Below are 60948 nucleotides of genomic sequence, written 5' to 3'. Positions count from 1 at the left end.
AGCTGGGATGTGAAGTCAAGGCCTCTGCTGCTTTAACAGACAGCGGCATAGCAGCCTAGTATTATTTTGCTTCCTTTGTATACACTAAAACGATGACACAGAGCCTCAGGGTAGGAAACCTCCTCCCAGTTTCCAGCCTCAGCTGTCTCCCGGCCAATTCAGACTGGTTTGTCTTTGTGACTGCATCATTTTCTGGCTCCCCTCCTTCTCTGGATGTGAGCTTCTCCCACTCTTTCATTTCCCCCAACACAGGTTTAGACAGAAATTACACCCCCTCTCCTCTCTCTTGGGCTAAACAAGTTCTGCCCACTGCCTGGGAGGTGGGCCTCTCGTTCCACTCCAACGCCAGCAGCCCCTTTCTGCGTCTCTGCTAGATACCCCTGGTCACAGCTGATGAGAGCTGGAAATGGGGTCAAGGTGAGGCCTCTCCACAGCTTTAGTCACCACCCCCTGAGAGGTGGTTGCGTCACCATCCCTGGAGGTGTTTAAAAAATGTGTAGATGTGGCACTTCAGGATATGGTTTAGTAGGCATGGTAGTGCTGGGCGGATGGTTGGACTTGATGATCTTAGAGGTCTTTTTCAACCTATGCTTCTATGATTCTATATTCATATTTATTGGCCATTCTTGGAAATATTTAGCTGGATGTGTGCAGAATCAGGTGGTAGCTTTCTCACAGCTATGTTACGCTGCTGGCTTATAGTTCTTCATTAAAGTCTTCAGATTGTCCTCCTGGCCTACCTAGAGTCCAATTACATATTTTCCAACGGAAAGTGTTTAAACCTGAATCAGTTCCAACACGGAGCTGTGGAAAAGAGGCCTCAAAATAACGGAAGTAGGAAAACTCTGCCAACACTACTTCAGAACAGGAGAGGAGTGCACAAAGCAAATCTACCACGCTGTATTTTAAGCCTCAAATCCATCAGTAAGAGGATTACAATAAAAAAGTATCACTATCTAATGAAGTGATTTCTGTCTGACTGGCAAGCAATCATATGATAGATCCTTACATGGAGACAGCAGCAGTGTGCGTAAGCTGTTTTCCATCAGAATGGCATTTCCAATAACCTATTAAGTCAACCCTAAACCCACAAAAAACCAATTACAATTTACTGCAGTACCTTGCTGTCACACAGAGATGTATTTACACGGTGTGCTGAGATTAAAACCTGATTAAAACACTGTTGTTATCACTCGTCAGCTTCCAGAAAAGTGAAACTATGTTTACACTGTCTAGTAGTCAAGAGGAGTACAGCAACACATTGCCACTGCTCAGAAAGCAAGGAAATAACACTTTTGCTGCATCTTTGCTATGCAGTCCTGTAATGCTTGATGGGACAAAGGTCTATAGCCTGCAAGAGCCTAACCTGAGTACACCAGAGAACAGCAAGTGCATGCACGCATACAACAGACACACCAACGGGAAACCCACCTACACTATACGCTACACTCGACCTCAGCCAAAAGGCCAAGAACCTAGGTCCTAGAAGCAGCCAAACAAGAGTATACAAAATGGAGTGAATGGTGTGGAACTGTGGAAGCGGGTGTGGAAGACCCTTCCTCCCTCGTGTTGTTTCTTTCTTTCTTGCTGCAACTCTGTCCATAATCCCTTTCCTCTCACACATTTCTAAATCCGTAATTTTAATCATAAAAACACACCCCTATGGGTTTTACTGCAAAGAGCTAGACGGAAAAGATAATGAAAGGAAAACAGAGCTGGCAGATGAAAGAAGCTTGGGCAGTGGAGAGGCATACAAATAAAGTCCCACTTTGGAGTCCTGTGGTCTCCAGAGTCTTCTCCTGTGCTCTTCGCAGAGTCTTCTTGCTTGCTGCCTTTTCACAAGCACAAATGGTATAGCATTGCAAAGAACAGTCAGAAACCAAGGAAAATGACTAAGTGCAAAGAGTCAACCCTTATTCTACACAATGCTTAAAGTAGAATGAGAGTGAAATAGGGGGATCCAAAGTGAAGCTTTGCAGTATGGCAGATTTCAAATTTCACTTGCTGTAAAACCTTACTGGAAGCAATTCAAAGCATAAGAACAAAGATGCCAAATACAGAACAGAACAGCGGTAATTTTTCCATAAGTGAATTCCTGACCAGCACATGAAACACCTAAGAAGTAGCTCATGCAAACTCGATGCTTCACAGTTGCCACAAGTCATTCATGATTGGTAACAACTCCCCGAATTTTCTCTTTGTGTTTCCTCAAAATTATGGAGAACATTTTTTTATTTCCTACAGCCTCTTCTACCCTTCTGACAAGCGCAAAATGACAGGTCATAATGTGATGTATCATCCAAAGACCTCTCAGGAGATGGGAAAGAAAACTGAATAAAACAGAGTCTGTAGACAGGAGGAAAAAAGATCTACAAGTCAAAATGTTCCTACTTCTTAAATCACAGTAGGTGCGTAACATCTAGTTGTTGAAAGACCTTGTTATTCCACAAGGGCTTTTTCTTCTCCTTGTATGCTTCCAGCACAGCTATACATTTTTCCTAGATGAGATCCATTTACTTGGGCATGATTGAGAGCCTTAGCTAGGTTCTCAGTATTAAATCCCTTTCCAGAGTGTGTACAGATGTGCTACAGTCAACGTTTACCCTCCTATTTGCAGATTTGCTTTTGTCCCACAAACTACTCAGAAACAACTTGTACGCACCCAGGGTGGTCAGCGTATTCCTGGCAGTTAGGTGGGTACTGCATTCCCAGGTGTGCAACCTTCAGGATTATTTTTTCGTTACTTCCTTTCCACTTTTTTTTTCCCTCCCTTTCTGTGATTTCAAACAGACACCCACAGCAGATGCTTGGTGCTTTCAGCCTGCCACGCGCATGCTGTCCCATCAGCAGCTGCTCCCCTGGCATGCGTACATCCTATACGGGGGGAGCACGCTCGCTCCTCTAACACCTCCCATGAAGCTTCAGCAACTTTCCTTCAACTTGGAGTCCAGCATCTCCGGGGAGCTTTAAAGCAACTGCTCATGGCTTTTTTCAGTGTTGCTCTCCTAAGGTTTACCAGCCTGGAATTTCTATCAGCGCAGTTCCCGCTAATGACTCAAAACAAACACATGTCTTTTTTTCCCTTTCACTCCTGCCTGGATTAGAAGGGAAAACGATGATTTTGCAGCAGCTAGCCCCGAACAGCACCACCTCCGCGCTTAGACCAGCCTGCTGCCACTAGCTGCGTGGCTGCAGGCCTAATGCTGCTCGCTTCAGAAGGGAAACGTCCCCTCCTGCATAGCAAAACAGGCTGCAGGCCTTCCAACGCTGCTCCTGCTCCGGCGGCGACGGGATGAGGCACCTCAGGCTTCTGCCACATGCAGGAAAGCCAGACGACAGCTCAGCTGCACACAACAGCATCAAAAGCACAAAACCAGAGGTTTATACAAGGCAGCATCAAAGTCGGCCGTGCACACCGGCACAAGCCGAACCCGCTCCCCCTCCAGCGGGGAGGCACTCTGCTCGCCAGCCCCAGCACTGCAGGCTTTGCTGCTAATAGGATCATCCCCTGCTAAAACCTTCCCCACGGCAGCCGCCCAGGAACACGCACAGCTAACTTGGGCTGAAGAGGAATTTTCCACCACCCACAAGCCTCTTTCTACCTCACATAAATCTTCCCAAGCGCAGGCCACAAAGAAACTGCACCAGCCTCTGCAGATGACAAGTAACAAGCAATTAGCCACGATAGATCTTCAGGGCCCAACTCCTGTGTCAAGTTTCCTTTACCCCCTCACATTTAAAATAAGAACATGCTGAATTTACACCTCCTTCCAGGTCCCTTCACATTGCTGTAATATTAGGATGGGGGCTTACTGTGAATCACGGTAAGGCCATTAAGCAGAAAGATCATTCAGCCTCTGTCTGTCAATTAAGGGATATCAGATACAGGCAGATACACTGACGAGACATCCTTTTTCATCTGAGAAAATAAGCTTAAACAATCCCTATCTAATCACTCTTTTCTCAGCAAACTTTCTGGAGCACAGATAAGATCAAAGGTGGCTTTCCCAGCCAACAAAATTATTAACGCCTCAAGGAAAAAGTAATGCTACACAAAAGCCAGAGCTGTCTGATGGCTTCCTTGATCTGAGGACAGAGACAAGAGGTAGCAGCAGGGGGCTGTTACCCTCAGCACAAACAGGGCAGCATCTGAGCATGAATAGGAAAACAACACGCTTATCGTGAAAAAATACGTTTTTTCAGGACATTTTTGAATTGCTCCTTCTTTGAAGGAATAGTTCCCAAAATAAAAAAAATTGCACACATATTTTTAACTACAGAAAAACATCTTCACAGCATGTCATCAGAAAGCACACCAGTGACAGCGCACTGTGTGCGGAAGTTAAAAGGGTACAGGCGTTGTCCTTAAAGGTGGTTCACATGCAAGTGAATTCCAGATCCATTTTTACCACGACAAAAAAAAAAACCCTAAGAGCTCAAAAAAACCCCAGTCAGCTGATATCTAGAAGTGTCCTTCATTTTATATGCAACATGACGATAACAGACCCATAGAATACTTTTTAATTCATGATTTCTCTCTTTGTTAACTGAGATCAGAGGGAAGACTTGGAGCATTGGAAGGGAGTCCATGACAAACTGAGGCTCCACAATGAGCAGAAGCTGTAGAGCTCGGTTTCCTGTCTGTACTTTCCCTAAAGCTATCTTACAGCATGGACTCTCTGATGGACAAAAAATGGGTCTCTCCTCCTCTACTTTCAGGAAGATTACTGCAACTCACCATCCCTAAAAACTCAACTTTCCTCTGTAAAATGTGGTTGAAATGCGCCAAAGGACTCGAAAGCTGCTGAGGAGAGACAACAAAAAGAAACAGATATGCACAACGTAAGGATGTAATTTTGTTTTCTGAAGCTGTAACAACAATAAGAAAAGAGAAGTAACAACCTGGGCCAGCAACTCCCAAAATATGACATAAATATCACCTACAGTTTGAAAGTGGTATGCAAATGACATCCTAACAGCCAAATGATGTTCATGCATGCCATTGGGACTAAATTTATAAAAGCCTTGTATAGAGTACAATCAAGCTAAAACAAAACAGAAGCATTTAATTAATCGCAACTAGCAGGGCAAGAGCCTCCTCCCCGACACAGTATGCTCTTGGCCACCCTACCTGCACAGGACCGAGATAAGGAGAACCCTACCATACCTCACCAAGGGCTTTCATTTTGTCCAAGTCTCTGCAAGAGCCATGCCAAAATCACACCATCATTACTTGAGCCATGTGAGGAAAAAAAACCACCCTTCTAGAAATAAAAGACAGCTCAGGAGGGTATCGTTGAAAAGAGAAGCTTTGTGTTTGAATTTAAGAAATGGTACCGAGCGTTCCAGTCCCAGCCTGAAAAGCGTGTAGGCACGGAGCTGGGAGAGCAGTACACACCTCTGCCTACGGCAGTCCATAGCTCTGTTCATATTTGCTGTCAGATGCCCGAGAGAACTCAATACAGAGAAAGCTATTAGAAAAAAATATTATTACTTAATATTTACGTAGCACTTTACACCTGTCAACTTTTAAGCAATGGATACTTTAAGTAATTTACCAAGAAAAATAAAAACATACATTGGCACTCTGTGTGATCAGTAGCTTATGCTTTCAGAGGAAAACAATTCTACTTTATCTTTATTAGAATTAAACTTTAAGGCCTGAATTCATTACACATTATTCACACTGTTACATTTTGAATTGGCAGAGAGGTAATCAATCAGCTCATTAGCTCCAAAATGCATCTAACAGTACATTTTGCTAAGTTCCCATACTAAGAAAACCACAGAAGAACCTGGAGCTGTTAACTTCTTTTTATCATTGGTTAAGAACTAACAAGTTAGGGCACTGTAATCGTTGCTTTAAAAAAAAAAATAAAAAATCCCACCTTTCAACTTTGCCACCTTGGACTATTCTCTTGCTAACCATGCCCAGTTAATGGTTCTCCCTTATTTCAATTAGTCTGTTGAGATCTCTCTGAACTCGCTTCCAGCTAGAACAGGGCTTCCTTTTTGTGGGTTGCAGCACACGTCAGCCTGGCACAGCTTTCCTTTTCCACAAGTGCAGGACGCTTCCTTGTGTTGATACAGGAAGCTATCAAAACCATACTGTGGCTGGATTTAGGAGCAGATTCCATAGCACTGGCCCCCATTAGCATTTCTAGCCGGCAACACTATGTTGATCTGACAATTAATATTTTAGGACTAAGATATAAAAAATACAGTTCACGTGCTCACTGTGATAGAGCAATTCCTGTATTTCAGATACGTGGTCTCTCCCTGCCATGACCTGCAGGATGAGGTGGCAGCGCACCGATTTTTATTGCTGGTGAACTCAAACAAGACTGCTCTTTATGAGATACAATGCAAGCACAGGCAACTATGATGGCTGCATCCATTCAGTTCTGGTTTTCTTTTTTTAATGCATAAAACAGGTACACAAATTTAAGCGACATTCACATTGCTGGCAAGTTGCCAACTCACCCCATTGGTAAAACAAATGTTGGGCATTTTTGAGTCGGGACACCACAGCAGTGAACCACCAAAAAAATCAGGGATCCATCCTGTCTCCTTTAGCAGTAGGGAGATGAATTTTCAGAGGGGGTAAATTTTCTGTTCTCTGAGGCACTGAACATTGAGCAAGGCTGGATATAAGAAAAAGGCAGATCATTAACCCAAGTAACTCTAGCAGCTCTTTTATATGACATCCTGCTTTTGTGGCTTCTTTATATTAATCTTAACCGTTAGAAGACAAAATTAAATTGTGTAATATTTAGAGAGCATCTCTAAATGTGCTTTCGCAAATACAATTAATACTTTACTTTAAATTAATTTTCCTTAAAGTTTCCCTAGCAGTTTCATATTTCCTCTATGCTCCATTTGCACTTGGTGTTCTCAGGTAACTTACATAGCCAGGAGTTAAATAATATTTTGAAAACCAAAAGTAGAATTATGAGGCTTAATAGACCGGTAGTAAGTACAGCAAACACTTGACAAAAATACAAAGACAACTGGGCTCTGGAACCAGTCTCTTTTTTAACACCTCTAAAGCTTCCGTCTAATTAGATTTGTGACAAACAAAAATGGGATTAGATCAGCATTATTGTTACTGTAGCAGCCATATGACAGAACCTAGATGATTTTACTTGTCAAGCATTGAATCAATTTTTAGTCCTGTACTGGCCTCTCATTTTCAAAGCTCATGGGAGAAGACTACATGCCCTCCTCATGAGCATGAATCATCAAGTTCACCCACGTATCAGAATTAACCTACAGTGAAATTGCCATCTTTATAAATACTTCCTAATATCTTAAAAATGGCATTCTGTCTGGGAGAGGAAGATCATAGCCCATTCGTTGTCCCTCTTTTTTCCTGGAGTGAAGAGGGGAGAAGTGGAATTCTGTATTTTCAGGTAACAGAGACTTCACTCCTAACAGATTGCAATGTCACATAGTGAAAACATGGCCAGTAAACAACAACTATAAGCCCCTGCTTGTTCATATGACAAATATTTCACTGAAAAATGGAGCAACATCAAAAAGCTAGAAAACAAATGGTCATTCCCAGCTCCCTCAGTGTTGCAGCTGGTATTTACGCAGGTTTAGGTTAATCCACGAGACACTTCTTCAGAGCTTATCCTAGGTGTCAGTTAAGCAAGAAATCTGGCTCCCGATAACCAAAGAGTTTAAAATCGCCTTCAAAGCGCGCATAGAGGCGTCTTATGTCTCTCTTGCTAATTCCTGAAAAATACCGCTCTACTTTTGTTCTGTTGTACACTGTAATGCCTGGTGGAATCGTGGGGTATGATACCAGATGGTCTATGCCGGCTGCTTTCAAGATATACGGAGCATCGTCCTCCAGAGTTTCATGGTGTCCGATCACACTATACGTGATTTCACAGGGGGCACAAAGTTCCACATACGTTACCCAATGAATGATGTGGTCACCAAACTGAACATCCAGCCATCGGTGGTTAGGGTCACCCAGATAGCGCACAAAATCCTCGAACTGTAGCCCTTTGGTCTCTGTGCGATTCTTTCTATATTTACGAATGATGCCAGGAGCAATTTCATGCCGGTACCAAGGTTCAAACCGAGGATTGTGCACAAACTTGTCTTTAAATGCAGAAATAAGTCTTTCAAATGGATCTCTAACAATAAAAAACTTGAAGTATAAATTCAGTCTAAACAGAGGAAGGAAGAAAATAAGAAATTAAACAATTAAGGAAAGCGTTTAGCAATGTGTTTGAAGTGTGTTTAGCAAAGACTTACAAAATGTACATAAACACTGACCACAGACACAGCAAGATGAATCTTACACCACTTGCATAGTCTATCTATATTATAATCAATAGGACTACAAATACAATTTCTGTCTTCTTACTAACAGTTTTTGTATACAGTACAAAGTGGAAAAAGTTCATCCTAGTTTTCACATTTTATTCAAACCGGAGGAGCTTAGTTTATCTCAATCCATATAAATAGGAAATGAAAGACGCTGAAAGCTCCGAGTCAAAGATATTTTTAATGCCATGTGATTAAGCTCAAGAAGCAAAATGCACAAAGGCATTGAAAAAGTGGCTTGGTGCAGCTAAATGCATACAGGGTTGCATTTCTCACTGGCAGGTAGTTAGACAAATCACTGCTTAAGTAAAAAAAAAAAAAAAGTCATATTTTATTTAAAGTTTTGTCATGCTTTCAGTAATGGCTGAAAGCACTATTTTCATGAAACTGCAGTTTTCAACAGAATTTCACATTTTGATGTGATACCACTAAACTGTAATGTTCTGTAGTCAGAGATTATCTGTAGGAGGAGTAAATTGAAAACCAAGTTTATTTCGGTAAATAGCTGAGAAAGGCAATATAGAGCCCAGTCGTCACTGAAATAAGTGGATGGACTCTTTCCAGCCTCAACAGGCACTTGGATCAGTCTTCAGGTTCTCCTGACTTACTCCTAACCAGGCAGGGGCTAGAGGTCAGCAAACTAGATCAACAGATCTGCACTATCCCTCTCTCTACTCCTAAACTCTCTGATAATTTATTTCAGAATCCCAACGGAACCCATGTTATGCATCTCCAGTGCAACTTCTGTGGTGGGCTGACTGCAACAACTTGAATTGTAATGGCATTCAACTTCAAATACCCTAGCTATGGTTCATCCCCCAGGTGAACAGTTACTGTCTATGGAGGGTTGTTCACAGGGAGGGAGAACAAATCCATGTTCTCAAGAACATGGTTACAGTATTTCCTCTTGCTCACTATCAACACAATCAAGTGACTCCATTTCCACAGGCACAGCTGTGATAAATGTCTTTGTAATGCTGAATGCAACAAACCGTGGACTGACCTCTACTCATAGCTGACACCACGTGTGTAAGTGGCTGACTCTTCAGAACGGCTTAATACATACAAAAACCATGCAAGCACAAGCTTACAAGTGTCTGCTGTCATCTTATGTCCTGTTCTCTCCATGCTGCCACCCTTTTCGGGGATTATATACGACATCGGCTCTAGTAGAGATGAGAGCAGACACGGTGAAAAATCTGGCCCAAGTAATTTGGAAGGATCTACTGCAGAGAATTATTTTTTCTGCTCTGAGAAGAACCAGAAGCACCCAAACAGGAAAATAAAATGGTTCAGCTGAACGGACAACACTCTCAGGCTAAGGAGCACTAATGTTTTACACCTATCCAGTTCAATCCTAACTGTGCAAGGCAACAGGGTGGACCTTCCAGCTAAACTTCCCCTTCTCAAGGTCAACTATGTAACTACTTGAACTACAGAAACCCTATATCCAGAGGGAGTTTGTTGGCTCACCTAACTGTATCACCAACTACACTGGTGTTCTCCTTCAAAGCCAGTAGGGAGGCAGTCACAGCAACATCTGTGAGGATAACAGAACTGTGCCATAATACAAGTGGTGGTACAGGAACCTCGTTGTCTTCAATCCCAGATGTAGACTTCAGCTGTACTCTTCATTGCCCACTGACTCCAAACCCCTCCCACATCCCTAGGAAGTCACCTCTTACCGCTTTTTAATTTCAGAGTCACTGAAGGAGGACAAGCGTGGAAGGCCATTCTTCTCATGATCATGCACAATATTTTCTGGGATCTCTTCTATGGAAGAAAATGCTCCTAGACAAATAAAAAAGAGTGAGCAAGTGAATCCTTCAAGGAGAAAAAAAAGCGAACACAAGCAAGCATGTGTGCTTTTGGCTGACAGATTTTTGTTGTATCTTTCTCTTTTCTGTATTTTTAGCATTTATAGTTACTATGTTTAAAACTGCTAAACGATGAGATGAGAGATTCTGACTGCGAAGCCGAAAACTGTTAAAATTCTTTAGGGTATGTGACACCAAGGTCCAAGACTGAACGGCCTCAAAACACTCAGAAACACACATTACACAAGCTTCATCAGCAATTACATCTAAGCCTACAACTCCCTACCTCAGTGCCCCCATTCTCTTTCCCCCTGCCAATGCATACAAATGGAGGAAGACTTTGAGGATTAATTCCAAAGAAGGAACCAGCTTTTTGGCTGAGTTTCCACCACCAACAAAAAATAAATGCTGTGGGCTGCTTTTGGAACTGCTTCAACACAAAAGCACTTTAGTGTCAGGATCCATGAAGTTCTTTTTAAAACTACACTATCTGAAACAAGAATTCCAATCATACAGTGCTACACAGATATAAAAGTACCAAAATTAACAATAGAAAGCCTTCAGATTTCTTCAAGCACATAAGCTGACAAGAATAATAATGTCACTAAAATCTGATGCATTTATTTTAAGAACTGATCCTGGAAGTTTTTATGACTATGAGAAATATCTCATGTGGATGCCTTGGGCTTTAAGAGTACGCCTTCACACAACTGCATTATTTCAGAGTGCCAACCCGCAACACGAACAGGGACATACAAACCACAAAACCAGCTCTTTAGGTGAAACCCTCTACAGCCTTCTCTGTTCCAGAACTGCAGTGAATAATCCACACCACTCAGCTTCTCAGTTTTCTTTTTTTTTTTTTTTTTTGGTGGGGGTGGGGGTGTATTTTATCGATTTCAGTTTTCTCATTACATATTTTGGTACTGTGGGTGAATCACATGTGGACAAGAGATGTCACGTCAGACAGCCTCTGACACTGAAACCTTGCACTCATCCAGAGTAGAGATTCAGTATCAGCAGTAGCAGAGTTACCTCCCCCACAGTGCCACAGCTGCGTTTCCCCATTGTGAACCTTAAATACCACTTATGTGTTCCCCCTCGAGTATCTGTACTGCCTGTTGAAACTACCCAAAAAGAAAGTTAGGTCAACTGCAGCGGTAGCCTTCAGCAGCAGATACTAGGGCACTGGCAGCCTACAGCAGAAGAGCACGCTGTTTATATGGCAACAATTTCCTGTCGTTATCCAACATGCCAGAAATAGGAAGCTCAAGGTGAAAGGTTCCCTCCTGGTAAGACACAAGTTATCCTCCACTCAATGCAGCCAATACGTCCCTGGCTGTCCTGAGCTATTCTTTGCGTGTTCTCTCTGTTCAATTCTGGTACGAGCAGGTACTTCTAATGCACTCGTACAGTTTCATATTTAGTATTTTCTTGGAGTGTAGCTGTCACAAGTATTGAAGACACATCCCCACACTTATGTGTGTGCATGCCTTTACTGGATTTTCAGCTCCCATCCATATATCAAAGTTGAAACTAATATTAAAGTTATGAAAGGCATACCTCTCGGTACAAAACAAAACTTTTGCTGAGGGACACAGTTCCTTTGCCAATTTGTATCTGTTTCCTTCTGGGCATGCAAACTTGCTCACACAAGGTAAGAAAACATGAAAACATAAAAACATAAGCGCAGAGCTGGCTGTTCGCAGAGTGCTTGTAACAAGAAAGCTGGGTTTACACTGCCCAGGTTTTGCCCACATCTTGGTGAGCTATGTCACCTGCAAAACACAGAAGGACCTCAACTGACCTGACTGTACGTAGCAAATTCACAGACGGGCAAGAGGGTCTCATGTCAAACTAAGGTGTGTTCTGTTAAATACAACCAAGTTAAGTTTATGTGTGCAGATAGTGGTACAACAGAAAACCCCGAGGAAATGAGTTATTTTTATTGGCATATCAGGCTACTACAAGAGGAGGGTAGGCTACATATTGACAGGCAGCATTCACCTTGTAGATCATTATGCAAGCACACTAGTCCCTTTAATCCTTCTTTTACAGTCTTTTGTAACATACCTTTGTTGACCAAACTATCCCCCCTTAAGCACCTCAGAATCTTCATAACTCCTATGATGCCTCACTGACAGCACATACACAATATTTCAGGAGTACAGACCAACAGCAGCTGCCAAGTTTTAACTAGCTTTCTTAATGGCTAAAAAATCCTAGTTAAAAGTCAATGGCTTGAAGTCAGAAATTTTATATTATTGTTTCTCAGGGAATTGTGATACCTTGTAATTTACTTGTTTCAAATTTTATAAATTAGTGCCACCCCTTCAAAGATAACACATCTACCTGCCACATGCACATGGGTACTCTTCCATGACTCAAATCACTTTTGAGCCAAGCAGTAACAATATTTATTTTCACAGAATGAACAGGTTTATTTTCTTTAAAAGAGATGTTTTGAAAGGACTAAAAGCAACTGTGAAGAATGAAAGCTGAAATTAAGTATCAGTGTACAACAAAGCAGAAAGAATCCATTTTTATGTTGCCCCAGTTGGACCAATTCTGTTCCTTCCTCCTCCTCAAAGACACCCACACACCCACAGCAGAGTAGGTACCATTTAAAACGATCAAGACTTTTTTCCACTGAGTGTTGCCCACTTTTGGCGTCTGACAAAACAGGATCTTGTGCTTGTCACACACAAATATTCGGTCCAAGACGAATTTGGAAATTGCAGTGTGAGAAAGATTTCTCAGTGCAGTGTCTCTGCAGACATTCCTGAGAAGCTCAAGTCTTTCCATATGAAGCAGGGGCTGGCGGATCAGATTTCCAGAAAAGGCTCTTCCAGTTGGCTTTATGAAATGGACAGGGAAAGAAAAAAAGAGTGCAAGAATTTAACTTTTAGGTCAAACTCTAAAGTATAAAAATCCCCAAACTGTACATCCTAACGACTCCAAGATTCACTATCAAAACATTGCTATGTATTAACTAAAGGAGCAGCATACAGTTTCCTTCCTGTGCTGCTGCTGTACATGTTGGTTCAACTCTTGAGACATTATGTAGTAGTAGGCAGTAGTAAGAGTTTTTCCATGCAACAATTTAAGTCCGCTGCAGAGCAGCAGTGTATTATCTGTGTGGTACAACATGCCTTGACCAAATACTGGAATTCCCACAGAGCTTCAACAGCAAGTAAGAAAGTTTCTGAGGGGTTGCGACAGGAATTTCAACAGAAATTAAGATTTAGTCTCTGAGAAAATGAGGCTTAGGTATGCTGACCTATCTGGTTGGGAAAGAAGAACTTAGGATAAGAGTTCTGTGTTGTTTTCTAGCACCTGTAGACATTCAGTGTTTCCATTCACCCAAGCTGCAACAAAATTAAGTGGACAAAAAGTCACACAATGAGCAACAGCACGTACTGTGGCAAATGAGAGAAGCACAGTTAGTGGGGAGAGGGGAAAAAGGAGCTTGTCTGATTAATGGGTGATGGGAAATTTTAAATTTCTACTGAGAAATCTTCCCCCTTCCACTAACTGATTTACACACTTGGCAATCCCCAATATCAACACAGACTAGGGGATGCACTGATTGAGAGCGGCCCTGCAGAAGAGGACTTGGGGAATACTGAAAAATGAAAAATTTGATACGTGCTGGCAATGTGAGCTCGCAGCCCAGAAGGCCAACCATATCCTGGGCTGCATCACAAGCAGTGTGGCCAGCAGGGCAAGTGAGGGGATTCTGCCCCTCTGCTCTGGTGAGACCCCACCGGGAGTCCTGCGTCCAGCTCTGAAACCCCCAGCACAGGAAAGACATGGACCTGTTGGAACGGGTCCAGAGGAGGCCAGAAAAATGATCTGAGGGCTGGAGCACCTCCCCTATGAGGAAAGGCTGAGGGAGTTGGGGCTGTTCAGCCTGGAGAAGAGAAGGCTCCAGGGAGACCTTACTGCAGCCTTTCAGTACCTGAAGGGGGCCTACAAGAAAGCTGGAGAGGGACTTTTTACAAGGGCATGGAGTGACAGGACAAGGGGTAATGGTTTTAAACTGAAAGAGGGTAGGCTTAGATTAGATATGAGGAAAAAATTCTTCACTGTGAGGGTGGAGAGGCACTGGAACAGGCTGCCCAGAGTAGCTGTGGATGCCCCCTCCCTGGAAGTGTTCCAGGCCAGGCTGGATGGGGCTTTGAGCAACCTGGTCTAGTGGAAGGTGTCCCTGCCCATGACAGGGGGGTTGGAACTAGATGATCTATAAGGTCCCGTCCAACGCAAACCATTCTATGATTCTCTGATCTTCAGTACAGTATCCAAGCTACAAATGAAAAAGGAATGATTTTACTTTTTCTCCCAACCCACCATAAGGGAAAAAAAAAATTCATTCTCCTTTTCCTGTTTGTTATTCTTCTCCAGTATCTTCTGGTCAGAATGTAGTCTGAACAGCCTGACAGATTGCTTATCTGTCAAAACAACTCCTTTTGCATGCAACCAGGATTAATATTATTGTTCTGTGTTTCATGCTGTCAGGAAGTCAAGAGGGAATAGTTTCAGATCCAGAAATCTTATTATTATCCTCTTTCATACAAATCAAGGAAGATACTAAAACTCACTACACAGATCTGCCAGCCTTCCACTGAACGAAGTGTTTCGCCCCAGTATTTTGAGGACAACTTGAATTTCATGATTTTTGCATAAGAAAACAAAGTGTCATGTTTGTATAGAAACCTACCTTCCATGCTGCATCACAAAAACACTTTAAACATAAGATGACTTATGTAACCAATGGAAAAAAACCTGGCCATAGCCAACTGTGCAACTAGTCTCAAATTTACATTTGCATAAGGGATTTTCAGAGTTTCCTTGTAAATTAGCAAGTACCTCATTTGCTTTGCTTTATGGCTGAAAGCACAGAACTATGCATCTAAAGCATCAACTGGTATTGAATACTATTGTGTTCATGTTCTGCTTTGGAAAAATGTTGAGATGTGATGCGCAATGAGCACAAAACATGAAAAAGACATGGAGATTGATAAAAAGAATCAGAGAGACTGGGCAGAGAACCAAGAGAATAGACAAGACACAGGCTTGCCCTCAAGAACCACGAACCTGATGGCTATGGCAAGGCAGAACACAAATAATCCAAAATTGGGCCATTATATTAAAAAGGCTAGCAAAAACCACTGTCCTGACTTGACAAAGGAGTACTGTAATGATTTTCCCCTAGAAATGGAAACACATCAAGTTGAATCACTCAGATGAAACAAGACAGCAGGTTACCGTGACAAACTAGCTTTGTGAAGCTAAAATGAATTCTGTTGGCTCTATCTAAATACAACAGTCTGAATAAATAATTCCTGTCTAGCAATTACTTTTAACAACAGGAAGCCCTTACTTAATATCTTATGTTCTCCCATTCTTTAATACATGTAACCCTTATCTCAACAGCATGCACCTGGAATACTTCAGGCCAATGTTTTCGCTCTGGCACATGCACCTCCTCCACTTTTGTCACAGCTGTCAGTATCAATGGCTCTTGCTTGGCGCTGTAGCCTAAAGAAGGAAGAGAGGTAAGAGCATTACAGAAGGTGGGGGGAAGGCAACTATTTCTGCTCTACAGCTAACACTACTGAACATCACTTTCTGTATTAAGCTTACAAAACATTTGGATTTGTTTCCAAATGGGAAGGTACTAGAAAAGACATGAGACACACAATGAATATTTTACAGGATGTACTCTACGGGAATTTTGGATGCAACTTCAGTTGAGTTTTATCAAAGCAATCTGTCTATTATCTTTTATTTTGTTCTTTTATAAACAAACTATGCAAAGAGACATAGAAATCATAAATCCAAATATCACAGTTGGTAGACAATTGAGTATAACTATATGGACTAGACAGTATGAGATTTTTATTTTCCAATAAACTTCTCAAAGCACATCCAAATAAAAAACTTAACCTATCAGGTTTCTCTCTCCCCTCATGTTAGTAGATAGGTTTCTTCTGTTGTAAACTCTTAGACATTAGCAGAAGAAAAGTGTCATTAACAACCACCTTTTATTTCTTTGGTGCTCTAAGTAAACACCTCGAACCAGCAACAAACACAAGACCCCCTCTTCCTTTATTACTGGACTGATGGCCTTCCTTAGAGACTCCCACAATGGAAGAACAAACTCAGTTGACACTCTTATTCTTTTTTAATGAGTTAGGGCAGCTAACAGTTTGAGACCAAATTGAAGTCTATAAGGGAAGAATCCTTTGCATCTTTTGCAATTGGTATGCTATAGGAAAACTGAAAAATAACACAAGGATGTAGCTTGACTTTACATGGTGCAGAAAGATCAAAAATAATTTGAAGCAGCTTTCCCTAACCCCAAAGCAAAAAGAACATGATTTCTCCCTGAAAATTTATTTCCATCCACATTGGACTACTTTTCCCTTCATATAGTTTCTTCTATGAATACTTTTTCTTCATCTGCATGCACGGTGGCTTACTGTTTTATGGTTGAGAAAATGTGGGTACTGCCATAGCATTTTCTTAAGGGAGTATTCTACTCTGCCTACACTAGATTTTAACAAAGGGCACACCCGGAGAAGCAAGTTAAAGCTGAAAACAATGTAAGCATCCAAGCAATCAGCTACAGTAAATATTGTTGTGCACAGACTTACTTCACAGTATCCTTTTGTAAAGCCAAAGGAATCTGATTCAGTGCAAGAGCAGTTAAACTATCTTTCATTATCACTGGGTAAAAGCATACCTGCAGATGCTGATAGAGATAATGGACAGAAACTTGCTCCTTCTCATTAAGAAGTTCCTATTGCTTATGCACCCAAGACATCAGTAAAAGGCCTAAACAGAAGAACACTGATTCATTGAGCACCTGCTGGTTTTGTTCTGGCTGCTAAGTAGACAGATCCAAAGAAGGAAAATTTCTGACAAGCCATATTTTAAGTCTAGCAGAATTCCTCCAGGACTGGCCATCCTGTTGGGACTTTCTCCAAAATTCTGTTGGTATAGTTACATTACTTCCCTCCATTAGTCCCAATACAAACATTGGTATCTCCAACACATACATACATTTAACCACAGTCATGCCTTTGCAGGACTGGAGCTTAAGAAATCAGACAATCTTCTGCTCAGACAACTATTCAAAGGGGAAGGAAGATTTAGCATAGACAAAAAAAAGAGAAGAATTAGAAAGTCGAGATAATAAAAAGCAAGTAAATGCAGACAGTGTACTCTAGTAATATTTTTTAAACTACACTTTAATCCTCCTGACAAACTCTGGTGGAAAGAACCACTCAAAGAATACCTGAACTGGGAAACAACAGTTGACATAGAATGAAATACTGGAAGATATTACGACCTAAACATAAACTCAGCTTATTTGCAGATGTACTAGGGCTCAAAAACAGCTGGGACTAAGGAAAGATAGATTAGCCTACAGTTCTGATCTGTAAGACTTGCTGAATAAACCTCCACACAGAGTTATGCTACTTAGAACTTCAAAAGTCACACATATTTTGCATATCTTGGGAAGATGCAGAAATATGGATCTCTTAGGACTGTGAGTCATGTCATCACCTTCAACCTAAACTCTCTGTAGGTTGGCTTTGTAACAGTAGGTCCTCAGCAGACAGAAAACTGTGACATGCTGTGTGGTGTCATCAAATGGCTTAAATTCTTCATCAGCTTAATACCATCTGGGCTACTTAAGCTAAGCAAAAGCCCATAAGCTGTTTGTCAGTCAAACAGCAGAGGATAAAACTGGATGCAAGAAGCAGGGCAGAGGTGGCTAGGCTAAGTGCATTGCAAATGAAATAAAACTTTCCACAGGTTTTACATAATACTGCAGCCACAGGACAAGCAGTCACAAGAGGACAGAAACTAGTATTATGTGAAATGAACTATCTAATTCCTTGTGGATTTCCTTTGTTTTTAAACAGGTAATTGTGTTCTGTTGTTCTGCAGGAGACTTCTGCTCCTAGTAGATCAAGATACTGAAATTGACTGTATTTGAAAAAGTGGACCTCACAAGATAGTACTGCCAAACATGATTGCCTTAGTTCTCAACCATCAAAAAAAAAGACATGACTTTAGTTTTGCAGACTTCTACCAAGAAAAGCAGAAACTGAGTATCAGCACTGTCACTTCTAGAAATTTAGTTGCTCTGTTCTCAACCCTACTGAAGAAGTGGTAACATGCTGAGAACTACTTTGCACAGAAAGAGTATTTGTGTGAAGCAATATTCAATTTTCTGTTTCACATCAAACATGATAGTTGAACTTACCATCTGGGTCTTTAAAAGTCAATGTGATAAACTTGCTAGCAACCATGAACATGAATATCACCCAAAAGCATGCAGCTAGCAGCAGCCACTGGTGGTGCATGTTGTCAGACACGAGCCATATAAAGTTGTTGCTTCCTGTTTGAAAGAGGAAAGATTGACACATTAATTATTTTTGTTCCAGTTCAGAAAAATACTTTCCATAACCAAAATGACAAAACTTCAGTATGTATGCATGTCATAGGAGTAGACTTCACTTCCTACTTTTTGTCCTTTTGGCTGTTTTTTTAATCAACGTCAAGGCTGAGACAATGTAACCGCCAGCTGCTATCAAGGGGAGCCCTCACTCCTCCTTCACCCCTACACTCACATTCCCAGTCTGCTCCTTGTGCTGGCAACAGCACTGTCTTACTGCTCAGGGAGACAGACCAGCAAAACCCTGAGGTTTTTTATAGTGTAGGTTTTTTTCCCCACTTAACATTGCAAGACAGCTCAGTGTAGGACAGGAAGAGAGAGTGAAGAAAGCTCCCCTCTTCGTTGTACCTAGTCAGCAGATCAACCAAGCTGTAACATTAACAGTATTCTTACTTAGCCCAAGTCAGCTCATGACATATAACATGGACTCTTCCTCTGCCCAGCCTATACGAACTACAGGCTGGAAGCTACACAGCAAGAACACTAAGCTTAACCCGACTCAGCATTGAAATATCTTAATGTCTCTTTTTACCTTGTCACTTTCATTGCCAGCAAAGTATCAACCATAGGTTCTGGAAGGTGTTTTATTTCCATCATGCTAAGTATCATCCACACAAACGGTAAGAAGGGTTTCCTTGCAGCAGCACCTACTACCCGTAGCTGCACACCTGCCAGTAAGGCTCCAAGACAGGACTTCCCCAGGAGTGCAGGAAGGGTCACCCAAACAATTCAGACCACAGATTTAATGCACAAGGAAACCACAGATACTGACTGAATCCGAGCAAAGTGAGGATGAGGATACTGCACAGTATTGCAAACACATGGTGTCTACCTCGCACAGTTTGGAAGTTTGCTGAAGTGCCCTGAGCACTTCTTAGCTTGATTTTTGAACTATAAAAAATAATTTATTAGGATTACAGTTTTATTAAGATGCAATATAAAGAAACCAATGACAAAAAAAGATTTAAGTCCCCAGCCATTAAGAGAAATGGGTAATTTTAAGCCACATCTTTTGCTGAATTTCCAACTTCTGATAGGAATGCACCCAGGGAAGCACTGGGGCTGACACCGAGTATCTGTGAAAATTCCACTGCAAAACTGAAACTCCCATAACTTTAAAGAATACCCCAACAAAAACCTAACAGGAAACGTCACTGCCTACCTACCAAAACCTGAGACTCTTCAGGTTTGAATATTTATCTTGAAAAAATAAAGCGCCATTGTCTCAGTTGTTGCTGGAGAGAGGACACCTGAGGGCCTGAACTCCGGTGCTGGAAAGTTCAAACACAAGCGAGTGCTTCCTTCTGAGGATACATATAACACAACTTCAGAACACTTAACCAAAGAGGATGTAACACAAAAATATCATACAATGAGATACTCTCGGCAATCCTGTGCGGCTTGTAGCCTCGGGAAGAACAAAAACCCAAAACCATCCATGTAACTAGCAATAGGATCAAACTCCGTACTAAAGTAGCCACACGCAGCTTCAATGAGAGTCACAGCTGCACGGCTGGTGATCACGCTTTCTATATAGCCACTTGGGTGAATTGCCAGGGAATAAGAGAGATGCCCTCATTCCCAGCTAAGACGCTAAGAACATGCTGGTTAATACTTCTAAGCAAACTTTATATTAGCTTTTCAGTCATACACCAGTATTCTACCTTTTTTGTTCCCACAAAGCTTCAACAACAGAAGTGAGCCTGATTTTGACGTTGTTTCAGCATGTCCACCTGTGGCATCAGTGCTACTGCTACAGGTGTAGACAGCTTTTCCAACTAGCTTTTGCCTTCCAGCAATGCAAAAGTTTCCAGGAAGGGTTCTCACTGTAGCTGACAGAAGTGAAATGTCTTCAGGGTATGTCGAAAGCCTGTGCAGGCAGACAAGCAGTTCAAAACAGATCTGGGACCCTAAGCATGTATGTGAAATGGGCGACAGGAGGAAAACAACAGAATATGTCCAATTAAAAAAAAACCAGAATTTTTAATTTTTAGCTAGAATGGAAGTTTTCAGGCCTATTTTTATTTTCTCAGTGCAATATTTTTCAGTTTGGCTTCCAAGAGGTTTTTTTCCCTTATTTTATGATGTAATTTTTAAGTACTTCTCCTAAAAACACTGTGTTTGGGTAAAAAGACACATTAACTGTCTTTCAGACAATTACATGTCCTGTGATCTCCATAAAGATGATGTTTGTCATCTCCCATTTTCTGCTGCCATTCCCTAGCTGCCAGCTGAGCACGCAATGTCCAAGACACGTTATTCTTCAGCATTGAAAACTGTTGGCCAGGAAGGGCAAATAATACAGCGTGAATCCTGGAGCACTGACCTCTTTCCAGCTAAGTAGTTCAAAAGTTATTCTCATCCTACCATTGTACTAGTGCAAAATTTGCCCTAAGAATCATGGTGAAAACCACCAGGTCTCAAAGGTCCTCATTTTTCAGTCTGCCACAACATCCACCATCTCCCATTTACAGCACTGAAATTTATCACCTTTGCTTTCAGACATCATAATAATTCAGAAAATTTTCCAGCTCTCACAAATGAGAAAAATGCAGAACAGATGTCAGGACACAAAACATAGCAACTATTTTTACTTTTTGGGTAGCTCTCTTATAACCGTAAGAACCGTTCAACATTCAAAATACAATTTAAGCTGTCTTCAAGGCAGCAGACTGACAGAAGTTTGCAGAGAACATTCTGCAGGAGCAAAAACTCTTTCTAACCATCAGCTGCGGGCTTTTCAGAAACATGATGAATGGTCTGGACCAGATCCTTCTGTCTAACCCAGTACATAAAGAATGATAGAACTGGCCTCCAACATTCATAGCATCCCTGCTCGTCTGTCCGCTTTTATAATGGCGACGCATGCCATTCAGTAAGGATAATTGATCTATATCCCCTTACGTAATTTATGTATTGGATTTCTAAGAAGCTGCGCTAAATGACATGGGGAAAGCAGTTTCCACATGCTCTGACCTGAAAAGCAGTTAGCACACACAGAGCCCTGCTGCCAGATCCTGTGCTCCTAGGGACAGGAGAACAACATTTCAGCCCAAGACACCTACGAGCAGTACAGTACTTACCTGAAGGACTGGACTCTGAGACCAGAAAGCAGACAGAATTGCAGTCACATCCCTAACAACCACCACTACAACCCTTCAATACGTCAAAGCGGAGAGGAAAACATTAAGCAGTTTTGCCTACTCCTTTTTATCTGTGCACAGCAAATTTGCAACCATACTCACTGATGGAAGAGTTTTGTCAGAGGATTTATCATAACGTAATTACAATGGCTGGCACTCTTACTCACTTCTAAACAAAGCTACATCTACTATCAGCAGCTCATTACCTATCTCAAGAAGCAGGACTGTTCAAAACTGTATAAAGGAGTAACCCAACCATTATGCTCACGTAAATGCAATGACCAGTAACGTTTTTAAAAGCGTGTTTATGTTGCTTCCCTTGCTCTAGCTGCTTTAGTATTTTTATTGTTTTCATATAGGGCAGTCGCACTTCCTGTTATATCTCCAATCTTACTGAATTTCCGTTGCCTCTCCTGTTGCTTCTTTTCTATTTTCTAGTGAATACATGTACGAGCATCTATTTTTTTCTCTTTATTTCCTTCAGCTTCCAAACGTGTCTTTTACTTCTTGCCTAAAACATTTTTTCTCTACAAGTAGAAAAAACAAGAAAGCTGTTGAAGGTTTAGTCCGTTTTCTCACAATGAAATACGCAGGGATTTTTCAGGTTGCTCCCTCCCCCTCTTCTCACAATTCTACACTTTTTAGGAGCACAAGATCTCCAAAATCCCCCTCTCCATCCATTCCTCTGTCCTTCCCTCCCTGTGCTAATTACCCCAAAGACAGACAGTCACCCAGCCCTCAGATCAGCCAGACGCCAGTTTCGCATGAGCAAAAATGGGATCGCAAACACACACACACACACAAACACGAACCAAAGATCAGGACACAAAGAGTAGCAGGCTTGACCCGAGGCCTGCAAGTAACATGTTACCTGGAAAAACCACTCATACTTTGGGGAAGACCGCTGTTCTTCATGTGAACGATGGGACCAAGCGTAGAAGACTTCAATGATGTTAAAGCCCAGCGCATGGTCCCTGCTCCGCAGCTCATGCTGCCTGGACAGGGGGTCCCCGGCAGGGCAGTCCCCGCACGCACTGTGAATGACAGCGGCACGCAGGTAGTCTCAAACTACCAACCGCTCCTCCGTCAGCACTTGATCAGGGATGTAATCTGAAATGGAACCGGTCACGAAGGCCAAACAACAGCTAGCGGGGACACCTGATACACTTCCATCAAGGCCTCCTTTGTGTCATCTGAAAGCTGAGAGATCTGGACAATTTGTTACACTTTCTAAAAAAGATTTCAGACTAAAATCTGTCGCACGCTCCTCTGCTAAGCTGTGCGATGCTGCTGAGCGTCGTAGCCACGCTGCCGCGGGCATTTCTGCAAGCTGGCTCTTTCCTCTGGCTCTCCGCCGGCACCGGCAGCCCCACCGCCTCCGCTGCCCCAGCCCCGCCGCGCCCAGCGGAGCCCTCCCGCAGCACCACCCGCCCGCGGGAAGGGAACGGCCGCCGCCACGGCCGCGCCGCCGGCCTCACCCCGCCCGGGGCAGGCCCGGCGCGCTCCCGGCCGCGCTCCGCGGCCCCCAGCCTGGCAGCGGCACCGGGACCCGGCCTCCCCGCCCCGCCTGACCCGGCTCCGCAGCGACGGCCCCAGCACCGGGGCTGCGCTCACGCCCCGAGGCGGGGGATGACAACGGCGGGGTCCCCGCCGCGAAGGCGGGACGCGGCCGCGGGCTGACCGGCGCGGGGTGAGCCCACAAGCCGGGCTCCGGGCGCACGGACCCGGGACACGCAGCCGGAAACTTCTCCCGTTCCCGAGGGGGAAGCAGGGCGGGCTGCCCCTCACCCCCCGGCCCGCAGCAGCCTCCCCCCGGGGCTGCCGGCCGCCAGGCCTCCCCCCGCAGCCCCGCCCCGGCGTACCCGGCCTCCCTCGCAGCACCCTTCGCGCCTTACCGGCCCTCCAGCGCCGCTCCCCGCGGCCTCGGCCTCCCGCGGGGGGCCTGCCTCACTCGGCGGCGCGGCCGGACCGCTCGGGCGGCCCCGGCTGCTGCTGCTGCTGCTGTTGCTGCTGCTGCTGCTCCTGCTGCATCCCCCCCGCCCGGCTGCGGGCGGCGGCAACGGCGGAGCCTCCCCGCCCCCGCTCAGCCCCTGCTGCCGCCGCTGCCGCCGCCGCCCGACCCCGCCGCCGCCTCCATTTCCTCCCGCGGCGGGCAGGCCTCGGCCCCGGCCCCGGCCCCGGCCGTGCCCCGGCCCCGCCGCCGGGAGGGAGAGAAAGGTGAAGGCCGCCGCGGGGCCGGGACGGCTCGGCTCCAAGGAGACGCAGAGGTGCGCCCGGCCGCCCGGAGGCGGGAGGCAGGCAGGGAGGGATGGAGGGCGGGCTCCTCTCCCCGTCCCGCCCCGCCCCGCCTCGCCCGGGCGGGAGCGACCCCCGCCGAGGAGGGGGCGCTGCCTCCGGTCGGACGCAGCCCCCCCCCCCCCCCATCCCTGTGGCTTCCAGTTCTCACAGGGTGCCTGGTGCTTCTCGTCGGTGCCCACCGCCAGCGCCCAGCTGGACTCATGTATATACACGGGTATACGTGTGTTTCTTTTACTGTTTAAAATATCTTTAACGGGCCCCCAAGGCTGGTGTTTCAGAGAGAGAAGGCTGAAAACGCGACTTCTGTGCACCCGCGGGACTCCCAACACCCGCAAACCCCACCACAACCGGGTGCTGGCGATGGGGCTGTTTTTAACGGCTGTTCAAAAGCTCCTCTCATGGGTATCTCCATCGCGGTGCGTGGCTGCGGGGATGTTCCCCAAACCCCGCAGAAATGAAGCTGGGACGGTGGAGCAGGGCCCTCTGCACGGTGCCCGGAGGAGCGGGCGACAGCGGGGCGAAGCCACCCCGTTTTACGGCGCGTCGAACACCGACGCGCTGGGGACACGTCTGCCAGCGTGAAACTGCGCGATGCAACGCGAAGGACGGGCTGTAACGCCTGGCCCTGAAAGATGTGCTCCTGTTACCTGACCCAGCACTGCGTCTGGTCACCAGGATTGATGTGCCCACTGGGAACTGGGAATTTGAGTGGGAGGCAGAGGAAAATCCCATCTTTTCAGGTGAAGAATCAGAATAACCAGCTTCATGGAGACAGTCTGGTTGATCAGTCCAAACTAGTCGTACAGGCATGCTGCATGAGAAGCCCTTGCTTCCAGCCTTCAACTCTTCTTCCATCTCTGCATCTTCTTCCCAAGTATGTTCTGTCCTTGGCAAGACCTGCACAAACAGGATAATTCTGAGCTCAGTGATGGCAGACGTGGGAGTCCCAAAATCCACACAAGGAAGAAAACATGAAATCTAAGCAGATTTTTAGGCACTGGGGAATGATCCCTGAATCCCAGGCCAGGGGGTCTGACGTCCACACTATGCAGGGCTGGCCGCCTCTGCAGCAGGCTCACAGTTCATGCTACGCAGCACTTCACCCTGGTGTTGCTATGAGGTCTCATGTGGAGAACATAAGACAAAATTGCCAGTTAATGTGATTATGTGAATAAAGTAAATATCTACATAACATCCAGTCCCTTGAAGTTGATTTGCCACGGAAGACTTGAACCCTAACAAAGTCATGCCCTAAACCCGAACAGAGCCTGTGAGGAGCACAGGGAAGCTTGCTGCAGGATCAGCGACAACAGTTCAAGACAGGACAAATTCAGAAGAGACAGAATTGTAGCAGAAGTTTCTGCTTGTCTCTGTGTGTCCGCTTAGCAATTAGTGAAAATAATCCAATGGAAGTAGAATTTAAAGTGCTTTCACAGCTAAAACATGCATTGCAAATTGATTAGAGTCCAAACCAAACCAAAACTGATAAAAGCATGTTTAAATAAGTGCCTCTTCTAGAACAAGGGAGAAGAAACACAGTTAAGAACAGGCAACCGTAACTCAAATACTCACCTCACGTACTTCCCAGCCTCTCTTTTTATAGTCTGCATCACTGTATGGAGCCTGAGTCCGAGATGCACTGACTCACAGGCACATGTAACTTGCATCGTTTCCAATCCTGAGTTGCAGGTAGTAGCACTCTGTGTGCAACATTAGATGCCTCACTGAATGACCAAGAGGCAGCACTCCTCACTGTTAGAGCAGGATTTAGTCCCTTGATCTGTGCCTTTCCAGGCTTGACTACCATGGTGCGCTATGTTGGAGCCCAAGGCAGCCCAAGGGTGCTGTTGTTGGTAGGGATGCTGTGGCCAGCCTGTGGAGCAGAACAGGCTAATGCAAATGCGTTAACAACGGTGCCTTCAGTGCTACGCTGACGGCTGCTAGCCACCAGTGAAGCAGCAGAAATGTAATCTCTCGCTGTGAACCAGTGGCCAAAAAGCAGTGATCGGAAACCCAGGCTCTCTGCCTGAGTCTATGTTCGTTTCTGCCAGCCCCGTGGGACACCGCATCTGTGCGCCTCCCTTCCTCTACCTGTGAAGTAGAAGTGGTGATAGGGATAATTACCTTGTTGGAAAAGCACTCTGGAAATCTGTGGCTGTCGCCAGTTTGAGTCTTGCACAAGCTAGGAAGTTGCATTTTTCTTCAGGCTTCAGAGTGATGACTACAACTGCGGCCACGCACAGATTTATTAATAAGAGGTCTCCAGCTGTGGAACCAATTCCTGCCAGATTATCAGGCTCAGCCCAAGTATTTTAACCTTTCAAGTATGTCATTACTGACATGTATAATAATTAATCCAGTATAAAAGGAACCAATTTTCCAAACCAAGCACAGTTAATAAGCTTTGTTGTCAGTAATTGGTCCTGAAAGTGTCTGATGAAGTTGAAGAATGTGTTGCATAGGCAACTGTACAGTTGGATTATACAGTTGCTAGTTCAGGCCAATAGGATTCTTGCTACTCATAATGCTAAACTGCAGCGGGGTTTAGTGCTTTAAACAGGCAGCAAAGTCAACGTTTGAGTCTGGGTTCTTTTCAATACTTCAGAACTTTTACAGTGCCAGAGCAATGTAAAGGACAGTTGTGCTGGCGAAAAGTCACCGTGCTGTCTCTGGGATGTTCTAGAGTGACTGCAGCATCCTCAGAGATACGCTGCTGAAACCAATGGAAGTGACACACCCAATTTTCTCTGAGGATGTGGGCCTAAACTGAAAAATTTCATCCTAATAACACGTTCAATGTTTATGCCATTAGAAAAGGTTGTTGTGTCCTAATAACTCTTGCTTATCTTTATTCCAGGTTTCACGTTTGTCCCAGAAGAATTTTACTTGCAAAAGATCAACGCTTGCAGCTTGGCCAGTCAGGAGGACCACGTGTGGCACTGGACACCTCAGCTGCAAGAGCACATTCAAGCATTTTAAGAAACTATTATCTGTCAGTGGCAGGCTGTGTTGACTGCCCTCAGTATGAGTTAATTCTAAACAGCATTTAAGCATACCGGAATGTTTAAATGAGCCCCTGTCTTGGACAAGATAAGTAATCATGCATACTGCAGTGCGCATTTGAACACATCCAGCCTAATCACACTGAAGGCACTCTCATTTTCCTTGACCTTCCAAGCTCATCCTATTCAGCAGAAGCATAAGCTTGTCCATGTTGTTAAACTTGTTTTATGTTTATTTTTTGCTCTTTACTGTTATTTCATGTTTTAATCCAATGCCAATTACTAGGATTAGTCTTGGTAGTCCTTTTAGTCGTGCTTCGCCTCCATAAGAGCTGACCTCAAGTTGAGTCACCTGTTCGGCATCAAGTACTTGGGAAGAATAAACCTTATTTAAACCAGCAGGAACGCATGCTTTTGCTAGAGCAGTGCCATTATTTGTGAAATCACCAAACTGCTTCATAGCTGTGTTTCTCAGGCATGAGTGACCACCAAAGGCGATCTCTTCTGTACAAGTACCTTGCTTTGCAATGGATCAGATGTGGCACCTCTGTCACGTAATGCATTTATTAGGGTGTGATCTTCATCACCAGATTCTGTCTCTTTCTGGACCTTGAGTAAGCTAGTTTAAATGTGGATCTGGTTGATATAAGATAGAACATATGGAATACCTTGTGGCGTCTACAGTCATTAAGAGACACTTGCAGCAATCACAGAAATCAGGCTGAGGAATATAGCAATACCAACAGGGGTATACAGTCTCATACAGTTGCAGGATTTGCTAGTATGGTGTAAATAGTAATTCCTATGTAACAGAATATCATATGATATGTAATACCATAGAATCGTAGAATCACAGAATCATAGAATCGTAGGTTGGAAAAGACCTTGAAGATCATCAAGTCCAACTGTCACCCCAACACCACCATGCCTACTAAACCATGTCCCAAAGTGCCACATCTATACGTTCTTTGAATGCCTCTGGGATGGTGACTCCACCACTTCCCTGGGCAGCCTGTTCCAATGCCTGACCACTCTATCAGTAAAGAAATTTTTCCTAATACCCAATCTAAACCTCCTCTGGTGCAACTTGAGGCCATTGCCTCTCGTCCTATCTCTGGTTACTTGGGAGAAGAGACCAACGCCCACCTCGCTACAAACTCCTTTCAGGTAGTTGTAGAGAGCAAGAAGGTCTCCCCTTAGCCTCCTTTTTTCCAGAGTAAACAGCCCCAGTTCCCTCAGCCGCTCCTCATAAGACTTGTTCTCTAGACCCTTCACCAGCCCCATTGCTCTTCTAATATAATACAGTAAAGTATTCATATTTGTTCCTGGATTATTTTGTATATGAAATAACTTGAGGATGGAGTGACCTATAAGGTTCATGTCTAAAATAGCTGGTGTATAGGAAAGACTGAGGTGTGTGGAGGGGCTGGGGGCTTAGGGCTGATATCTACTGCAAAATCAGACTGTCTGTATTAGGGGCAAGATCAGATCTGTAATGAGCAAATGAGTCTTATTTTCATTTGAAGATGAAGTCCACTTTTTATTTCAGGGTAGAAGCAAGTTTTGTCTCATAGTAAGTACCATGGAAATTGTTAGATCTTTGTGTATTGTTACTCCATTTGATTGCCTTCTGAATAGGAGAAAAAAAGTTTAGACTGAGGTAAGGAGGCCATTAGCTGAACCACCTAGTTTACCTTATATTCTTAAGACACTTAGTCTGAGCTGGCACTTTGAAAGGGAACACAGCTTTGTGGGGTTTATTAACAGCCAAGAGCTAAACACGTTGCCAGGACTGGGCTAGAGTAACTAAGAACTACATTTAATTATCAAATCAATGTCAATTAAAATTGAACCAAATCATTCAAAATTAATTATATAGGTTACAAAAGGAGTGCGGCCAACAAGCAAATTATCATGTCGATGTAGCAAGTCAAGTCAATTCTTTAAACAAAATTCAGAAAGAACAATTGAGTTTTGAGTCCCAGTTGTGGGTATTTTCTGAAGTAGAGAAATTAAGACAATTGACTGAATCAATTAGTATTCAAAACAAGTTACTGTACTTCAAAGTAATCTGCTACTATCCTTTAACTCTCCCCCTTCCGCATGGCCTGAATCAGATAGCTGGATTTACCAGCTCTCATTTCTCTCTGTGGCTGGCAGAGTCAAACTGACAAGCAGCTGAGTCTTAAATCCAGCTGCTGCATCCACAGAGGGACAAATTATTTCCAGGCTGTTTCCAGGTGCCAAAGTTGCTGTGACAGTGCAGGTCACCGTTGCCTCCGTGATTTGGGCTCCAACAAGGGCAAGCTGCCTGCGCCCACGCTGTGCCTCCCCGGGAGTCACAAGCCTGGCAATGCGCAGACACAGAGTTCCAGCCCTGCTCTGGGCACAGGTAAAGAAGCGAGGCAGGTTTTTGAGATTTTTATGATGTTTCTTAAAAGAAAATAATGGGTGGAGGCAGCTGCGCTAATCTGAGCCAATACAAGAATGTGGCCTTTGGAGCTGCAACACAGAGGTCAACAGAATTCATCGGCCACTGAAACTTATGTTGAAGTTTCTTGCCCTTGAAAAACAAAGACATCAGGCCCACAAGATCTTCTAGATATACCTTGATTTTCTGTGGCAAATTTTTATTTCTTTCAGCTTAATGTTTCCTGAGATATTAGTGCACAGACAGTCTTGGGCTGCAACAACAAAATCTTGTTCTCACTCAGGCGAGGACACATGGGAGAATGTCTATTTGAAAGGTTCCATTTCTAAAATGAGTGTATTTTCACCAGTTATGGCAGCTACCACCAAGGAGAGCCCTGAAAATACTGAGGGGTTGGGTAAACATAGAAAGTTTTATGACACAGCTTTCAGCCTCACTACAAGGAAAAGGCTTGAGAGTATAAAATGATTTCAACATTTAATATAAACCTTTGATTTGTCCTCAAGGATAACACGGTCATCAACCAACTTCCTCATTTATTCAGCTCACCCTAAGAGCAACTGATGTTTTGGAACTGCGTGACCACCAACCATTTATCAAACCTTATGTCAGGACCAGCCGTGATAGATCAACCATGAGAAGCATCATGGCTTATCCCCATGAATTTCTTCATCTAAAAAGAGGGAGAATGATTTTACGTCTTCTTGCTATGTATTCAACTTAAATGAAAGAAGGTTGATGAGATGAAATCTGTGTTCACAGACAATCTCTCACAAGTATTACAAGATACTCAGTTACAAGGCACACAATTAAATGAAGAAGTCACTGTTGCTATTGCAGTTGGTATTTGATAAATAGCAATATTGACAGTGCCAGTTTTATACTTCAAAAAAAGAAAAAAGTCACTGATGTTTAATGTATTATACTCTGCTCTATATGCATCACTGTGGTGTTCAAAAAAGTATCAGGTTATGTTTTTTCAGTTGACGTTTCTCTAGACTGCAAAACCTACGACTGAGCTGAAAACAATGAAATTAATTTAAAAATGACCAAGTGTCCTTGGTTCGTGTTGTATAGGGTTAATTTTCACAAGAAACTGGTTGGGCTGACCCAAACCAGCCAGTCAAACAGGATGTTGAGGTAGTGCTCAGTGTTTATGTGGGGGAGCTGGCTGAAGCAGAGGAATTTACTACTCAGGAGCAAGCTCAGCATCAGGCAGTGAGAGCACTGCATGCTGTATATTCTTTCTATCAGTATTATTGTAATTATTTTCTTCTCCCTTTGCCGTTCTGTTAGACTGTTTTTATCCCAACCCACAAGTTTTGTCTCTTCCTTCTGACTCTCCTCCCCATCCCACCAGGGCGGGGGAGGACTGTAGGAGTGACCGAGTGGTTCTTTTTTCCCAACTGGGGCTAAACTACAACACTACGCCAAGCAAAAACATGGTTTTAAAACGTGAACTAAGTATTATCACAAAAAGTGGATTTTTTTTGTGGTCCAGGATATCATCTCAGAGCACAGATCCTACTGACACAGCTCTGTTCTCAGTTCCTCTATAAATATTGTGGATAGCCCAGATCAGCTGTATTAAGCATTCCTCCACCTGCAATAGAACATCATAAATTCTTATTGAATACAATCTGTTTTGACCTTGCAGACCCAAACCTTTCCCTTTCTTAGGCTGTCAGGCAGGGCACTAGGTCCTTTGTTCATCCTCAGGCCCTACTCACAAGAATCTTACAGAATCACCATTATTTCTCTTTTTTAGCATAAGGGACACCCCAGCACTGCATTAGGAAGCATTACACCATTTAGGCACGTTTCCCCAGCAACACTGTCTTTATTTTAAGTTGCATCCCCAGAAAAGAAGGAGGCTGCCATCCATCCACCCACTTACAATTCCCTGTAGACATTCTGTCCTTTTATTTTTGACATCATTTAACTAGTAGGCTTTCCCTGGTTTGAAAAAAGCACCAGAGCAGTTAGCACGCGCTTTGTTGCTGCATCCTTACTTCCTAATTTACATGCAGCTTCCTTGAGCACTCACTTCGTTAAGGAATCCCTGTCAATGAGCAGTGGCTCATTGATCCAGGCAATGCCAAGAGAGCAGATTATTTTGTTCCTCAGGAACAATGACAACAGCAACACGCTGGGCTTCATTCTCTTGGATAACTCATAGTGGTAGATTGTGCCTAGCACTGTTGTTGTCTAAACGTGCTGCTGTTACAGAAGGTATTGGGTCATATCAGTTTCTGCTGTTCTCTCAGTGGTGTTGCTGGGTTGGACTAGATGATCCACAGAGGTCCCTTCCAACCCCTACCATTCTGTGATTCTGTGATTCTGTGATTCTGTGATTCTGTGATTCTGTGATTCTGTGATTGCTGGAGCCATTCATTTGGGCTGTGTTTTCTCCAAACAGAAGGTGAGGAGCTCTACTTGATTGCTTCTTTCTTTGTTTTGTCACGCTGTAGTCAGTATGAGGTTAAACTTCAGCCACTGCATGCAGGTTTCATCTTATGCAGCTCCTTCTTCCTCCAGGAGAAATCCCTTTTCTTCTCTAAGATTTTACAGCTGGGTAAGTGAATTGCATTATTGATTCCACGGTGAAAATAAAGCTGCTTTAAAAAATGCTTGTTAATGGTAGTTTGATACTGAAGTTACTTCAGCACTGCCTTTCAGATTTGCAGGGAAGATCACAGGCTGTAGCAGCATCATTGTTATGTGCCAAAAACTCAGCAAATGACTGGAACCTGTCTGGCTACACTGTAAAGTGAATGTGTAATTTTTTAAATGCAAAATTGTATACACAAATATGTTTCTCAGGTAGAACAGAGGACACTTAAAAATATTTTTCAATTGATAGCTTGGATTTTGGAAAGATATCCAATATACTCTCTACAATTTGTTTTTGAAATTTTATTATGCATTATGAAGCCTTAATAGAGTCTTTATTGGCTTCTTTAATGTACTCATATCTTACTGCATTTCATCATAGATGAACTGGGTTTTAATTTTACAGCCCTCCTCACTTACCCATTAAACACTGGCTTCTTTAGACACTGTATTGCTGGCTAGAAATATAACTTTGTCAATAGAAATAACAAGAAAATTTAAATTGCATACAATTAATTGTTCTGTCTCAGGACTATTCATCCAACTAAATACGCACAATGGGGTCTCCAGTTTCATGTGGCTTCATGAGAGCCACATAACTCTAGCCATCTCAAATCTCTGAGGTTAGCAGTGATAAACTAAACAGGATTCACCAATTATTGCACTCTATCTTTTTACATTAACAAGTGATGAGACGCAGTCCCAATGTGTCATCTCTGCTAAAACCTCTCCCCAGTGAGATGTACTTAGGAGAAGGTGGCTGACATAACCATTGGTGTGGCTGCTTGTTTTCTTTTTGAATTTTGGCTTTTCCTCCTTGTTTAGCAATTAAGTCTTTTAGGTAAAAAACATAGGCACTCCTTGTTTTTAAGTGTGGTGTCTTACAGCAACTTATACTGCGGAGGAAAGTCTGTCTTCTCCAGTTACCTGCAGACAAGAATGTTAGAGATGCTCCAACTTCTGGCTGTTTCTGGTAGTAGGGCTGAGACAAGCAGGTATTGGGTTTGACACAATACAAGGGACAGAGCCAAGTCAGAACTTGGTTCTCTCTGTGGATAGTCACTCTGAGAGACCTGGCTCACTGCTGCGTTCTTTGTCATTATTTCCCTCAAGTTGTGCTTATTCTCTCACAACTTTTTCCCCTTCTTTTTTGGCTTTGGAATAATTCCTTCTTTACTTCGGAGCCTTCAGAGCCAGCAGAAAGTGCAGCAGTTATTTACCCATTAAAGACAGACAGACAAGATGCATTCTCAAGATGTGTTACTGTAAAAGGGAAAAGAAAGCTCACCTCATTGCACTTCATGCACACTGTTGCTAGCTTTGAGGGACGTTCACATGTGCAACCGTCACAGGGAAAAACTGCTCAGTTCACATAGTTTAAACCAAATAAAGACTGAAGAGGTTTATTGATTTATTAATGACATGTAATTAACCAGCAATCGGTGAATAATATATTTGAGATCAATAGCAACAGATAACCACAACATTAGACACTCATAAACTCTGAGTGAATTCCTACAAATTTTTAACACCCTTCCGTATCTCATTCCCAGAAGTTCAAATCCTGCACAGGGAGTAACGGGTGCCCACCGCCCTCCCCTGGGTGTAGGGCTCCCCTCCTTGCCCACCTCTTCTTTCGGGATGGGGCCGCTCTGGTGGTGTGTGCCCCCCTGCTGCTCCCGGCACTCCCTGAATCCCCGTGCCACTGAGGGAGCCCCGTGGGGGTAGAGGCACAGGGTCCCTCTGCGCTGCACCCACTGGGTCACCCCCACTGTGGCCCCTGTCCCGCGTGGGTGCTGCACCCTCCATGCTGGGCAGGGGCCATGGTGCTGTAGGACCGCGGTGCTGTCAAACCCCGCTCTGTTCCCATCCCCAGGACTCTACCCTCTGTTCCAAATTTTAGTGCACCTTTTTTTTACTTCTTTCCAAGCTCACTCCATCTTTGTTTCAAAAGACTCCAGTTCCCTGGTTACTGTTAAATCCTGCTGACGGTCATCTTCCTCTTAAGCAGCACCAGTCTGGGCAAAAGTCCTCTCAGAGGGTTTCTGGTGCTCTGCTCACGCATGCTGTTGGCACTCACATTCCTGTCTTACCAGGCCATTTTGCCAAGGGTGGTCCACAAGAGCAATCCCACACATTTTGCTGTCAAGAAGCACTTAGGAAGAAGAGAAAGTAAATGCAGATGAGGAGTAGGAGCTATAAAAAGTCTGTGTTACTGCCACTGATGTCTGAAATTTATGTGTATAAGCTTAACTATCTTGGCTGCTTTGCAAATAACAAAAGAACTTGCAGGCCTCGTTAATGATTTATTTTCAAAGGAGGAAGCAAAACAAAGGCTTCAAGGACTGGTAAAGGAGACATCTTGCTACAGCTCAGCGGAATTCACAGCAACTGGGTGAAAGCCAAAGATGTCAGGGGAAGATCACGACCACCAACTCCATCCAGGGCCAAAAGACCTCCCCGCTCCCCAACTCCCTTAAGTCTGTGCACTAGATTAAAAGTACACTATAACTTTAAATTAAAGCAGAAGATACGTAGACCAATAGGAAACTGCTGTGCATAACTAAGTATCTTTCAGGTGGAGTTTAGAATCATAGAATCATTAAGGTTGGAAAAGACCTGTAAGATCATATAGTTCAACCATCAACCCAACATCACCATGCCTGCTAAACCGTGTCCTGAAGTGCCATATTGACATGTTTTTTGAACACCTCCAGGGATGGTAACTCCACCATTTCCCTGGGCAGCCTGTTCCAGTACCTGACCACTCTTTCAGTAAAGAAATTTTTCCTAATACCTAATCTAAACCTCCCCTGATGCAACCTGAGACAATTTCCTCTTGTCCTATTGCTAGCTACTTGGGAGAAGAGACCAACACCTGCCTCACTACAACCTCCTTTCAGGTAGGTGTAGGGAGGAATAAGGACCCCTCTCAGCCTCCTCTTCTCCAGACTAAACAGCCCCAGCTCCCTCAGCCGTTCCTCATAAGACTTGTTCTCCAGACCACTCACCAGCCTCGTTGCCCTTCTCTGGACACGCTCCAGGCCCTCAAGGTCCTTCTTGTAGTGAGCGGCCCAAAACTGAACACAGCACTCCAGGTGTGGCCTCACCAGTGCCGAATACAGGGGCACAATCACCTCCCTGCTCCTGCTGGCCACACTGTTCCTGACACAAGCCAGGGTGCCGTTGGCCTTCTTGGCCACCTGGGCACACTGCTGGCTCATGTTCAGCCGGCTGTCGACCAACACCCCAAGGTCCTTTTCCGCTGGGCAGCTTTCCAGCCACTCCTCCCCAAGCCTGCAGCGCTGCATGGGGTTGTTGTGACCCAAGTGCAGGACCCAGCATTTGGCCTTGTTGAAACTCATATAGTTGGCCTCAGCCCATCAATCCAGCCTGTCCAGATCCCTCTGCAGAGCCTTCCTACCCTCAAGCAGACCCATACTCCAGCCCAGCTTGGTGTCATCTGCAAACTTGCTGAAGGAGCACTCAATCCCCTCATCCAGATCATTGGTAGAGATATTAAACAAGACTGGCCCCCATACTGAGCCCTGGGGAACATCACTTGTGACCAGCCACCAACTGGATTTAACTCCGTTCACCACCACTCTCTGCGCTCGGACATTCAGCTAGTTTTTTACCCAGCAAAGTGTACACCCATCCAAACCACAGACAGCTAGTTTCTGAATGCATATGTGTAACTAGAAAATGCATATATGTAACTAAACCGCATAAATATTGTACTTGTTCGACTGAATTTTGAGCTAGCTTTGTGGAATACCACCTAGTTCCCGACTCTGCACAAACTTGTAATAAAAGAAATACCTTGACCCTGTGTGTATCGGCTTGCATACCGGGTAAAGACCCCACTTTTTGGTTAACACCACCACAATATCATTCTCCCTCACTTGTCTTGTCTGGTCATTGCATCATAATAGGGGGACTCTTTCTAGACATTTACGTCTAACACTGGCTCTGGATCTTTAACGGGAAACTTTGGTCGCTGCTGGGTTTAGCAGAGGCTCAGCAACACACAGTCCCCAGAGCAGTGTGAGCAGAAGGGCTCGTTCAGGTGATCCGGAGTTCTTGGAGGCATGGAGTCCTCCCCCAAACAGGGAGAGCCCCTCTAGATTCAAGGTTTGGCCTGCGTGGAAGAACTAAAGTCAAGAAGATAATGTGTAAATAGGGTGTTAACGGAGCCCAAGTCTCTAAGACCAAGTCCTTAATTCTATGCCTATAACGAAAGTCACTGTGCTTTTGCAAACAGACCTTTGGCAAAGGACAACAATTTAAAAAACTGAATGCAAATTTATTTGAGGAGGAGATTAAAAGCTTTAAAAAGACATTCAAATGCAAACTGGAGAGTACCCTCGAAGGAAAGCCTGCCTTTTGTTTGCCAGTGACTCTTCTGGCCAGCTGCTCACAGGCAGACCCGGCACATCTGCTGTCCGCCTTAGGGAAGGGTCACATATACTCTGTGCACAAAGGGGCTCAGGTGTTTACAGAAACACCCCTCAGGGGTGAAATGCACTTCTCAGTAGAGGCTATAGGGGCGACATCCCTACTGACAGGCTATTTTGGACCCTAATCCAAATAGTATAAGCAGCCCGGCTCTTAGCTTATTGTTGTTTGCCAGTCTGGTCTGATTGCTAGGTTCAGGAGTGACCGTTTCCATGAAACTTATAGTTCCAGTATTTTCAAGCCAACAAAATGCTTTAAAAGCTGAAAAGCTTTTGCTTTTTGCTACAGTAAAGCTTTTGCGGAGTGATATAATCTAATAACAAAATACTCAGGCCAATGAGTGTCCAGGCATAACCACTTCGGCCAAAGGTCAGTATAAAAGTTAGCTCAAGTCTTACAGTTGTCAGGAGTCATAAGATATACAAGAGTTCATACAAATGAAATTTAACACCGCAGGGAAGCAATCAGCTCATTTTAAATGCCAGTAAAATTCTGTATAAATACATTTGACCTGAAACAGATTGAGAAAATTAATTGCTTTCATATTAAATGAGTCAAATTACTTAACAAGAAAAATACAGGTATCTTCAGCAATAATTGTAAGTGACAGTGTTTGAGTACTTACTCATTTTGAATGGCACTCAGCTCAGATCTCTGACAGGAGTAAGTGCTGCTAAATATGGCTAAGGGAAGCAAAGCTTTGGGTTGTGCTCTTTGCTCCTCACTCAGTGACAGATGCATAACTCGGAGTATCCGGAGGCCTGAGCTCCCAGTTATTTACACACGCAGCTTCCTAGACGGTCTGTTTCTGTGCATGGTCTTGAACTCAGGCAGATGTTGAGCAAGACATCAGGTTGACCATGAGCCAGCAGTGTGCCCTGGCTGCCAAGAAAGCTAATGGGATCGTAGGATGCATTAAGAGGAGTGTGGCCAGCAGGTTGAGGGAGGTTCTCCTTCCCCTCTACACTGCCCTAGTGAGGCCTCATCTGGAGTACTGTGTCCAGTTCTGGGCTCCCCAGTTCAAGAAAGATGAGGAGCTACTGGAGAGATTCCAGTGGAGGGCTACGAGGATGGTGAGGGGACTAGAGCATCTCTCCTACGAGGAAAGGCTGAGGGAGCTGGTCTGGTTCAGCCTGAAGAAGAGAAGGCTGCGAGGGAACCTTATAAATGCTTATAAATATCTCAAGAGTGGGTGTCAGGAGGATGGGGCCAAACTCTTTTCAGTGGAGCCCAGCAACAGGACAAGGGACAATGGGCACAAACTGAGGCGCAGGAAGTTCCGTCTGAACATGAGGAAGAACTTCTTCCCTCTGAGGGTGACGGAGCCCTGGAACCGGCTGCCCAGGGAGATTGTGGAGTCTCCTTCTCTGGAGATATTCAAGACTCACCTGGACAAGGTCCTGTGCAGCCTGCTGTAGGTGACCCTGCTTCGGCAGGAGGGCTGGACTAGATGACCCACAGAGGTCCCTTCCAACCCCTACTATTCTGTGATTCTGTGATTCTGTATGATATTGAAATGGATTAATGTCACCTGGTAGTTTCTTCTCTCTGGCTGCTGGGTTTAGAGTGAGTGGTGTTAGAAGAAACCTGGTCAGACAGTAAAAATGACTCTGGATCAGTTCTCCTTGCAGCCAGCTCTTGGTGAGACAAACATTTAATTTAACATATTCATAGAATCATAGAATGGTTTGAGTTGGAAGTGACCTTATAGATTATTTAGTTCCACCCCCCTGTCATGGGCAGGGACACCTTCCACTAGACCAAGTTGCTCAAAACCCCATCCAACTTGGCCTTGAACACTTCCAAGGAGAGGGCATCCACAACCTCTCTGGGCAACCTGTTCTAGTGCCTTACCAGCCTCATCATGAAGAATATATTTCTTATATCTAATCTAAATCCATCCTCTTTCAGTTTAAAGCCATTACCCCGCGTCCTATCCCAACCTACCCTTGTAAAAGTCCCTCTCCGGCTCTCCTGTAGGCCCCTTCAGGTACTGGAAGGCTGCTATAAGGTCTCCCCAGAACCTTCTCTTCTCCAGGCTGAACAACCCCAACCCTCTCAGCCTTTCCTCATAGAACAGGTGCTCCAGCCCTCTGCTGGAAGAAATTCTTTTCTTACAAGTTCTTTTCTCATATGCTAATGGAGACTTAGGATTTGGGTATTTGCCAGAAATCTGAGATGTACGGTATATATATGACCCTACATCTTTTGCTCTAGTAATCAGTGTAAAGTGTCCATTATCACAGACCGTGATAATCCCCCTATAACCACAAAATCATGATTTACATGTAACTACACTCAAAGAAAATTAAAGCTGCAAATTAAATCATTCCAATGTAGCAGGCATGGATGAATGAGTGTCAGCATTATAACTGAGCTATTACAATCAGATCTGTTCAGCTGATGATGCTAAGTGTATGTCAGCCTCTCCAGTATTTGACTGGGAGACCACCCGGCAATTTCTGGTAAGGCACAAGCCAAGGAGCCAGGAACAAACTGTTCTGGATGAAACCTTGGTGAAAGCTCAACCACAGATATCGATTGAGTTACCCCACCAATTGCCCAAGCAGAACAGCATACTGCTTCCCTGTCTGACTGCGGAAGCACCAAGTAAAATTAAGCCAAGTGAAAGTTTCAGATTGAAGATATTTTCAAATGCCTTGAAGCGTACTAATTATAACAAACTTTCAGCCCAGTGTAGCCCAATATAGCCCATTGCCACAGTACTGTTTCCATACAGCACAACCTGGTATGTGCAAATTGCTTCATTTCAGAGGAATTTCCACTTCTCTGGCTGAATGCAGCAGACAGAAATTCATGTTTATCCAAGAAATCATCCAAGAAACTATTCAAAACAATGAAAATGTTTAGATTCCTGGTCTAGTTCCATAACTTCCCCATTAGCACGCACCCTCTATTTTGACACTCTTGGTTAGCTTCTTCTCTTTGAACTCCAAGTGTGTGAGGGAATCTTTTATTGATTCTCTTGAAATATTTACTTGCTACCCGACTGAACTTTAAGACTACTGCGTTATATCTGTAAAGTGTAGCAATCCAACCACTAACAAAAGCATAAAATTAGTTATGCACTTATTTAAAGTTCTGGCAACCGAATCAACACCTATACTATAAAATAGACTGGATGTCTATTTTACAAAAGTGTGATTTTTTTTTTCCACGGTCTTTTTTAACACAAGAAATTCAATGGCCAGTGTGTGCTGGTGAGAGCCAAGTTTGGACCCACAGCCCTGAGTACCGAGTGGAGCCTTACGCACGTAAAAACCAAATTGAGATGATATCTCACTGTTTGGACTACTTGTCTGTGTTGGAAAGGTAAATGCATGTTGACCAAACCCACAGTTAACTAGCCTAGTATTCACCATAAACAGGCATTGTCATCTCTATTACAAGATGAGCAGACTTTAAGGCAGGTTTGCCTAATAATTACCCTCCAGCTTCTGCAGCTTTTTTCATATTTCCAAACAGATCATGAGTTAGATACAGAAAGCTCTCAGAGCAGGATAAATCATAGAACCACAGAATCATAGAATCATAGAATAGTTTGGGTTGGAAGGGATATTTAAAGCTCATCTAGTCCAGCCCCCCTGTAATGGGCAGGTACGTCTTCGTATTGGGTTTGGGTGGCAAGGTTTTGGTAGCAGAAGGGCTACAGGGTGGCTTCTGTGAGAAGCTACAAGAAGATTCCACTATGTCCGATACAGTGAACACCAGATAGATCTCTGATGGACCCACCACTGCCGAGCCCATCAGCAATGGTGGTAGCGCCTCTAGGATAACATATTTAAGAAGGGGAAAAAACCCTGCACAATAGCATTTTGCAGCAGGAGAGAGGAGTGAGACTATGTTAGAGAAACAACTCTGCAGTTTCACCAAGGTTGGTGAAGAAGGAGGGGAAGGAGGTGCTCCAAGCACCAGAGCAGAGGTTCCCCTGCAGCCCATGGAGAAGACCATGGTGAGGCAGGCTGTGCCCCTGCAGCCCATGGAGGTCCACGGTGGAGCAGATACCTACCTGCAGCCCATGGAAGAGACCCCACGCTGGAGAAGGTGGATGCCTGAAGGAAGATGTGACCGTGTGGGGACCCATGCTGGAGCAGCCTGTTCCTGAAGGACTGCACCCCGTGGGAAGGACCCACGCTGGGGCAGTTCGTGAAGAGCTGCAGCCCGTGGGAAGGACTCACATTGGAGAAGTTTGTGGAGAACTGTCTCCCGTGAGAGGAACCTTCACGTTGGAGCAGGGGCAGAGTGTGAGGAGTCCTCCCCCTGAGGAGGAAGGAGCGGCAGAGACAACATGTGATGAACTGACCGTAACCCCCATTCCCCGTCCCCCTGCGATGCTCAGGGGGAGGAGGGAGAGAAACAGGAGTGAAGCTGAGCCTGGGATGAAGGGAGGGGTGGGGGGAAGGTGTTTTAAGATCTGGTTTTATTTCTCACTATCCTACTCTGATTTGATTGGTGATGAATTAAACTAATTTCCTCAAGTTCAGTCTGTTTTGTCTGTGATGGTAATTGGTGAGTGATCTCTCCCTGTCCTTATCTTGACCTGCAAGCCTTTCATTGTATTTTTTCTTGCCTGTCCAGCTGAGGAGGGGGAGTGACAGAGCAGCTTTGGTGGGCACCTGGCCTCCAGCCAGGCTAAAGGACCACAATCTTCAGCTACATCAGGTTGCTCAGATCCCTGTCCAACCTGACCTTGAATGTTTCTAGGGATCGGGCATCTACCACCTCTCTGGGCAGCCTTTGCCAGCGTTTCACCACCCTCACTGTAAAAAATTTCTTCCTTATATCTAGTCTGAATCTACCCTCTTTCAGTTTAAAACCATTACCCCTTGTTCTATTGCAACAGGCCCTGCTAAAATGTTTGTCCTCATCTTTCTTATAAGCCCCCTTTAAGTACTGCAGGCTGCAATAAGGTCTCGCCGGAGCCTTCTCTTCTCCAGGCTGAACAGCCCCAACTCTCTCAGCTTTTCCTCGCAGGAGAGGTGCTCCAGCCCTCTGACCATTTTTGTGGCCCTCCTCTGGATCCACTCCAACAGGTCCAGGTCTTTATAAGGCTTTATACCAAGCACTGCCGAGCTGCAGAGGGTGAGAGGCGTGCAGGAGCAGAATCAGCCAGCTGGGATGTGCTGGGGAACTGCACGATGGTGACATTTTCCCAACTCTGTCCTCGCTGTCTGCAATAACCGGTGATTTCATTGCAGAGATCATTTACACAAAGGAAGACAGCCCTTCACCCTCATGCCTGTTGAAGTCATGTTATCTTCTTATTCTTCATTTACCAATCACAGCATGTTTTAATCTAAAATTATGGGTGCCACAATATTCTTGTTGCTAAATGTATGCCAAGCCTCCCAACTCACCATAAAAAATCCTTGTTTCTCATTGACCCCCCACCAAAACTTCATTTTTAACTCATTTGTGGATAATTATGGGCACTGAAATTCTTAACCTGTTTCTCTCTCTGTACACAGGACCTTTAAATCTGGAATTTCATTTGTGCAGTAAAAGTATGGCTCATTAATGTGGCTTGGTGCTGACATATCCATTGGCAGATCTGCACCTTAGCTAACACCTATGAAATGAAATGTAGAGCAGCAGCAGCAAGTTCTGAATTAAGGAAGGCGAGTGTGTTCAAAATATGACACATTCAGATATTTGGATTTTTACTTTCAAACACTTTTCCCCATTCTTCCCTCATACTGCACGGTCACTGATAAAATGCTATTTTCAGTTGTACTGATATTTTTTAATGGAACATGTATGACTTAATTTTTATCTCATCTTAAAGTATAAGCCTCACTTGAAGCAAATGAGTAACTCCGCAGGCTTTATGGGACCAACATGTAGGCAAAATTTGCTGAAGGAAATCCCAGGGTACATTTAGGGTGCTCATGGGGAAACGGTGAAATAAATCAGCGGATCCTGCACTGGGCACAAGGAGGAGGAAGGAAAGGCTCAGGCAGCATCCACTGTTTTACTTCATAAGAGGTAGGTTTTAGCCACCCAGCATAATCACTCACCCCTTTCCCTATGCTACTGCAAAAAAATCACGCTCCTAAACTCAGACATAGGTAAAAATTTTGAAAGGGGCTGTTATTCAACAGCCTGTGTGAGGCAGAAGTGGGATTTTACACAGATAATGAGTAGCCTGAGGACGAAAGCAGCAGACTCTGCCTTCCTCACTGGCCAGGGAAAGCCAGAGAACCATGTCCCATTGTAGTGAATAATCACTAGCAACTTGGTAGCAATTTAATAGTTTTCTACTCTAAAATGTAGCAAATAATGAGGATTTAAAAGTACTAGTATCTAATAGACTAGTATTGAAAAGGGTAGTAAGAAACACAGAACCTAGAATGGATTTCTAAAATCCCATGTTTCTGTAGGAGGGGAGTGATTTGGGCACAAAATCTGTGATAAGCATAGTAACAGAGACACTGTTGATGAACAATAATTTTCAGTTTGGTTAAAGTGTCAAAACACAGAAAGAAGATAATTAACAAGAAATTGTGTAATCCTTCAGAGTGTCTTTACCTGTCTACCTCTGATGGGCCCAGCTTACCGTGATGGGGCTCTGCTTTCACATTTCTGTGACCACATTTGCATAAATGACATTACAACAAGTAGGAACCTGGTTCTTGCTACCATCAAAAACAAAATGCCATTCTCCTTCTGTGAGAAAATTTGACAAACACAGAGAGTCCCTCCACGCCAGGATTGCATGGGCTTGGACAGAAATCAGGGTCACTGCAAAAAAGGGGTATGGTCTTCCTGGAACCCTGCATCTCCTCGTTACTCAAAGCCTGAGAGGATTTGCTACGAAAAACCATCATCACAAAACTCACTGCAGTCTGGTTTAGCTCCCACAAAGGGTAAAAATTCCACAGTCAGAGGGAGTAATCTCTTAGAATACTGCCCTGTCTTGAAACTCCCATTTCCAGTCAAGACGGGTGAGAAGCTGACAGCTGAGTGCCTGCCATAGCAACGTCTGACCTCTCCTGACAGCTCCCCGCCCAGATCCCCGCACCCAAGGGGCTGTGATGAGGCAAGGACGGCCGCCTCTCCCAGCGGAAGGAACAAAGGGTGAACTAATCGTGCCGGGGTCACTCCGCTGCCCCTGCGCCTCTTCAGGCGCTCAGGACACACAGCTGCGGAGCTGACGGAGTCATGTGAGGTCTGGCTCCCCTCTTCTTCTCTGCAAGAAAGCAGGTGCGTCTGTCTCCTCTCCGACTGCTCTGAGATGCGCTGAGATGCTCCTGCCGGGAGCAGTCCTGCCGCCATCCTTTTAGTGCGCAGCGCAGCCATTGAGGAACATTATGAGGTGGGGTGGGCTGCTGGGCCAATAACATCTTCTGCAGCTTTTTAGGGCTTGGATCCCACCTGGAGCTCTTGCCTCCCAAACATCTCTACTACATTTGTTAGAAGCTGGACAACTGGATGTGTATTTGCTTCAGTAGGCCCCATGTCTATAGAAAAGAGGTTGGGAGGACTCTGCCTTTCTCCATCGCAGGTGCGATTAGAAAGCATTGCCCTTAGAACTAGCACAGAGAAAACAGGGAAGCGTTTTCCAAAGTCAAACCCAGTGATTAAACTGGGAAGAACAGAGACATTAGGAAGAGATTCTTCACCATGAGGGTGGTGAGGCACTGGAAGAGGTTGTCCAGGAAAGCTGTGGATGTCCCTTCGCTGGAAGTGTTCACGGCCAGGCTGGATGGGGCTCTGAGAAACCTGGTCTAGTGGAAGATGTCCCTGCTCATGGCAGGGGGGTTGGAACTAGATGATCTTTAACGTCCCTTCCAACCCAAACCATTCCATGATTCTATGATTCTATGAGCAGATCTGTGCCTTGCCTACAGCCATACCTGCGATGAGATGAGAGGTGGATGGCTTCCCGTCTCTCACATGAAGGGCAGTGTAATAAGATGACCCAGGACTTCTTTGATATGAAAGTTTACACCCTTTCTAATCAGAAGGCAAACTTTATTTCCCAACCTGCCACGAGGAGAAGTATTTTCCTGAGACTCTGTCAGCCCTGCTACAAACCCCAACTTTCTGTTTAAAATGAAACCCCCGAGAAAGCAGCTCCGTCCCTCACCCTTGCACGGTCCCTTCCCTTCCCTTCCCTTCCCTTCCCTTCCCTTCCCTTCCCTTCCCTTCCCTTCCCTTCCCTTCCCTTCCCTTCCCTTCCCTTCCCTTCCCTTCCCTTCCCTTCCCTTCCCTTCCCTTCCCTTCCCTTCCCTTCCCTTCCCTTCCCTTCCCTTCCCTTCCCTTTCCCTTCCCTTCCATTTTCCTTTTCCTTTCTCTTTGCCTTCCCTTTCCCTTCCCCTTCCCTTTTCTTTCCCCTTTCCCGTTTTCTTCCCCTTTCCCTTCCCCTTCCCTTTTCTTTCCCCTTTCCCTTTTTCTTCCCCTTTCCCTTCCCCTTCCCTTTTCCTTCCCCTTCCCTTTTCCTTCCCCTTCCCCTTCCCTTTTCCTTCCCCTTCCCTTTCCCTTTCCCTTTTCCTTCCCTTTCCCTTTCCCTTCCGCTTTCACTTTTTCTTCCCCTTCCCTTTTCCTTCCCCTTTCCTTTTCCTTCCTTTTCCTTCCCTTCCCTTTCCCTTTCCCTTTCCCTCCTCTGAAAAACCGCCCTCGACGGTGCCTACCGCACGGCCCCGCAGCCTCCCCCCCTCCCGCCAGCGGCGGTTGCTCGGTGGGGCCGGGCCGGGCCGGGGGGGTGGCGGTGGGGCGGCGGGGGTCCCGCCCCGGTGCCCATTGGCTGGGCGGCGGCCCGGTCTCGGCGCGGCCCCATAAAGGCGGCCCGTCCGCCCGCCCGCTGCCGCCCCGCCATGCCCCCGCCGCCCGCCCTGCCCTGGCTGCTGGCCGCCTGCTGCCTCTGCGCCCTGCCGCGGGGCTCAGGTACGTCCCGCACCCGAGCCGCCCCCAAGCCTTGGCAGGGGTCGCTCCCCTCGGGGGGCGCCGTCGGGGCCGGGCTCCGCGCCACTCCCGCACAGCCGTGTCCCCCCCACCCGTGTCCCCGCAGGGTTCCCCCAGCCCGTGTCGCGCTACGGGGGCGGCCCGGACCTGCCCAAAAGCCAGGTACGTCCCTCGGTGCTCGGTGCCGGCTCGTCCGACGGCGGGGGGGTGCGGGGCAGAGCCGGGCTGGCCGGGAGGGGGGAAATGAGGTGGGAAATCGGCCACGGGCTGGAAACGCGTGTGGAATCCCCGGGGCGGGTGGCGAGAAGGGTAAAAAAACCACCCCCCCGGGGTGTGGATGGGGCAGGGGTAGGCAAGGGTGTGATGGGCAGCCGGGCGCGGAGTGCGGTACCCGGGTCGGGAGAAGCCGGGCAGGCGGGTGATCGTCTGGTCCCCGCTGCCGGAGCTGAAACGCGGGTCCCGAGGTGTGACAGCCCCACTCTTCATGTCTAATCTGCCTTTTTTTTTAAAGCAACTGGCGCTGTGTTTCAGTCAGTGGATGGAGCTGTCTAACCAGCCCCAGGTAAACTGGTTTTGGGAATGTGTTTGGGCTGCTGGGCTCGCTCTCTCCCCAAGATGTACCAATTGCCCCGCAGAACCCTGAGCATCAATATCCACGGGTGGCAGAGTCTTCTCCAGAGAGCCGGTGGCTCTGGAGAGCAGGGCAAGTTTTCTGGCATAGGTGCTCTCCTCCCTGCAGAGCTAACTCGGTCCCAGAGAAAGAAAAAAAAAAAAAAAAAAATGTTTTTCTTCCCATCACAGCGGCAGCCAGCACTGAAGCGAGAAGCGCTGGTCGGGGCTGTGGGAGTTACGGGCAGGGTCCTGCCCGGTCGCGGCTCTGGAGCGATGGGTGGGTGGGTTTTTTCCGGGGTGCTCGGAGGAGAGGAGCAAGGGAGAGGTTTCGCAGCTCGTCTCTGCCCCAGAGCTTGCAGGGAGTTTAGAAAACTCAGTAACTTTGAAAGACCAGCCCTGCTGCATTCGATGCGGTGCCCAAAGGTTATTTTCATTTTCAAAGGGGAGAGAAATCTTTGCAGGATCAGTAATTATCTGGAAACTTTGAGCATTTTGTACTGTTTTTTTCTTTCTGAAATCTTTCAGTATTGTAAACCAAGACTGGTGTAAAATAGTTCCTAGAGCCAGTTGTTCAGGTGTCCTGTGTTTTACTTCTCTTTGCAGCTGTAGTTATTTCGCATCCAATGCGTTTGCACGTGCCAGCCTGTGGCAGTGAGTGTGGGACAGCATGCTTCAGCGTATGGTTAAAGATCATAATGCCGATAGGGTGAATGCTTGTAGATGAAAAAGAGCGTAGATTAAATATGCCAAAACTCAAAGCCATTTCTAGAGCACTTGGCACAGAAAGATATATATTAAACATGAGGCTTGCTTAGACCTCTTTATAGCACTTGACTGTGTTGATAACATTAGTAGTGTTGTGTGTATTCCCCTCATACAAAATACCGATGCTATTACGAGCTGAAAAACCAGCAAGTCTTGCCCTGCTCTGAGTGGTTTTAGTGGAACTGTGTTCAGTCTAAGCTGTGCTGGGGTCAGAATCAAGCCCGTTCTGTCAAACCATGTACACCACATCTCAGTACATGTATTAAAGTGCTGTTTGGTTTTGCAGATCTCCAGCACTGTTCTGGATCTGTGTTATTCCATATTCAACAGCATGCAGATAAATGAGGTAAGGTGTAATTGCTTCTTCTATTTGAAAGTACCCCCTCCTTAAACTTAAAAATCAAGCCTTCCAAAACCAACTTCTTGACATTTCTCTCCAACCTATAATGTATGATCTAATATCATCATGGTTTAGGAGATGTAGCAGAGTGTATAAAATATTTTTTCTTCTCGTTAGTAGTTTGCAGGTAATTCTTTACTCTCTTAAATTATATATGAAAGTGCTGTTTTTCACCAATTCAGAGCTCAAGAACCAAAACTTCCACTTACGGCCAGGGTCAGTATTTTAACCTGACTCTTACTTTTGAATAATACAGGGTTAAATATGCTAAAAATATACATAACGTTGGATCAACAGCATACTTAAGATTGTGCTGAGCATGGAGGCGTATGACTTGCTTTACTGATTTTGATAGTCTATTTGAGCTTGATTTTTTGTGTTTCTGACTCAGTCTTTTGGATCTGAGGAGTTATTGAGTCTATACTCTTCCTCATTGGTGCAGTCATATTAGGACTTAGTTTAATGTCAGTTCTGCTTTATATCGCTTTTTTATTACCAACAGTTTATTAAGAGCCTTTCCCATAAAATTCACTCAGCCCTTGGGTATGTTAAAAAGGCTGATTTACTTGTGGAGTTTGTCCTCTGTTTTTTTCAGATCATGAGTAGAGCCTTCAAGATGATAATAGAAAACCTTTTGACATGTATTTCAGTATGTCTTCTTGCCAGTGTCTTCAGCTTATTACAATTCCAGCATGCTTTCCTAAAGCAGCCATAAAGTACTACAGTACTGAAGTTGATTGTATAAACAATACTAGCATTTTCAGTCTTAAATGTCTAATAAATGTTTTTGAGTTCAGCATTGACTCCTATGCTTCTGCAGCTTAGCTGATGAGGGGACGTCCAGAATCGTCCAGTAACTCTGAATGGAGCCCTATTTCGGGTTACTGTTTTACTTACTAACTTTGTGAAAAATTCACACTGTTGTGCATCCTCAAGACCGGGAGTCAAATCTTGCACAGTATCCTTTCTAGGGATACCACGAAGATCAGCTACGTGTCTGCAATATGATTTCTACAGGTGATCTGATTAAGTGGCAGATCCAGTCCAAATGTGAGATACGGAAAAAAATATGCAAAAAAGGCAAATTTTACCCAGCTGATAAAATCTCCTATAATATGAAGCTGTACTTTCTCAGCCCACAAGGAATCTTGACTCACTGCAAACATCAGTCTGTATGTAGTGCACCCAATGAAACAGTTACGGTATCTGCTGATTTTGTCTGGACCTCAGTTTCTACATGATGCCATATTTATGTAGATTTTTTTTTAAATAAAGTTTGATTCAGAGTTATAGATTATGTAGAGAAGGTAGATGGTGTTTCAAGAGAAGGCATGATACCTCAGCACTATGAAGGGCAAAGTCAATGGCAATTTTAGCCTTAATGGGACTTGAGCTCCATCTGGGGAACTTAAAATCTGCTGGGAGAACTAACAAACTCTTTAGTTTCAATGTCTAATCTTCAGGTAAATCTGCAGATGGCACTTTCAAAGGAATTGAAAGGAACTAAATATCTAAACCTAGCTACATTGCAGTCACCTCCATGAGAGTTTGACATTTTCATCCTAAAGCCAAGCCAACACACTGTTTAGAGGCTTGGTTTTTGCCATGTTTCTTCCATGTAATTTGATGAGAGTTTATTATCTAGGATATTTGCAACTGCAGGCTAAGTCATGAGTCGGTTTATCTTTGCTTTGTATGTAATAATCATCTTGGAATAAAACTAGCATTCACAGTATCTCTTTGTTGTAGTCTCTTCCTCTGCACCCTTTAGAGCACCTTTATGGAGTATGCACTTTTTTCTTCCATAGTATTTCATAGCCCTGTAAGTTGATGTCAGTTGTTCTGTAAATCATTGCCTTGAGGCTTGAACCAAGAACAGTTTAGCAAGAGGGAATCCTTATCTCGTATCCTGAATTCTGATTCCCTCCTTCTTGCTTTTGTATTTTGTCTTTTTAAATTCCTCCTCTCCAGTTTCCCACGCACATGCTTTTTCCTGTGTTCTCCTCCCCTGTCTTCACACCCTTGCTCAGCACGTGTGCTGGTTTTTCAAGCCCACCCCAAGTAACCAAACCTGTTGACTGACGTGACTGTGGCTACAGCACAGAGCTATCCCGTCCCCGGCCAGCCAGGATCGCGCAGCCCGGCAGCCATGCTGTGGGCAGGAGGGCTCCCACACCTTGCCAGTGCCAACCCTGCAGGTCTGGGGCTTCATTAGGCACCAAGCTCCATCTGCTCCCATGAAGTCATGGGTAAAGTTTCTATTCCTCGATGTAAGGCTGAGTAGAAAAACGAGCAATTTCCTGAAGAATAAAGGGTGCAGGAGAAGTCTTAAAATGAGCAATCGTGCCTGGGTTAAAACCAAGAGCAGTCTGAAAGGTGGAGAGCAAACAAGTTTTAACCAGGTCAGAGCTATCTGCACAATTCAAGCCCGAGGAATGGAGCTGCGTCCCTGAGCACGGCTGTGCTTTGCTGTCCAGCGAGGGAAGCACGTTGAGTGATGGTAACGAATGCAGTAACATTGGTTAAAGCAAGGTTTAAAATCAATCTTTTTTTAAAGATTTGTTTGCTGCCGTTCTTATACCTGTCTGTGATATGTGTAATATTCTCTCGCTTCTCACGTGGAGTGGAGCAACCTCATCAGTGATGGAGGATTACTGTAGCAAACTAAAGAAATGACAGCGTCTTGATTAACTTGCACTGTCTGCTTGCAGGAATCACAGATTGCTGCCGCAAAGTTTACGAAGAAGGTATGTAAATGTGAACGCAAGCAAGTAGCGATGGCCAGGGAGTTATGGCCCTTTCCCTGTTGCTTTTGCTGCTTTTTTGAAGTCAGCTTGTTTTTTCAATGGTTGGAAAGAGACCTGTGCTGACCCTGCTTCTGCAGAGCAATCCAATGTGTAAAGCTTTCTTTTGCACATTTTCTAAAGCTTTTGAATCTTTAATTATGGTAATTTAGTATATTTATACTAGACAGAAGGGATAGTTCTTGACAATGCTCTTTGGGTATTAATTTTTAATCAGCATTCCAGATGAATAGGCACTGGGGACTACTGACATCTTGTTGGTTGTATGCTGCTGAAAAGGGCCTTGAATTATTGATACTCTGATGGAATGACACTGAAACTTGTCAACAGATCTATAGAACTGAGTTTAAAATATTTTGTTAATGGTTTGTGTTTTATTTTACAGGATAGTCATGGGACTCTGGGACGACCTTTTTTCCTTTTCAGGGTATCTGAATCTTTTACTTTTTAAAGATTCTGAATTACAGACAATGAGCAACTGTTTGCCTTCAGAAATTCTTGCTGCACTTGTTTTGAGTAAAGGCCAAATATCTGTTGCTTGAAAGCTTAGGGGGCTATTTGCTTAAAAAGCTCTGGTTCAACTAAAAGACCACAAGATAATGAGATCTGGGGTAGTAATGGATTAAGCACTTTTTTTTATTTGAGGAGGTGACTCTTCAAATGTTTGATCTGGAGCCAAATAATCCAAAGACAGAAGCAGTATGTGGCTTGTATCTCCGAGACTGTTAAGGTGCACTGATGCTAAATTTGTCAGATAAAATACATCCATGAGGTGAATGGCCACTTGGTCTGAAAGATCTGGTCAGTAAAGGGATGGCACACTGCATAACAGGGTGAAAAGCCAAAGCAAAATTGTGGACGTCATCGTTTCTCGTGTTTTTTTTCCCCCATTGGCTTGCTGAACTGTGGCATGGTCTAATGCAGAACATGCTGGTCAAGACACACTCTGTGATTAACACTGAACTAGTTTTTAGGAATATTTTCAACACATCAAAAAAAAAAAGTTAAAGTAGGTTGTAGCAGGTAACCAGAGTCCCAGTTCAGCTCTCATTTGCATTTTTAGCTAATTTCAAGTGTGTCCAGACAGGTACTTTCAGTGCTGGTATTTACATGCTCTTAGGCACCTATGTAATACCTCATTGAACTGGGACCAACACCATTAATGAGAATAATTAAAGCCAGACTGTTTAGCTGTTTGGACAGAGGCTGAATGAATATTTCTCAAATTCAAAGGCAAACCCCCCCCTGCATGGACTCCCTGGTATTTGAAATATCTCTTTAAAGGAAATCTTACTGCAGCCTTCTTATGTGCTCCGTCTGCATGATGGGAGATGTATTTTGGTGTGCTTATAAATTTGCATCTACTACTTCTTCACAAACATCTAATTATTATATTTTTTCAGCCTCGAAATGGAAGAACTATTGAAGGCAGTGGTAAGTGGGCATCCAAAGTGACAAGATTTTGTTCTCTTTTGTCAATAATGACAATCCTTGTGACAGGAGGGGTCACTGAGAAGTATTGCAGAGCCAGTATAAACCTAGCTCCCCATGTGGATGTTTCATATGGTCACTGGGAGGTGTCTGGGCAGAAATGCTTTTCTTCAGGCTCAGACTGACAGCGTGCTTTCTTGACAAAACAATTGCTTTCTTCCTTCTATAAGATTCAGTAAGGAGAAGCTTTCATCCTCTGCAAAATGATAGAAATGGTCCACAAATGATAAAGTTTAAAAACAGAGGGTGTAAATTGTACTTGGAACATAACAGCTAGCCTGGTCCTTCATGGGGACTCCTCTCTGCTCCAGGAGACCTTCAGTCACCTAATCCCATGTGAGAGCCCATCAATACAGGTCTTTGCATGCAGGAGGGAGTCATCCTTACATCAGAATTAGGGACCTGTTTTGGGGTAGACATTAACTGTAAAGAGTGGGGGTGGGGGTGTAAGAAAGCAAGACGGTGAGATCTAATAATATCACCTAGCACTTACATATTTATCTTTGAAAGTGCCTATTAAATGTCTTGGTGAGCTTTAATGGGAAATGGACAAGACAGTCAATGTACATGTCTCCTCTTCCAGTCTTTTACCCCAGAATAAAAGATCACCTGTTTCTGTTTGCAGTGTAAGAATTATTCCCGACTGTTTGCTGGAAGGGCTGGGTTTTTCTGGAACAGGACAGAAGGATAGGAAAGGAAAACGGCAAAGGAAACACATGCAAAGAATACCTTTGCTGTATATTTGGGATTAAACAATTTCGGAAAGGAAGGAACCAAAGACTTGGGAGAGTGTTGTAGAGCAGCATCACTAGATGCTTGTTCTGCCTGGTCTTAAGCACTGCCCCAGGCATCCCTTGCTTCTCATGGATGAAAGGAAGATCAGGAACTAGGCAGATGTTTGGTTTGAGCCAGTGCAGGTGTTCTTGTGTTGTTAGGCCCTCATGTGCGTGGGAAATATTTCATAGCTATCACAGGTAGGGACAGGTTGTGCTGCCCAGCTCTGTTTAGAGTAACTGGAAGCATGAGCTGACAACCACTAAGATAAGCCAAACAGGCAGAGAGTGCCTGCAGCTATTGGGCAAAACAGTTCAAAAACAATTAGAGCAGACTTGCATCAAAGTACTCTGTGCAGAGTACTCCGGTATTAGCAGAATTGCTAGACTATCAAACAGTTTTCATTAAAGTGCTGGTGTAGAAGCTGCTACTCTCTAATCATGCCCTAGCCTTGCATATGGCAGTGAACTTTAACCACAGCTGAACCAACCTGGCTGCAAGATGCACGCCATGCCTCCGTACCTCTAAAAGGACAGCGGAGTTAGGGCACGGAGAGAAGAGAACTGTGTGAGGAGGGAGGTCTCATGTTTTGAGTACAAATAACAGATCTGGGCACTTACCTGAACTTTCAAACTTTCATCCATCTTAGTCTTCTGATGCTAGAATTTGAAGCTATTTCATTCGTAACTTTTGAGAAGGATGAGATGTACAGAACTGAACACTAAGTTGTATTCAGATCAGCATCTCAACGTCAAATATGATACTGTATTAATTTGTTTCAGAATACCATGGAATATGAAGTTCATGGTCAATTTACCAGCTTGATGACTTGGTTTACATAAAGAAAAGAGACTTCCCTTTGCACTGGCTGCCTATTATGTGACTCCATTGTCTGGAATTTGCTGTTGCATGTAATAAATTTGCAATCATTAATTCTTCTTGTCCTTTTTTATTGAAGCAGATGCTAGATTTCACTGGGTTGTAGTGTAGCATTGCCTGGTTCCAACTGTATTCAAAGGAAATAAATCCTTTGAATATTGAGAGTTTTCAAGTCCAACTGTGCATTTTATAACATCATCTTTAATAGGGTCATGAATTATAAGCTTGTCCTTTTGACTAGGTAATTTCCTCAGCATTTCAGAATATGCATCCTAAACAGCATGAGAAGATATTAAAATCATCATGGACATTTTAATGATTTAATTCTTATTTTGAATAACTGAAGGGTTGAGTGTCATAATTGATGACTCCAAAGCACTTTGAAAGAAGGGGAACAAGTACTGCTGTTACACACAGGGACTATTTGATCAGATGGTGTATTTCTTTTTTAGCCTTGCCTTAATGGCTATTGCAAAGCACAAATGAGTCACTTATGAGAGGTATTCTGAGCATCTGCCCTTTTTACTGAAATCATGTGTTTAAATCCCTGGTGTAGCCAATTGTGCTTGCACTGTATGGATTGGGGTGATGTGTTTCAGTAGGTAGAGACATTTATGGGCAGAAAACTTGAAGTACTATACAGTTACTTCCTTAGGAAGAAAAGAGCATAGTGAAAGCCACGGTCTGGGGATACACACCAGGCTGGGATTCCTCAACATGAAGTATCCCACAGCATTGGCTTCCTCAAGCCCTTTGTTATCCCCCCTTCCCCTCCTTGGCTACTCAGTCGTAGTACCATGGCATGGTACCATCTCAGTTACACTGGCACAGCTGTATGTGAACTAGTTTTGGGAACTTCTCTGTCTTTGAAAACAAACTCTGAGAAACCGGTGGGTTTTTTTTTTAAGGGTTTTTAACTGGATAAGTTCCCAATTTGGTCTGTGTTAACAGAAATTTGGTTGGGAGATAGAGGGAAGTGATGGGTTATTTCGCAATCATTAGACCACATCTAGGGCAGTGTGTCCAGTTGTGGGCCCCCCAATAAAGGAAGGGCATGGAGAAACTGGAGGACCTCTGAGGCGGTGGGGAGTGGAGTGGTTGCCCTGTGAGGAGATGCAGGGGCAGCCAGGTTGGTTCAGCCTGGAGAAGGGATGCCTTCAGGGCCACCTAACAGCTCACACAGTGCCTTTGAGGACTCTTTGAGCAGAGAGAGTCAGGCTCCTCACGGTACGGGGTGGGAGGACAAGCAGTAACAGGCATAAGTTCAAACAAGAGAGGCTGAGTCTGGCTATAAGGAGAAACTTTTCCCCCATGAGGACAGCCAGGCAGTGCAGCAGGTTCTCCACGGATATCGTGCTGTCCAGTCCTTGGAGGTTTTTAAGACCGGAGTAGATAAAACCTGGTCTGAATTCCTGCTTGGGATCAGACTAGAGACCTCCTGAGGTCCCTTCCAGTCTCAGTTATTCTCTGACAGGAGTACAATTTCATGCTATGTTTTTCAGCCTCTAACAGGGTCAGGTCTGGGTATGCACCATGATAATGCAAATGAATACAAGATAATATTGCAAAAGCACAGTAATTAGCACTTCTGGCCTGTTTCACCTCAGAGGCCGAAGTCGAACACTATCAAGTTTTGCTCAGTTCTGGATAAGTTCTTGTACTGGTTTGGTCTGAGAGAGAGTTAGTTCTCCTCATAGTGGCTGGTGTGGTGCCGTATTTTGGATCTGTGACCAAAGCAGCGCTGGTAACCCAGGGATGTCTCAGCTGCTGCTGAGCAGTGCTCGCACAGCCTCAAGGCCTTCGCTGTGTCCCGCACCGCCCCGCCAGCGAGGACCCTGGGGGTGCACGAGGTACTGGGAGGGGACACTGCCGGGACAGCTGACCCCAACTCACCAAAGGGATATCCCATAACCTATGACATTGTGCTCAGCAATAAAAGCTGGAGGAGGGAGGAGGAAGTGAGGGATTTTTGGAGTGATGGCATTTGTGTTCCAGGCAGCCCTTATGGCTTTCCCGGAGATGGCTGGACACCTGCCTGCTGATGGGAAGCAGGGAAAGAATTCCTTATTCCGCTTCACTTGCATGTGCATCTTTTGCTTTACCTATTAAACTGTCTTTATCTCAACACACAAGTTTTCTCACTTTTACCCTTCCTGTTCTCTCCCCGAGCCCGCAGTGGGGAGTGAGCGAGCGGCTGCATGGGGCTGAGCTGCTGGCTGGGGTTAACCCACAGCAATACTGTACCACAGGCAACCCATGCTGTGCTCTCACCATCAGCAGTGGCTTCCTCCAACCCCAACAGGTTTCAATAATAACATCTATTTGGGCCTTAAATCTGGCCAATCTTAAATGGATAAATAGGTTGTAATTTGCAGGTAAGGAACTAGCATAGGTTCCTCAACTGTATTTCTGTGATAATTGTGGCTCCTCTGTAAAATACACAGCACAGCTCTTGTTTGCTGCTCAGTGGAAACCTTTGCTCCCTGGAGCAATACAAATGTCACCTGTGGAACAGGAGGGATTAATAATATTGAACTGTAAAGGTCATCCCTGGCCTGAAACTCTTTCTGAACATCTCACTGCAAAACCCATAGCAGAAATTGAGGACCACAGAAACAGGTGACAACAATTAGAAGCACAGAAAAATTTCTGCAAGAAAAAGAAGTGAAAGCTCAGTTCCCATTGTCAGCAAGAGAAGAGATAAATCAGGAGTGACATGACAAGTTATACAAAGTAATGAGTGTGTTTAGAAGAGTAATTCCGAAGCTTGTCCATCCTCTCGTAATAAAAAGGAGCAAGAAGGGAGACTCAATTACACTGAGATGCAATACATATAAGCCACAAAGGGGAATTTTCTTCCTAAGACTTAATCAGCTCCTGAAACCAGTTGCCATCACTTAGAGTGTGTGGTGAGAGACAGCTCTGCCAGCTCTTGGGAAGGCAGGCACGTTCAGGAGCACACACCTTCATGCCGCCTAACTTGCCTCAAAAATCACTTCAGGACCTCCTGCACTAAAAGCCTGGCCTGCTCGAGCTGGGCTCAGCAAGGCATTGCTGCACAGTGAGGGACCTGGAAATGTGCTCGCCGGCGGGGGAGCAAGTGCTGCCCGGTCTCACGATGTGCCGCTCGCCGAAGAGGCAGAGCACGAAGCATGGGGGGAAAAACCTCTCGGTGCTTTGCTTCACTTTCTCCAGTCCCTTCATACCCCGGTGCCTTGGACAGCCTCACCCCCTCCTCGGCTCCCACAGGGAAGAGCACACTTAGTAAATCTCCAGGCGGCGGCAAGCTGGGAGGGATGGCAAGCGCTGGAGGACAGAGTCAGCATTCAGAATGGTCTTGGCAAAGATACATCTGGAAAAAACATGTAGGGCTCGCTGAGGGTGAAAGGAAGGTATTACATGTACTGAAGAATAATCAACTACAGCTTTGCAGCAAAGGGAATGGGTAACTGTAGACAGTCAAACATCACAGTGCTGGGAAGAACACAAAAATATACGATGTAGAATGAATACAAAAGGAAAGACTTCACGTACAGAGTAACACTGGAAAAGAAAGAGGGGGACTGATAGGAGAGAGCCCAGCAGAGAGAAAAGGCAGAGGTTAAGGAAAGTGTGAACCCTGAATGAAGTGGGGTTGGTTTGCAAGAAGGAAAATTTGAAGAAGGGAATGATAAAATGCTTCATTTTAAGCTTACCACTCTCGGCAGTATCCACTATGCCCATGGATGGGTACTGCCAGGAGAGGTAAGCTTAAAATGAAGAAGAATTTGCACTAAGTCTGACAATCAGGAGAACGAAACACTGACTGATAGGCAGAGCTACCTTTTCTTGGTCATAAATGTTCTCCAGGGGAACTGATGCCTCCCTTGGACTCTAAGTTACAAAAGTCCCAGCTCTGAAACAACTGCAAGCAGCATTTTCTCTGTGCAGTATTACATCATGGTGCAATGTTTATTCCTAATTATGTTTCATTTAATGAAAGATTAGTACCATTGTTCTGTTGCATATCTAGCATACTTCAGATAGAAGTTGCTCTGGTCGCTTCTGGAGAAGTGGAAGATTCAGTCTTAGAGAGCCCAGCACTTTACATACTTCTGCCTCATGTTACTAACTGCCGTGACAAGTGGCACCGGACGCACAGGGCTGTAGGTACCCGGAGCTGCAGGCCAGCCCTGGGAAGGACATTGTCTTTGATTCTGGAATGCTTGTGTAAAATAGGAGAAAACATCCTGGCGTGGAAAAGGAAGCATATCGACCACAGAAAAAGTGGAAAAGCCCAGTTGTGACCTGTGAACTCCAACTGCACACAGACTGGAGACCTTAGAAAATGCAGAGGGGATTGAGACAAATGGCAGTGAGGATGGACCAAGGCCCAGTGAGATAACTGCCACGTACACATGACATGAAATACCATCTAGGAACTAAAACCACATCAGCTGACTGCTTGTCTCATCTCCAAAATTCTTAGCAGATAATGAGACAGAAGTAGCTGCAGAAATTGCAAATCTACCTGCTGGAGGTTTAAAACCATCTCCTTAACGTAGCCAGTTTGGCAAAAGATATGCAGCTGCTTGATGGGCTGGGCAAAAGCTGCCAGCGTCCTGTTCCAGCTTTCCTAGCGCATGTGAGCTGTCGAATGAACTCCAGCTGCAAGATGGATATGCTAACATTCTAAACACAACAACAAACTGTTTATTTCTTCGCTGGGATATTACAGGCCAGCAGTGACTGCAGGATCTCTGCTGGCAGCCGAGATGGATGCTTATGCGGAGATGGCTCCAAAGACTTGTCTTACTTATCTGTTCCAGACAACTCACACATTGCAATCGCCACTCCTCTGCCTGATTATACAGAGTAAAAGCATATGTTTGAAGGGGCTGGACTCCATAAAGTGTCTTAATCTAAACATCTATCACCCTGATAGATTTCTGTGCTGAACAACTAGAAGTAGCTGCCAAGTCTCCTCTAGTCATTTCTGGATCTACTTTTTCCACAGTGCAGAAACAAAAATGTGACTGATCTCATAGCTGGTTATGATTCACCATCTAAAATTTTGACATTTCTCTTGGGCAAAGAACCTCATGCACCAAATATCATCCATCTATTAGCCTTACACCCGCTGAGAGATCAATAGAGAGAGTCTGAAGGAGAACATATGGCAAACTTGAGAGAAAAAAGGTTTTGAATATCTTTATCACAAAGCCTCTGCAAGCCAGTGGTTTCGGTACAGCAGTTCAGGTAATGCCTGCTGAACTACTGCATGGGAGGGGATGCATGCAGATAAATACCTGCTTCTGGAGTACAGCTATCTAAACACCAACCAGCAAAAGACCTAAATATGTGCTAGAACTTCCAATAGAAAAGGCAAAAATGCAGGACACACACAAACCTATCTCAAAGGACTGGCAATCATGTGTGACCCATCAGAAAAGGAACAAAATCCAGGAGCCTCATTCAGTGCAGGACCGAGCTCACGTTTCCTCTCATGAGCCCGGAGTGAAAGGACGTGCCACAGCCACCCACTCTGCTGGGCAGCGTGGCCTCTCCAGGGACTACACCAGATACTCTGCTACATAAACAAACACCAAAAATAGCCTTTGATTATAACTTGGTAGTTTTATACCACATTTTTTCCTTCTTTTCCACAGCTGTGTATAGTCTGTGTAGTTCCACAGACTACGTATAATCTAAAATAACCCAAAGTCGCTATTTTGTGACTTGCAGTAGAGCACGCACTTGACTTTGAAGAGGCCCCAGGATGTTTAGCATTGCAATTTTGGGACCCGTCAGCAGAGGGCAACGCCAATATCGAATTTATGGTGCTCAAAGCAGAGGCACTGCCGAGCAGTCGCTGCCGGTGCGTGGTGCTTGATGCGCTCCTGACTCTGGTAATGAATCAGCTCAGACTTCATGCACCCCTTGTACTCACCTAGACAAAATTCTCCGAGGCCGTAACTTGGGATCTTTCCTCTCCTTACAAAGAAAGCGAAGATGACAGGAGATGGCAAGCTTATAAACACACAAATCTCAGCGCAGAGTGCACTGCAGGCACTCTGCACAGCTGAGACATCCATCAGCAACATCAGCCCTCTAGACAGGTAAAAGAAGAGCTTTTCCAGGCATCATTTCATCTCCATGGTTCCACCTGCCCACAGCTTTATTGAATTGTGGAGTACCATGTACCCACATTTTCTAATGTGTGTTATTGAAAACATCCATTTTCCTTGACAGACTGTTGCACCACACCACAACTGAGTTAGGAAAGTAATGCTACATCAAGATAAACATGTTTCGCAGCACCAGTAACAAGAGAGGTGCCAGAGGAGCTGGGCTTTGAAATTTTTCATTGCTTTGCTTTACAACCAATGCACACACCAGCCTCGGCCACAGGTGGATAGACCTAAGCTGAAACCTGTAGCATGGGATATGAGAGAACTAGTCATGTGCAAAACTACCATGCAATTAATGTCTTGTTGTACCAAAGTAAATCCACACTTCTGTGATTAATAGAACTAGCAAAGTTATTTCTCTCAGATTGATACTTTGAGCAGGACCTCCTACATTGTATTTAATGAAAGATAGTTTTTATTACCATTCCACTAGTATAATTTCATGCAATGGCCCTTATTGCTGTCAGGGCATACACTGGAGCTCTTTCTTTTACAGAGCTACCTATTTCCATGTAAACGGTAGGAATCAGCTTGTGGTTTCAGGTCGCCACCATATTTGCCTACAGCTGCTGAGTAGATTCAGAAGTTAATAGATGAGGACAGACGGATAGCAACCAAACAGTGCACTGCCGTAAGTGTTGTTTTGTTAGGAGCAAGGCCAAAAACTGAAGGGAGTAAGGCAGCTGAGTAGGGAGTGCATAAAATGGGAAATTGGGTGTCTGAGCTTTAGTTCTGGCTCTATTGATATATAATGGTAACCCTACATTTCACTGAACCACTTAAGGGCACAATTTCCTTATTTACCAGGTGCTTTGTTGAACAGGGGCTTAGCCGTGGGTATGAAGTTCAACACATGCGCTACCGAAATGGCACCTTTGCACCTGACTCTGCTTCCCCTTCTGTGAAACAAGGGTATGGTTACTTAGCCTCAAAGTTTTGCTGTGATACCCATTACATTTCAGTTCAGAAAGAGCTTCAAAATCCTCAAGAGTGTCTGTTAATCAACCTGGATAAACCCCTGACCTTCCCAGGCAGCCCAATGTTGACGATCTGGATATTTGTCTGAATTTGTTCCCGATCACTGTGTCTAGAATAAATAATGACATTAATTAGTGTAATAGACTAGTGATATTTGTTCACACAGTTTACCTTCTAATCAAATAAATTTATCCTTACATTTTAGTTTATCCTCAAATAAAAGCTGTTATCTTATTACCTTAATGCATTGTTCTTTATCAGTGTAATTAGCTCTGCTCCAGTAAATGTTTAAGTACTCCTGTGTACATGTTTTGCAAAACCAGATGCCAAAGCCCAGTTCTGCATTCATCCCATTCAGACCAGTAACACCTCTAACGAAAAAAAAAATTTCTCATTGTTGTGTCCTCAGGCTTCGGAGTATCTATCATTTCTCTGCTGATGTGTTATAAGGCAGCAGTGAAGTGTCATAACTGTGTTTGTTTCCTCTTCAGCAGCAGATGTTTGTTCTCTTGGTGGCCCCTGCCAGGCTGGCACGAAGCTTAATGAGCTACATTCACTTTTAACAAGTGCTG

The 60948-nt window shown here is 44.6% G+C and overlaps 2 protein-coding genes across 8 annotated transcripts; one reads left to right on the top strand and one right to left on the bottom strand.

Moving 5' to 3' along the window:
• Positions 1-5470: 5470 nt before the first annotated feature.
• Positions 5471-24076, bottom strand: CHST10 (carbohydrate sulfotransferase 10). 7 transcript variants are annotated; one of them, XM_075426721.1, is made up of 8 exons: positions 23672-24076; positions 22648-22810; positions 19796-19937; positions 18442-18576; positions 15604-15701; positions 12782-13016; positions 10029-10134; positions 5471-8183 (listed from the first exon to the last, which is right to left on the bottom strand). In XM_075426721.1, exons 4-8 carry the CDS (start codon positions 18539-18541, stop codon positions 7646-7648), a joined length of 1077 nt encoding a protein of 358 aa, XP_075282836.1. In that variant the 5' UTR covers positions 18542-18576; positions 19796-19937; positions 22648-22810; positions 23672-24076; the 3' UTR covers positions 5471-7645. The 7 variants fall into 7 exon arrangements, with proteins under 7 accessions (XP_075282836.1, XP_075282801.1, XP_075282845.1 ...); XM_075426686.1 differs by having other exon boundaries at positions 19800-19937; XM_075426730.1 differs by lacking the exon at positions 19796-19937.
• Positions 24077-45415: 21339 nt separating this feature from the next.
• On the top strand, positions 45416-51973 carry NMS (neuromedin S). The gene is made up of 8 exons (XM_075440028.1): positions 45416-45485; positions 45610-45665; positions 46015-46065; positions 47167-47226; positions 49992-50027; positions 50470-50511; positions 51488-51518; positions 51819-51973. The coding sequence occupies exons 1-8, from the start codon at positions 45416-45418 to the stop codon at positions 51971-51973; spliced, it is 501 nt and encodes a 166-aa protein (XP_075296143.1).
• Positions 51974-60948: the final 8975 nt, after the last annotated feature.

The sequence above is a fragment of the Opisthocomus hoazin genome, chromosome 1 (genome assembly GCF_030867145.1).
Source record: "Opisthocomus hoazin isolate bOpiHoa1 chromosome 1, bOpiHoa1.hap1, whole genome shotgun sequence".
NCBI classification, from domain to species: Eukaryota; Metazoa; Chordata; class Aves; order Opisthocomiformes; family Opisthocomidae; genus Opisthocomus; species Opisthocomus hoazin.
This window is presented reverse-complemented; position numbering and strand designations above follow the sequence as displayed.

What these genes read in the sequence shown, in the direction of transcription:
- CHST10 (XM_075426721.1), bottom strand. Translation starts at nt 18,541, where the DNA reads ATGCACCACCAGTGGCTGCTGCTAGCTGCATGCTTTTGGGTGATATTC. An exon ending in GACTTTTAAAGACCCAGATG is followed by an intron (nt 15,702 to 18,441) that starts GTAAGTTCAACT and finishes TTCCTTCTTTAG; the next exon opens with GCTACAGCGCCAAGCAAGAG. An exon ending in GACTCTGAAATTAAAAAGCG is followed by an intron (nt 8,184 to 10,028) that starts GTAAGAGGTGAC and finishes TCCTCTGTTTAG; the next exon opens with ACTGAATTTATACTTCAAGT.
- NMS (XM_075440028.1), top strand. Translation starts at nt 45,416, where the DNA reads ATGCCCCCGCCGCCCGCCCTGCCCTGGCTGCTGGCCGCCTGCTGCCTC. An exon ending in CGGACCTGCCCAAAAGCCAG is followed by an intron (nt 45,666 to 46,014) that starts GTACGTCCCTCG and finishes TTTTTTTTAAAG; the next exon opens with CAACTGGCGCTGTGTTTCAG. An exon ending in AGCTGTCTAACCAGCCCCAG is followed by an intron (nt 46,066 to 47,166) that starts GTAAACTGGTTT and finishes TTGGTTTTGCAG; the next exon opens with ATCTCCAGCACTGTTCTGGA.